The following is a 71,761-nucleotide window of genomic DNA, read 5'->3' as shown; positions in this document are numbered from 1 at the left end:
AGTGGCTGGTTCAAACTCTCCTAAAGCCCTACCCTTCTATTTATAGGTCTAGTAAACTTGACCCCTAAGTTTCTTAGTTTTTCTCAAAATACCTCTTTTTTATAGTACACTCATACGTACCACCGAGAGTATTTTGGTTCATTTTCTTCTCCATTCATCGGACGGCTGCAGCGCCTTCACGGCTTAGCTTCGCCTCGACGCAAGCTTCGCGATGGTGCCACGTACTCCTCCAGTCCTCCCACGGTTCTGAGGCGAAATTGCGAAACTGCCTGCACGCTTCTCAAAGCGTGACTCACCGTCTTGCTTACACCTTAAGCAAGCGCTTCGATGTCGACGCATGTACTCCTTCATGCGATCCTAACCGCCGTCAAGTCTCCCGCTCCCGTTCCCTCGGACCGCCTTGTCACTTGCACCGGCATCCCTTTCGTTTGATTTTGTCAACACACCGTCTCCATCCGCCTTCAATGTTTTGCTTGATCTCCACGTGTTCAGCTAGGATCACCCTTGACTTTACTCGGCGTCCTTGATCATCTAACACCAAACACTCCGTTTGGTCCCGATCATCCCGCCGTCAACCGCCAAGTTGCATCCATCACCTACATACCATGAGATAAGCAAACACATATCTCCAACTCTAATTCTAATTAGTCCATAATCAATATGCTCAAATGAAATCTCAAATCAATTCAAATCACATCAAAGCTAATGCAAAATTGAAGATCATCAAACCAAATAAATGACAATATCAATCACTCATCACAAGTAAACCAAGACATTTCAACTTGGTTTCTCAAAAGGAAACTAAAGATGCAGTTATCAATGTATCTCAAGCCATAACTTTATACTAAAACAACTGAAGAAAATATGCACAAATATACAAGCACAAAGATCCATGAAACACTCAGATTATAATTTTTACAATAAAATAATCCAAATACCATTAACCTATGGAGAAGAAAGGCACAAGAATAAATGATATCATAGACCTCAATGGAAGGATAATAATAGTTACAAAACTGAGAAAAGATATATTCTAAGAAGATAAGATAATAAAGCTCTATTTTTACATAAGAGGAACGTAAGACGTTATAATCCAAAGAAAAATTAGGATAAGACATGTAAATGTTTCGTATGCAATTCACCTGACCATCCAAGTAGGATTTGTCCTAATAAGGATCATAAAAGATAGTCTAGCAAATATGAAGAACAAGAAAGAGTTTTAATAATAGATAGTGTAAATGAAAATATATTAGTTTGCGATGATGAAATCAAATACGATGAGTCAATATATTCAATCATAGAAATTGATGAGATTGAAAACAATGAGGCTGACTATGAGTCAAGTAATGATGAAATAGACTTAATAGACGAATTAGCGGGTCTAACAATAGAAATGATGAATCAAGCAAGTTGTGACCATGATTGAATTAGAGGAAATGGGGATTATAATATAAAATGTGCTTTTTTATATACTACCCAAGTCAAGAAAATAGAGCTACATGCAGCATATATCTAAAACAAGCATGCTTTGAATGTTTGAAAGCAAAAAAGGTAAAAATGGAGAAAGGAACTAGAACTAGATGAAAAAATAATGTGCAGCAGAGTAAGAACATTAGAAAACAGAGTAAATAAATTAGAAATAGAATTAGAGGACCTGAAAACCAAAATTGACAATACAAATTTGAAAGAAGATGAGTTCATAGAAAATACTAAATGCCAGGAGAAAACTATAGCGTTAAAAGATAGTATAGGTGACAAAATAATCCAGTTCAAAGATGTTATTACAAACTTTAGAAATAAGTATATAGTTAAGTTCCCATTTAAAGAAATATTAGGAATAAGAATTCCAGTAAATGTAAAATAAGACCAAATATTACCTATAAAATATTGGCATTAGTAGATATAGGATGAAAAAATATTATTCATGATAAATACTTTGTAAAATATCCCAAAATAGTACATATGATAGATAATAATAAAGCAGAGACATTCACTGATATGTCAGACATAAGGAAGATCCATAACTAGTTAGCATACAATATTGAGGTATTAATAAATAGTAAAAAAACATAATAGATGAAATTACAATACAAGATCTATCTATGATAAATGATGACATGAAAATTGGATTAAGGTTTTTATAACATTCTTTACAAACCACAATTATACACGAACAAGATATGACATTTATTCCATACCCAGACAATGTCCCATATATCTCAGAAGTACGAAAGCGTGGTGGAACGCAACACCAAAAAATTGTCAATCTTGATCTTGAAAATGAAAACCTTGAATGCAGTATAGACAATGAGTTCTGAGTCAAACATTGAAAAAACAAGTCTAATACAACTATAGAAAAATATTACATAACAAATTTTTGTGTAGAATACATAGTATTATAATCATTTGCATCAAATTGATATAAAGATATAAAATCTAAAAAGGATATAGAGAAGATTGTACAAAGATTTCAATGCCATGACAAAGATTGTACAGCCATGACAACTATGGAAATACCCTCCACTTTTTTAACCATGACAACTCTTTTTTAACCACGGGAGAGAGTAATAAACTTGAGGTTTGTAGTAAACCGGGCAGTTTGATGATAGGCTTCTCTCATCTAGCCACTTGGTATGCCTTACGTTCTAGTGTGTTCATCCTAAAGCAATAGCAAGTCCATGTGAAACAAGGAATAGACTGAAAAAAAACTAGGAAATTGTATCATTGTTGCTACCCTACACCAGGGATCCTTCCTAGTTCCTACTAATTTCATGCTTATCTTGTAATTTACAGTGGCAACGGTTGTCATGGGAAATCTCAGTGTTTCAGATTTTGTTCTGTGTTTGGTAATTATGCTGCCATTTGATGATCAAAGAACAATACTTTGACCTATATTTGTTTAGAGATAAATAAACAACCCAATAGGCTTCATCACTTCTTATGGTGACTGACCATATCTTCTACTGTGCAATAGATTTGTTATGAAAATTGTTAGTTGCTTTGAAAATTATTCTCTTATCTAAACACACATCAAGCAACATCAACTATGTGATGTTATTCATACTTTCTCTAACAGATATTGGGCTTCATTTGCTTTGCATGCCATTTTTAATGTTTCTTTCTGATGTAGCACACGATACAATTGCAATCCGCAGGAACTGAATATATTTCATTTTCACTACTGATCATGCATCATCCAATCATGTGATATTTTGATATCATCTGTACTCATTACTATATGAAAATAATAAAAGGAGTAAACTACACCCAAAGTCCCTAAACTTGCATAGCGGGAATAAATATGTCAAATCATCTTGCAGCATGCACATCTATGTCCAGGAACTTGTTCAAGAGGTTAGTTTAAGTCGAAAACCCTGTTCCTACCAGATTGTGCTGTTGTGGTACGGTCCAAAATTCCAAACAAGCAAGCCAATTAGAGCAGATTTACCATTTCCCCCCTTACTGATCCAGCATAAGGACATCTGCATATACCGTTTTCATTTGGCCAATGTAAACATTAGTTAAGGATATTGTTGGTCAAAGTTAAAATAGTTTGGTTGCATGTATTCTGTAATGTAACTAACTTTTCTCTGGAGGGTGTAATTGGTGTCCAATATGTATTAGGTAAGGCTAAAGGATTGATAAAATTCTGAAGGTAGCATTCTGCAAGCATATTCAGCTGTATTGTAGTTTAGTTCGATTGTATTCTTTGAGAAAAGTACAATTATAGAAGTTTTAGTTGGTGAATGCCAGGTATAGCTGTCTTAGAGAAGTTCAGCTACGACTGATCAGCACTCCTTTTACTTCATTTGATGATTGTGACCCCGATTGCCAAATGCCAGTTTCTTTTAATTTGTTAAAATGAAAGTTGGCAGTTCACTTATTTTGCAGACATAGAAACTTTACCTTTTCAGACCATTGTCACATATAGCTCTTTTTCTTTAGTTTTTGACGTTGACATAGGTCAATACTTATTTCCAGATACATATCACTAATATGTAAAAAATATATGAGCACTAATATGTAAAAAAAAATATGAGTTACATCTTCATTTCACCTGGCTTCTACGAATTGCTTCTTCCCTGATTTATGGATAAATATCTATTGATGTAATACTTGTAGTAGTAAGATCTTGTATTTGTAGGATATCATTGATTTCTTCTTGAGGAACATGGTAAATGAGAATCTTGGTGTGATATGCAATGCTCATGTCGTTCATGCTGATCTTGGCGAGTATGGAGCAATGGATGAGAAGTGCATTCACTTGGCTGTATTAGCAGCAACTGCTGTGGACTTCCCCAAGACAGGCAAACTTGTGACGATGCCACCACTCTTCGGCCAAAAATATATCCCGATTTCATGGGAAAGGAAGATGCCATGTCCTATAAATCAGAAAAGATTCTTGGAAGGCTTTACCGGTCAATCCAAGAGGCATCGAGTGGTGATTTGGTGTCAGAAGAAACTTGCACTTTAAATGATCTACCTTATGACACAGATCTGGAAGTTCCTGGTGCACCAGATTTCCTCTCAAGTGCTTGGCAATGCAAGTGCTCATATGAAGTGCAACTGAATGCACTGCTTAATCAATACAAGGTGCATACTGAAGCTGAGCTTGTGACAGAGCACATATGGTCGCTTCCTAAATACAACAGCAGGAAACAGGGGGGTATGAAGGAGAGGCTGAAGAATGCATATTCTGCACTCCGCAAGGAGTTCCGGAGTATTTTTGAAAGCATTGAGACAGACCAAACCGACAACTCCGATGACTAGAAAATCGGGTGTATGAGATGAAGGCATCCGCATGGTACCGGGTAACCTATCACCCAAAATGGGTCCAGAAGTCAAGGGAAATGCTGGAGCCAGAAGGCGAGGAAATGCCGGCAAGGCTTAGCTTTGCATGGATCCCGGTAGATTACTTGGTGCGGATAAAGATAAGGTGCCGTGGTGAAGTGAAAGCCGACTGCAGAAGGCCTGTTGAGAGGCTAGCAGCTTACATTTCTGAGAAGATGTGAGGACCGCAAAGAAATCTGCTTGATGCTGCCTGCAGGAATAAAGCAAGACCACTCTGTCATTCGCAATGTTTTTTGAAGCACGCTTACCATCGCGATCAGTTTGTTATCTGGTTACTTCATTTATCTACCGAACTTTTCAAACTCTCTTACTCGTCGTCCTAGGAATGTTTGTACATATCAGTATTAGTTGTATCCGGCTTAAATGATACCGAACCAAACGTAAACTGTAGTGGACGAATGTTCTTCATAAATTCAATGCTGTCTGTGCCCAGCAGCAGATCTTCATGCTTTTCTCTTTGGGACTCAGGGTCGTGGTATATGAAGCTGTTTTGCAGCTCGAAACCGGAAGCTGGCTGATTCCAGTTTTTGTCTGGAAACTGGCAAGCCATCAATACTATTCCGGTTTGGTTCGTGACTTTTGAATTTGAATCTTCCAAAAAATCAGTGAATGGAAGTTGCGAAGTATGCAAGTTTCTGCTGATAGGTAAGCATTACAGGTTCCAAAAACCGGTGGTGATGAAGTGCATGTGATGGGTGTTGTATATTCTTTAGAAATTTTAATGTGATAATTGCTTCTCTGGGCCGAATTTCATTTACAGCTGGGCCTTCTTATTGGTTTTGGACCCAGGCCCTTGTTTGGTGTGCCCTAAAGGGTGCCGGCTGACAGGGTGAAGAGAAGTAGGAAAAAATCCCCTTCGGGGGAGAGGGATGGCGGCGGCAGCAACTGCCTCTCTGGGCATCTCGCGCTCAGGGCCGTGCTGGGCGTCGTCCTGGCTGGTGCTGGCCGTTTGATGCAGCCCGATGGGAAGGTGAGCGCGTAGGGTTCGGAGGAGTGGCTCCTCTGTGCCGTGAGTCTGCTGCTTGCCTTCCCCTTTTTCTACTGAGGCTGTGGTTTGATTCGGCAGAGGAGAAAACTTGGGCATCTCACATTTTCTGATTCCCCTCTCTTCCCTCTGTGATTTGAGCTTTGGCGGTTGGGAGCTCGGGCTCCAACTGTGATTTGGCCGGAGCTTTTGCGGCATTGGGAAGGTGACTTGTTGGTGTCCGGAGCTGCGCTGCCGAGGCTCGCCCGCACTGCAGTGGCCGTGCGGTCGAGGTACTGTATCTCCGTCATCCCTTCCTCCGGTGGCAACGACGGGTGGTTGGATTTCTGGGACTGCGGCAACTAAGCCGTGCCTTGCCTCACTCACCAGCTCATTCCAACATATTTCACTGTGAGCTTTCTTCTCCCTCTGATATGAACTGTTGGATGCCTGGTATACTTGCTCAGTGATGATTAATCTCATTGAAATTGAACTAGGATGTTGAGTACAATAGATACAACCTTGATTCTTTGTTTGCAATTGGCATAGGCAGTGATATGATTTTCAGTTTGATTATGTGAACTTTGATCTCTTGCTAGCTGAATTCTGATTTTAGTTGTCTGTCATTGCCTATTTGCTTGTACTCTGGACTTGAGTGGTAACTGTCTCTGAGTTCAGCACAGTGTGAAGATTGCTTTGCAATCTGTAGCTTGGAGCAGCTTCTGTACTCCATTCTGTCACTTGTCAGGGAGGTGCTAGTGTTATGAACTTCTGTCTTGTGAAAACAGAAGAGTTGTCTAAGTGCTGAATTCTGGTTTTTAGTTATAACACCTTTGTAATTCTGTCCAGGAGTTTGTAGAATTCAGAGAATTGCATATCAAGGTTGTTATCTAGGTGTGATCTCATGTCCTAGTTTAATTTGTGATATGGCTAATAGGTCAGCATGGGAGCAGATCTTTATTGATCTGGAGCCAGCTGACAAGAATCCTCTGAGAGCCATTTTAATACCACATCAAGTTCAGTTCAGTTTTAAATACATGATTAATATTTTCTGTGCTCTTGGTATGACAGTCATGTATCTCATATTCATGTTTTTGTCATGTGTTTCCTTCTGCTCGTGTTATTTGTTTATTGGAATATGTATATATATGCTTTTTATATCGCAAATATTACAACAATGGGAAGGGGTTAGTCTTGATTTTCTGATAGGTAAGGATAAATTTGATTTGCTGGAGGGTGACATTGACGAACTGGCTTCCAATCGAACAGGATTAGCAACCTGTAATCGCTACACCATAACCTCCAAATTGTTATCAACCATGCCAAGAACATGGTTAATCTGGACACGAGGTTCTTGTCCTTACAAGCAATCAAAGAACAAGCAAGAACAAACAAAAAGCAATCTGAAATTGCAACTAAGAGAAATAGAACACAAAGAAGAGGTTCAGTCAATAGCAAGTTGTTGGTCTATTTGACACAAACACATTGTGGTAGTCTCAACATATGGGGAGAACTAAACTCAACTAAATCTAGATCTGAAAATAGCTGTTGTAGCCCTATATATGCAGGAGAGCAAGAGGAGGTAGCCACCAGGAGTGAGAGGCGTCCTAGGGTTTCCTTCCACCAAGGGAGGGGGCCCACAACTTGGGCATGGCCCTTCTCTAACTTGCAAGGCCCGAGTTGGCCTAAATAGGTGATGCATCACCTCTCGTTTACATTTGCGACTTGTAAACTATGATTTTGGAGATACAACTGGATCAATGGGGAATGTATCATAGTAAGCTTTCCAACGAGTGCTCATACTTCTCCAATTGACTCTGTATGCAAGAGTTATGTACATTTTAAGCTGATGCTGTCAGGCAATGGGAAAACGTTACTCTTGTAACTTGAAATTAATAAGAAACTTGATAGGAAAATGTTGCAAATGTGATTAAAAAATGTTACTCTTGATAACAGAAAATGCTGCTCTAGTTACCAAAAAATGTTACTCTAGTTGCGAAAAACTAAACAAGAAACTTGATAGGAAAATATTATTATTATGACCGGAAAAAAGGTTACTCCTGGTAACAAAAAAATATTACATATTTAAACGGAAAATGTTGAACTACTTACCTGAACCTTGACAGAGAATTGTTGCAAATGGGACCAGAAAAAGATCACCTTGGTTTATGAGAAGAATAACATCACGAGACTTAGGTAGCAACTCATCCTCAATTCTTAAGTATAAACTCCTAGAAATGAACTCACCTAACAATCCAATTGTCATGCACGAGCTCTACTGATTGGATCTTCTAACGATATTGGTGAAGGATTAGTTTGTGTATCCGATTGAGTGATGTCCTCATCATTCTCCCCCTATTGAATTGGAGTCGATGGTTTCAAATATGCAATATTAAATATGGGACTAACCCCAAAATCTAAATATAGTTCCAACATGTATGTATTATCATTAATCTTCTCAAGAATCTTAAATGGACCATCAGCATAAGGCATAAGTTTAGACTTTCTCAAATCAGAAAATCTCTCTTTTCTCAAATGCAGCCAAACAGGATCACCCAGTTCAAAAGTTATTTGTTTTCTACCCTGGCTACTGACAATTCTGTATTTTTCATAAATCTTCTCTATGTTTTGTTTTGTCGTTTCATGCAATTTTAAAATAAAATCAGCACGCTTCTTAGCATTTGAATTCACTTTTTCAGAAGTTGATAGAGATAGCAAATCAATAGGAGCACTAGGATTGAATCCATATACTACCTGAAATGGGTTCATCTTTGTAGCTGAGTTGAACGGGTGATTGTAAGCAAACTCCACACGAGGTAGGCACTCTTCCCACATCTTTAAGTTCTTCTTCAAAACAGCCCTCAACAAAGTTGATAAGGTGCAGTTGACGACTTCGGTTTGTCCATCAATTTGGGGGTGTCATGTACTTAAAGATAGCAACTTCGTTCCAAGTTTGTTCCATAAGGTGCTTCAAAAATGGCTAAAAAACTTCGCGTCACGATTAGAAACAATTGTTGTGGCTACTCCATGTAGCCAAACGACCTCTCTGAAAAACAAATCAGCAACATTAGTAGCATCATCGCTCTTATAGCAAGGAATGAAGTGTGGCATCTTAAAATTTGTCCACAACAACAAAAACACTATAACTCCCCCTCTTTGTCCTAGGCAGTCCTAAAATAAAGTCAATAGAAATATCCTCCCAAGGAACACTAGAAACAGGAAGGGGCATATATAAACCATGTGGGTTCGGTCATGACTTAGCTTTGGAAACATGGCAAACTTAGTAGCTACTCCTCATCACATATGTCAGCCCGAAATTCGCAGATTTGTGGCAATCTGAAGCAAACGTGCATAACTCTTGCTACACAGCTCCAAATCGAGTCCCGCTTATCACATTGGAAAGTAGACTTAACAAGCTTTCTGTACATATAACATATGCCTATTGGAACTAAAAGTGCATCTAGGCCCCGTGGGTTTTAGCTCATTGATGACAAACAATTAAGGGACTAATGGGTTTGCTGAAGTTATGAACAGGTTTTAAGTTCCATTGGTTAGTTAAGAGATATTGGCGTCCCTCAAAAAAAAAACAGAAGCGGCGTGTAGTTACTCAATAGGCTTTAATTTATTTTATTTTGAATTTGAGTTAAGGATAGCTGTACTATCAAGATGGATGCATGTTGATAGTCTTGAAAGTGTCTCAGTGCTCTAAATATCTTTTTAGAACCAAAAGTCGAGAGACACAATCACTCACGGACACCCGGAATTTTTTGTCGTTGTCTGAGCCTGGAGTCTCCGGGTGAACCCGGATACTCCAGATTCTGTTCAGTCGGTCGGAGCCCCCGAGTGAGACTCCGCTAGAGAGTCTCAGTTTGAGTCTGAGAAACTCAACCCGGAGTCTACGGGTTAGCCCGGATACTCCGGGGTTCTGTGTGTGGCCTGAGTCTCCGAGTGAGACTCCGCCAGAGAGTCTCAGGTAAGCCTTGTGTGCTTAATCCAGAATCTCTGGGTTAGCTCGGATACTCCGGTGTTTCGTTTGTGGCCGGAGTCTCCGAGTGAGACTCCGCCAGAGAGTCTTGGGTAGGCATTAACCCGGAGACTCCGGGTTATGATGTCTCCGGACCCTCTGGAGAGGTTCCGAATAGTGTTTTTACCAGCATTACCATGTGTTACCCGGAGTCTTCGAGTCCATTCAAAATACACTGTAACGGCTAGTTTTTGTAGTGAGATATAAATACCCCACAACCCCTCTCTTTTGGTGCTGCTGAACCGACTCGCGGAAAAATAAGCCATTCAATAGCCCTCCTAATTCCTGTAGAGCTTTAATTTGTGCAATATTTGGAGATTAGGTTATGGGAAGTGGGTTTGAGTGCTAGAAAGCAAAAATCCACTCTTGAGCACTTGAGGTCATCGACAAGCTCTTGATTCACAATCTTTTCTCTTGGAGCTTTGAGCTCCTAGACAGCAAGGCGTCACCCGGAGAGCACCCAAATTTATGGAGTGCCCCAGGAAGTTTGTATTACCCTCTTTCATTTGAGTAAGAACCCTCGCTTGATCTTTGTGATCGCCTGGGAGAGGAAAGAGTTGAAAAAGACCCGGCTCTTTGTGAGCTCCTCAACTGAGATGTAGGCACCTCTTTGTGAAGTGGCTGAACTTCGAGAACAAACTCTTGTCTACTTTACCTTGTTGCACATTTACTTATTTTAGTTAATCTTTGGGGATTTTCCTGATCTACTTGTTTGTGTCCTTGTGGCTGCAGATTGTTGATGATAAGGTATTTAGACCTCTTTTAGAACCTGTGGTAACCTATGGAATCATTTAGATTTAGTCAAAGTTTCATTAATTTTGTTTTCCTGTATAATCTGGACTATCCGGATAAGGCCGGTGTCTCCGGGTTCTGTATAATCCGAAGTATTCGGATTCAGTAATCCGCTATAAAGTTTTTAAATTTCAGGAATCGCCTATTCACCCCCCCCCCCTCTAGGCGACATCTCATACATTTCAATTGGTATCAGAGCCTAACCTCCTACAAGCCTTCATATTTGAAGATGTCGGTATCCGGGGAGAAAAGCCCGAAGAGTCTGAAGGGTGGAACTTCGGCTGGTGGCTTAAGAAGGCCCATGGATTCGAGCGATGCTTCAACAACTGTTGGCTCCAAAGATAGAAGGGGAGTCAAAGTTAATTTTGATTATAGTAAATTGGATTCTCCTTCTAACAACTTCATCTCTGTGCCTTCCGGGCGTGCACCGTTCTTTGATGGCACACATTACGCTGTTTAGAGGCACAAGATGAAGATGCATCTAATCTCGCTCCATCCGAGCATTTGGAAGATCATGTGTGTAGGTCTCAACTTTTCGGTGGAAGACATTGAACTCACACCCGAACAAGAGCAAACAATCCATTGAAATGCTCAAGCAACAAGCGTTCTCCTTAGTGCCTTGAGCCTCGAGGAATTCAACAAAGTGGATAGGCTTGAGGAGACTAAAGCAATTTGGGATACACTCCAAGTCTCACATGAAGGCACCACAAATGTGAGAGAGTCCAAGATAGAATTGCTTGAAGGAAAGTTGGGAAGATTCGTTATGAAGGATGATGAAACCCCCCAAGCCATGTATGACCAAATGATGGTGTTGGTGAACAAAATAAGAGGGCTTGGAAGTGAAGAGCTCGATGATCACAAGGTGGTGAGGAGGTTGCTTAGAGCATTTGCACCAAGAAATCCCACCTTGGTCACACTCATCCGAGAAAGAAGGGACTACAAGAGGTTCACACCAAGTGATGTACTTGGGAGGATCCTTGTTCATAAGCTTTTGGAGGAGGAAGCCAATGAAGTCAAAAATCTTGCAAAGCAAAGCTCAGCCTCCAAGAACAAAGAAGTTACATTCAAGGCAAGGAAAACAAGCAAATCGAACAATCAAGTTCAAGTGAAGAGACTCAGATGATGAAGAAATAGCATTCTTTGTAAGAAAATTCAAAAAAAAATATGAAGAAGAGTGGCTATAGCAAGTACAAGAGAGATATGCCAAGAAAAGAACATCCAAGAGGGCTTGCTATGAGTGTGGTGAAGTTGATCACTTCATCGCCGAGTGTCCTAGCAAGAAGAATAAGGACAAGGAAGAAAAGAAGAACAAGACCTTCAAGAAGGACAAATACAAGACCCACAAGAAGAAGTACTTGGGTCAAGCTCACATTGGAGAGGAGCGGGACTCAGACTCCGATGATGAAGGAATCGCCACCATCGCTATCCGTACCTCTACACCAACAAAGTCACTTTTTGGTGACATGAGCGATGACAACACGCCCAAGTGTCTCATGGCGAAAGGGCGCAAGGTAAAATCACAACTCAAGCTCCTAGATAGTGATAGTGATAGTGGTTGTGAAAGCATGTTTAAAGGTCTTAGCAAAAATACCAAGTCTAAAATAAAAAAGCTCATAGAAACAATAGAGTCAAGAGGAGATCCTTGAGAAGCAAGAGGACTTGCTCATCCTTGAAAAAGAGAGAAACCTTGAACTTGAGGAGATCCTTGCTAAAGAGAATGAGAAAGTTAAGAAATTGAACAAAGATCTTGATTTGACCAATGCCTCTATTACTAGTCTTGAGAGTAACAATTTTACACTACAAGAGAAACTCTCATGTTTGGATGAAATTCATAAGACTCTTGAAATGCAAATTGATACCCTTAAAAATAGCACATCCATCTCTAATGATGCTAACTTACTCTCTAGTGCCTCCACTAGTAATGGTTGCTCTCGGTGCTACAATGTTAATATAAATACTTGTACTACTAATGTTGAATCTTTACAAGTATTACAAAAGGAAAATGAGAGGCTAAATGCATTGGTTAAGTAAAACATATAAATCCAAAGATGCACTATACAAGACCATTGAGACCAAAGACAACAAGCAAAAGAGAGAGCTTGAGTTTGACATGCATACAAGCAAGCTAAATGAGCGTGTGGTGACCAATGGCAAGGAGTGCCTCAAGTTCATCAAGGGAGGCAAGCAAGTTGATCATATCACTCAAGCAAAGCAACCCAAGAGTCATGCTCCACAATCTACTTTTTATGCTTCTTATATGCTTAAGAGGAACCACCGTGGTGAAGTGGTTGCTCTATATGTTGGTGCCCACACAAAAGATAGAGTTGTGAAAAGGAGTGTGTGGATACTAAAAGTACTTGTGACTAACATGAAAGGACCTAAACAAATTTGGGTATCTAAAACAAAAGCTTAAAATTATTTTGTAGGCATACTCCTCCAGTGGATTAAGTTGGGTGCTTGAAACGGTTGCACAAATCATATGACCAGAGAAAAGAGTATGTTCTCATCATTTAAAGAAGATGGAGGACCACATGAAAATATCATTTTTGGTGATGATGGAAAAGGGGAGGTAATTGGTTCAGGTAAAATTGCTATTTCTAATGATCATTCCATTTCAAATATTTTGCTAGTTAAATCTCTTAGTTACAATTTGTTGTCTATATCACAACTTTGTGAAATGGGATATAATTACATTTTTACTAATGAATGTGTGACCGTCTCTAGAAGGGATGACGTCTCAATAGCATTCATCGATAGGTTGAAGGGTAAACTTTATCTTGTTGATTTTTCAACAGATACAGTGAGGCATAAAGCTTGCTTGATTGCTAAATCTAGCATGGGTTAGCTTTGGCATCGCCGATTAGCCCATATTGGTATGAGGAATTTGTCTAAGTTTTTAAAGGGGGAGCACATCCTATGACTAACAAATGTTTCCTTTGAGAAAGATAAAATTTGCAGCGCTTGTCAAACGGGAAAGCAAATTAGAGCTCCTCACCCAGCCAAGAATGTAATGACAACCACAAGGGCATTAGAACTTCTACACATGGATTTATTTAGACCAATCGTCTACATAAGTATTGGTGGTAACAAATATGGCTTGGTTATTGTTGATGATTATTCTCATTTCACTTGTGTATTCTTTTTGCATGATAAGAGTAAAACACAAGCCATATTCAAGAAATTCGTGAGAAGAGCTCAAAACGAGTTTGATGTGAAGATAAAAAGGGTGAGAAGCGACAACGGAAGTGAATTCAAGAATACGCAAGTTAAAGAATTTCTTGATGAAGAAGGGATCAAACATTAGTTCTCGGCACCCTACTCCTCTCAACAAAATGAGGTTGTCGAGAGGAAGAATAGGACTCTCATAGAGTCGGCAAGGACAATACTTGATGAGTACAAAATCTCGGATCAATTTTGGACGGAGGCCGTCAACACCTTATACCATACCATCAACCGTCTATACCTTCACAAGATTTTGAAGAAAACCGCCTACGAGCTTCTAACCAGTAACAAGCCTAATGTATCTTATTTTAGAGTCTTTGGTAGCAAATGCTTTATTCTAAATAAAAAAACCAAAAGTTCTTATTTTGCTCCTAATATCGATGAAGGTTTCATGCTTGGTTATGGATCAAATGCCTACGCCTACCGTGTCTTCAACAAAACCTCTGGTTGTGTTGAAATCGCGAGTGACGTGACATTTGATGAATCTAACGGCTCCCAAGTGGAGCAAGTTTATCCTAATGTTTTAGGTGATGAAGAAATTTCAAGCGAAGCAATCAAAAAGATGGCAATCGGTGAAATCAAGCCTCAAGAACTCGAAGAGCAACAAATGGATCACAATGATCAAGCTCAACCATCTTCATCAACTCGAGTAGAGCCATCAACATCAACTCAAGATCAAGATAAAATTAATGATGACTCTAACAAGTTCCTTGATAATGATGAAGTGGAAGATATTCAACCTCAATTCCAAGTGCCACATCCAAGAGTTCATCAAAGTGTCCAAAGAGATCATCTGGTGGATAATATCCTTGGTGATATACAAAAAGGGGTAACTACTTGTTCTAGAATTACAAATTTTTGTGAATATTACTCTTTTATTTCCTCTTTGGAACCATTGAAGGTAGAAGAAGCACTTGGTATCCGGATTGGGTGATGGCCATTTAAGAAGAGCTCAACAACTTCAAAAGAAATAAAGTATGGTCATTAGTGGAAAGACCCAATCAAAATGTGATTGGCACCAAATGGGTCTTTTGCAACAAGCAAGATGAGAACGGGATCGTAACAAGAAACAAGGTAAGGTTGGTTGCTCAAGGCTTCACACAAATCGAAGGTTTGGATTTTGGTGAGACTTATGCTCCCGTAGCTAGGCTTGAATCTATTTGAATATTACTTGCCTATGCTACTCATTATGATTTCAAGTTGTATCAAATGGATGTAAAAAATATCTTTCTAAATGGACCAATCTCCGAATTGGTGTATGTGGAGAAACTTAAGGAAGGAACTTTCATATGTCAAACGAAGTATATCAAAGACATGCTCAAGAAGTTTGATATGAAGAATGCCAAACCCATCAAGACTCCTATGAAAGCAAATGGACATCTTAATTTAAATAAAGATGGCAAAGCTGTGGATCAAAAGGTGTATCATTCCATGATTGATTCTTTACTTTACCTTTGTGCATCTAGGCCTGATATTATGCTTAGTGTGTGTATGTGTACAAGATTTCAAGCCGCTCCAAAAGAGTGCTATTTGGTGGCCGTTAAGAGGATTCTTAGATATTTGATTCATACCCCTTACCTTGGCTTATGGTATCCTAAAGGTTCATCCTTTGACCTTTACGGCTATTCGGATTCTGATTATGCTGGTTGCAAAGTGGGTAGGAAGAGCACCTCGGTGACTTACCAATTCTTGGGTAGGTCCTTAGTGTCTTGGTCTTCAAAGAAACAAAATTCCATAGCCTTATCCACTGTCGAAGCCGAATATGTTGCCGCAGACGCTTGTTGTGCTCAACTTCTTTGGATGAGACAAACATTGAAAGATTATGGCTACAACATGACTAAAGTACTACTTTTGTGTGACAATGAGAGTGCCATCAAAATAGCCAACAATCATGTGCAACACTCAAGAACCAAACGCATAGACATCTGTCACCATTTCCTAAGAGATCACTCAACCAAAGGGGATATCGATATTCACCATGTGAGAACCAAAAAATAACTAGCCGATAGTCTCACAAAGCCATTTGATGAGTAAAGGTTTGCGAGTTGAGAAATGAGCGAAATATCCTTGATTCTCGCAACTTGGCTTGATATGTTGCATGCAATTGACTGTTCTAGCTTTATAGTGTTGGTAGCTAGATTTTTGCGAGAATCTCCTTGTTTGCTATTTTCAAAAATTATTTGATTCTTGACTTTTGATCATATCTTGCTACTTGTGATTATTGTTATGTACTGTTGTTTATTGGCTGATCACAAGTGGTAAGAAGTTCTTATATGTCCAACAATCTTTCTCTCAAAATCCACATCAAATCTTAGTTGAAAATTCCATCTTTGTCGAGTTCCAGTACCGGAGTCTCCGAATTAATCCGGAGTGTTCGGATTCTAGACGTCCAGCTTTTCTATTGAGTTGACAGAACCCGGAGTCTCCGGGTCCACCCGGATACTTCGGGCCCTGTCACTCAACCCGGAGGGTCCAGGTCACCCTCTGTGAAGGAGTCTCTGTCTAGTTTGTAACTCTAACCCAGAGTCTCCGGGTCAGACCGGAGTCTTCAGGTCATCCTGGCTTTTTAGCCTCCCCTGGCAGCTCCTCTCTTATTCAACATCCACAATATCTCTTTCACCCCTCTCTCTCTCCGTCGAAAGGTCCCTCCGGCAATCTCAAGCTCTCTCCAAGGATTTTGGAAGCTTCTCTTCAAATCTACTTCATCTCTAGGCCGGATTTTCCAGGCTACCCTCCAGATCGATCGTCGATGATTTATTTACCCTAAAAAGGTACCTTAAGAGCATATTCACCCAACGCTCTCAATTCTTTGATCTAGATTCGGATTCCTTTGGTAGATATTGTCAGAGCGTGAACTCCTATCGCAGGGATCTTGGGGACCCCTTTTTGAGATTCGGTCGGGGGGATGATTCTGAATAAGTTTGCGGGAGAAATAAATGGGTGTAAATGCGATGGCAGGTGGGGTGGAAGGATCGAATGCAGAACGCAGTAAATGCACTGGAGGGATTTTTAGACAGGTTCGGGCCGCACTGAGCGTAATACCCTACTCCTGTGTGGATGCTATAAATGCCGTAAGAATGTCTCTCAGGAATGTTGCTGGTTACAAGAATGTTTGTCTATCCTAGAGCTTCGGGCTCCTTGTTCTTCGGTGGTCTCAGCTTCTATGCTTGTACGAAGATGTTCTTCGAGTCTTGGCGTCTGTGCTCTCTGAGAGTCCTCTAAAAGTTCTTCTGTTGCCTTTGTCCATGCCCGCCGGCTCCCTTAAATACTCGGCGGCGGTAGCATGCCCCGAAAGGGAGGGCACGAGTTCCAAGGCGCTATAAATGGAAAGACAGTCATCATGGGCTCGCCAGCGCGATGTGACGGGGGGTTGAAAACACGCCCCCCCCCCCCCCCCCGCCCTGTCTTCGGTTGTCATGATGGCGCTGGCAATAGGCGCCATGGAGAGGGCCCATCGGGCAGTCGCAGAGCAGCCCGGCGTGCCCGCCCGGTCTTGTTCGTCTGACACAGCAGGGCGGCAGGCGGGACGCCTCGGGCCTTGCGATGCTATCTCGAGGCACGCCGGATGACGCGGGATGGGACCCGTGCATTAAATGTCCCCACGCCCTTCTGCCAGAATGTGGCAGGGACTGACACCGAGCGTGGCAGGAGCAGTTGGAGGTGACAGGCCACGCGCCCTCTTAAATGCGGCATCGGGCCTTTCACAGGCTGACACCTCACCGCTGGACCCCTATGGGGGCCACCGACGATAGACTTCTTGGGCCGTCAGGGAACCGAGTTCTCGGGGGTCACTGTTCACCTCCCCAAACACTCTCTCCCGGAAACACCCTCTCTTGGTCCTCGGGGAACCGAGTGCTCGGGGACCACTGTTCACGGCCCCGAGCACTCTCTCCCGGAATTGACTGTTCGGGTCCTCGAGGAACCGAGTGCTCGGGGGCCACTGTTCGCAGCCCCGAGCACTCTCTCCCGGAACTACCTTTCTTGGGTCCTCGGGGTACTCGGGTGCTCGGGGGGCCACTGTTCGCGGCCCCGAGCACACCCTTCCCGGTACTCGGCTTTTCTGGTCGTCGGGGGACTTGGGTGCTCGGGCGTCACTGTTCATGACCCCGAGCACCCTCTTCCCGGCCACTTGGTCTTCGTAGATCATCGGGGAACCCGGGTACTCAGGGACCACTGTTCGTGGCCCCGAGCGCCCTCTCCCGGGACTTAGTCTTTTCGTACCTTGCGGAGATGATCCCCACGGGAAGGCACCACGTGGCAAACTACTGGCCTAGCCTCTGGATTCGGGGACCCCTGGTTCCTGATTCACCGACAGATATGCTCTATATACTTCTTAGAATCACATACTGCAAGGATGTTGCAATGCATTGTTTCAATCTCTCAAATCCTAGAAATCTGCCTCGAAGTCGGGTTAGTCAATTTTTTTTGCAAACAACATCTTTCATCAATTCCTTCCTGTGCAATCATTCTAGTCTCTCAAATTGTTCCCCTATTGGTGTATCTCAGGATTTGTGAAGATGGGACAAGACAAGGGGAATGCCTATCAAAGAAGAACAAAAGCAAAATTTGATCCGCTTGCCCAACCTCCTCCATAACAACCCGCAGGCAGTGGGAGTAGCAATGGCAGTGGCAATGGGAGTGGGCTTGATCGCTCTCGTTCAGTTATTTGGAAAGTGCCACATTCATCAACAGGGATTCATATTCATGAGCCCGTTCCCACAATAAATGCACCTCACGGGAGAACAAAGATGAAAGCTATGAGAGGGAGAGGAAGAGGTGCAGCAGAAAAAAGAGGCAAAGGGAAAGCTATTGCTTCTGGATCTTGGAGTCAATGGCATGAAGAAAGTGAGGAAGAAGAAACTCCTATGATGAGTCCTCTGAAGCTTCATCGGCCTATTAGATTACACACAACAAATGACATGCCCAAGCAAGTTGTCAATTAAATGAAGAGGGCAAGTAAAGTCAAGAAAGAGAGATATGAGGATCCATTTCAATTTGTAAAGAATGTAGCTGATCACCGTTTCTGGAGTGACTTCCAAGCAGATTTTTAAGAAACAGTGATCCTTACCAAGAAGAAGCCAATTACTCACATGCAATGGATTGATTGGAATTACATGGCTAACAAGAATGATCCGACTTTCAATCAAGTAATCTCAGCTTGTGAACACAAAAGGATCAAATCCATCTTGGGTATGAGGTATGACTAGAGTGAGGAAGTAATTGCTCAGTTCTATGCAACACTCTGGTATGATCGTGAGGAGAATCAATCCATGTTTTGGACAATCGAGGGAGAAAAGTATGAGATTTCATATCAAGCTTTTGCTCATGTTTTTGGTTTTGATATCCGTGACACTCAAAAGATAAAGATCCATATTGAAAATCAACTCTCTGTAGAAGATATGAATTTTATGTATTCGGATCCTGGAAGAGTAGTTCATGGCATGGTCACTGACATGAGGCCCTTCTATAAGTACTTGAACTCATTATTTCGGGTCACCTTGACTCCTAAAAGTGGAGATGCCACCGCAGTTCAAGGAATTTCAAGAAATCTCCTTGCTAGGATGTCAAATGAGGGAGATCCCTTTAGTGTGATTGATTTCATTTGGAAAGAAATTCATACAGCATCACACACTCCCAGCAGAAGCTGTCCCTATGCTCCTTATATCATGTTCATGATTGAAAGAGTATCAAAGAAAAGCTTCTTCAAGGAAATGAAGCACGAGCCATATAGAATGAGGTTGGTGAGCAATAGATCATCTACACCTCCACCTTCACCACCTCTTCAGCTCCTAGTGCTCAAAGGCCAACTTCACAACGTATGTCTTCCTCCCATAGGTCTCCATCTTTCATAAAAAGGGCTCTCAAAGCAATATTTAAGGTGTGCACTCACAATGCCATTAAGATCAAAGACCACAAGGATAAGTCAAATCTAAGGTTGAGGAAGATAGAAGAGAGGCAAAAAGCTATTTATGCAAATTTGAGGATTGATCCTCCTTGCTCTCCACTTGCCTCAGAAGAAGTGAGTGAGCTAGAAGCATTTGAAAATCCATAGGCATGGTATGATGAAGCCCAAACAGCTGTAGCTGGAACTTCCCATGTCCAAGATGATGATGAGGAGACAGAAGAAGAAAATTTGGGAGGAGTCGAGGAAAGCTCTCCGGACAACAATGACGGCTCCGATGATCATGGTGATCAGGACTTCGAAGTAGACAGTGACTAGATTATTTTTTATGCTTCTCTTTCTTTTTGGTGCTTAATGCCAAAGGGGGAGAGAATGCAAATCCTCTTATGATGTCCATCCTTTCTTGTTTATCTCTTTGAGTTTTATCATTTCCGTTAGACATGTAAGACATATGTATTTATTTGTGATGAACAATGTGTGGTGTGGTAGTCGTTAGTTTTATATTTGTAAGTTAATTATATTTGTGCTAGTGTGATGCCATTAATTGTTTTGATGTTTGTTTCTCTCTTTCTTTTGTTTGTGATATATCTTGTCATATGCATCACGTGCTATCATGTTCACTCACACTTGCATCCTATGAATTCTAAGATATAGGGGGAGCTCTTGCAAAATTTCCTTGAATATGTGCATTTGATCTCAAACTCCAATTTCAAATTAATGCACACATTTAGGGGGAGCTCACCGTAGATCTTAAAATTCAAAACTCTTTAATTCAATTATTTCTTGTAAGCTTTAATCGTGTTGTCATTAATCACCAAAAAGGGGGAGATTGAAAGTACATCTAGGCCTCCTATGTGGGTTTTGGCTTATTGATGACAAATGATTAAAGGGCTAATAGGTTTGCTGAAGTTATGAACAGGTTTTAAGTCCCATTAGTTAAGTTAAGAGATGTTAGCATCCCTCAAAAAGAAAATAGAAGCGGCGTGTAGTTACTTAATAGGCTTCAATTTATTTTATTTTGAATTTGAGTTAAGGATAGCTGTACTATCAAGAGGGATGCATGTTGATAGTCTTGAAAGTGTCTCAGTGCTCAAAATATCCTTTTAGAACCAAAAGTTGAGAGACAAAATCACTCACGAACACCGAAAAAAGTTTTTGTTGTTTGAGCCCGGAGTCTCCGGGTGAACCTGGATACTCCGAACTCTATTCAATCGGTCGGAGCCTCCGAGTGAGACTCCGCTAGAGTCTCATTTGAGTCTAAAAAACTCAACCTGGAGTCTCCGGGTTAGCCTGGATACTCCAGGGTTCTTTTTGTGGCCAGAGTCTCCGACTGAGACTCGTTCTGTTTATGGCCGGAGTCTCCGAGTGAGACTCCGCCAGAGAGTCTCGGGTAAGCCTTGTGTGCTTAACTTGGAGTCTCCAGGTTGGCCCAAATACTCTGGGTTCTGATGTCTCCGGACCCTCCGGAGAGGCTCCGGACAGTGTTTTTGCCTGCGTTACTATGTGTTACCCGGAGTCTCCGGGTGAACCCAAATACTCCGGGTCCGCTCAAAATACACTGTAACGGCTAGTTTTTTGAAGTGAGCTAAATACCCCACAACCCCCCTCTTGTGGTGCTGTTGAACCAACTCGTGAACAAATACATTCAAAGCCATTCAATAGCCCTCCTAACTCCTCTAGAACATTAATTTGTGCAAGGTTTGGAGATTAGGTTTTGAGAAGTGAGTTTGAGTGCTAGAAAGCAAAAATCCACTCTTGAGCACTTGAGGTCATCGACAAGCTTTCGATTCGCATTCTTTTCTCTTTTAGCTTTGAGCTCCTAAATAGCAAGACATCACCCGACGAGCACCCAAATTTGTGGAGTGCTCCGGGAAGTTTGTATTACCCTCATTGATTTGAGTAAGAATCCTCGCTTGATCTTTGTGGTTGCTTGGGAGAGGAAAGGGTTGAAAAAGACCTGGCTCTTTGTGAGCTCATCAACGGAGACGTAGGCACCTTTTTGCGAAGTGGCCGAACTTCGGGAACAAACTTTTGTCTACTTTACCTTGTTGAACATTTACTTGTTTTAGTTAATCTTTGGGGATTTTCTCAATCTACTTGTTTGTATGCTTGTGACTATAGGTTGTTGGTTATAAGGTATTTAGACCTCTTTTAGAACATGTGGTAACCTATAGAATCATTAGATTTACTCAAAAGTTCATTAGTTTCGTTTTCCTGTATAATCCGGACTATCCGAATAAGGCTGGAGTATACTGTATATCTGTTATGTGCCTAGGCGCAATGCAGTTCAATGTTGCGCCACCTCCCAATTACGACACCAAAAACAGTATAGTTGCGATCTACAAGATAGGTCAGTTACTACTAATATGCATGGACGCAACTATACTGCTTGTTCACCTCTGCGCACGAGCAGTAACTTGTTCACCTCTACGCACACCTTCAGTTACGATCTCAAAAATAGTATAGTTGCGATCCACAATATATGTCAATTGCTACAAATATGTATGGTCGCAACTCGGTAACTTTCTCCAGTCGTAATTATGTACTTTTTATCATGTGATCGTAACTTATTCACCTCTGCGTACACCTCCAGTTACGATCCCAAAAAAAGTATATTTGCAATCCACAAGATAGGTCAGTTACTACAAATTTATATGGTCGTAACTCAGTACCTTCTCTGGTCATAATTATATCCTTTTTGTCATGTGATCGTAACTTGTTCATATTGGCATACACCCCTAGTTACTATCTCAAAAATAGTATAGTTACGATCCACAAGATAGATCAGTTACGATCCTAAGTTGTAACTGCAGTATAGCATAAATCGTAACTAGATGACTACCATGTCGTAACTGTATAACGATTCTAAAATTTCATCAAAGTATAGCTTTCATGGATCTTATTTTGTTACGCATATTTTTTTCCAATAATATACTTCAAACAGATCAAAAATCGGATATGTGGTTATAGAGATATTGCATTTTAACAATTCGAATCAACAAAAAAATCTCCTGCATGTAGCTCTGGTGGGTGGGATGGATCTGTACGTGGTTGTAATTGATCTGCCTAGCAAGTTGTAACTGATAATTTTTGAAGTTGCAACTGGGGCACGCGTAGGAAGAAACCAGTTCTATGGCCAAAGTGGCACAACGCAAGTCTATTCTGCGCCTAGACGCTAAATAGACTTGCCGTGTGTGTGTCTATATATATATTGTATGTATATTCTGCAGGTATGCTTACTGTAGTTCTTTCTGCGTATACCCCACAAGTTGTAACTCACAATGTTTCAGGTTGTAACTGAGAGATGTGCGCAGTGTGAATAACAAGTTGTAACTCACAGTGTTAGCTTCTTGTGTTGCAATTATGCATTTATGGACGTGAAGTTGTAACTGTTCTGCCTAACAAGTTGTAACTCACAGTGTTTCGAGTTGTAACTGGGGGATGTATGCAGTGCGAATAACAAGTTGTAACTCACAGTGTTAACTTCTCGTGTTGCAATTATGCATTTCTGGACGTGAAGTTGTAACTAGTTTACCTAACAAGTTGTAACTCACAGTGTTAGCGTCTCGTGTTGCAATTATGCATTTCTGGACATAAAGTTGTAACTTACAGTGTTTCGGGTTGTAACCGAGGGATGTGCACAGTGCGAATCCGTATATATATATACATAAATGTGCACATCCCTCGGTTACAACCCGAAACACTGTAAGTTACAACTTTATGTCCATAAATGTATAATTTATTTTCTTTTGTATAAAAAATATAAATTTTTATTTATTCCAACTTGGGTTGTTATAGTGGCATGAATGGAGATGGATAACAAGTTTTTATAGAGTAAATTTAAGAGAACTACCTATATATTCAAAATTATCTCATAACTATGCCTTTTGAAGATTTTTTTATCACAAAACTCACTTTGCGCATATTATAAGAAAACTACACTTTTGGCATGAGATGGCACGTAGACCTACTAGTCACCTGCCCTTGAGTCAGCAGAGCCATGATATGTGGGTTCCGATTCTCAGCAGTTGCTAAAATGTGTAGTTTTCTGATAACAAGTGCAAAACATGTATAGGTTTGTGATAAGGTTATAAAAGGTGTAGTTTGTGATAATTTTGAGCACATAAGTATAGTTCTATGAAATCAACTATACTATATACTATGTGTATATCATCTCATACACTAGGTTCAGTATTCATGTGCAAAAGTAACCATATACAACAAAAGAAACAACCAAGTCACCAACAAGATGGGCGAAGACGGGTCAACACCAGAACAACAAAAACAGAACACCAAAGGCTGGTTACACCGCGCCACTCTACTGCGAGCAAATTAACCAGGTATCAATGGTATATATATTTACCACTATTGTACTAACTTCTGCATTAACAAACTTATTTGTTCTTAAAAATCAATACCCCAGTTGCCAAGACAACACCTCGTATCGTACTGAAGGGTACAGGAGGAAGCACGTTAAATAGCTGAACTGGAATGGAATTGAGATGGATAACTGAACGGGGATGAGGATGGGAAGGCATACCCATCGAAAACTGTAGTGGCCCCTACGATGCACGTGTCGGATACTGACATACCTCAATCGGTACATGCTTGGCAATCCTACGAGATCCTAAAATTTACGACTGCATTTGTTTGGCGAATGATGCTTGTAAAAGAAGAATAATTGTGCAGGAGAAACGATTAACCGGGTAGCTACCAGAAACCACATGTCAACTCATATGCTGGTAATTGCTCAAAGTACTGACGCGAAGACTTCCGCCCGTAGTTTCCAACCAGAAAGACAAGCTGGTGGCATGTTAAGAGCCGGAATTGCGATTCTACATCCAGATATGCACAACTATAGACATCTGAAGCCTGAACTTCCTAGCGCCCTACACTGATGCGGCAGCCTACTCATGATTCGGTGCAGACGCAGGGGAGGGTTCCTCCGGCTTGGGCTTGCTGAACGATTTCTGCTTCTCGGTGGCAGCTTTGTCTGGCTGGTCGCGCGGGCTTGTGAGCTGCTTCTCAAGGACGTCAAACTTTGCTGTCGCCCAGGGGGCGGTACCCACGTTCCCAGCAGTGCTCGGAGTGTCCACTGTCAGCGTTGAGATGGCATCTCTGGAAGAAAACCATGTGTGGCCGCAGGAAGTACATTCAAGCTGAAAACCAAAGCCAAATTCTGTGAGACAGGCGGTGCATAATTTGGAAGTTATCACACAAGAAATTGGCAGTTTTAGGTCTGTTTACTATATGAAATTGATCCTTCATAAATCCATTGTATTCTTCGGTTTGAATGGTACTTGCATGTATTTCTTGCTGTGGACAATTTACAATGGCCAACCAATCATGAATGACAAAATACCTCCCCATGCCTCCTATAAATGATATCCCCCTCTTCTGCCATATGTTATCATGAATATCACCAACTTAAGTACAAGAACTCCCCTAGCAAAAAGTGCAAATGAGATAGTTGTGAAGCACAGTAGTCGAGTCTAGCACTAGGTAGCTCAGATGAAGCCCAAGAAAGCAAAGATTGAAGACAAAACAAAGTTTAGATTGATTTGAAGAAGCTGAAATACAAAGTGTTCATCAGATGATTGCAAGAGTAATTGCACAGAGAGCAAATTTCAGTGAAGTTCTGGAGCTATGACCACCAGACAATCCAATGATCACCAAATGATTGCATTGGATGATTTGTGTTAGAGAGCATTTAAGGTGATCAGCAGAAGTTATACACACCGGATGATCCGATGTGTACATAGGATAATGGCCATCGAATGTTCCAGTGCTATCGGATGGTGTCATCAGAGAGATTTTGCAGAGCCATTGTTGGCTAAGATCAAAAGTGATACATGCATCAAATGTTCCGTTGTTGGTGTTCAAACCTCACCAGATCATCCGATAAGTGTTGTTGTACGGTAATAGCTAGTTTCTTAAAGTTCAATATTTTTGCACACTGGATGTTCCGATGAGAAGACCTTGGACATCACCGGATCATCCGATGAAGGCAAATTTTCTGGCTTGAGCGGTAACGGCTAATTTGTGGTAGTTGGCTATAAATACACCCCCTCTGCACCATGAAGACTCTTAGCTTACTTGCATTCTTGGAGAGTCAAAAGGAAAAAGCACTTAGTGATTTTCAAAAGGACATCATTAGTGCTAGGACAACAGTTAGTGTGCATCCACTCAACTCTTTGACTTAGATTAGGTCAAGTGAGGTTCTTAGCTTGTTACTATTGATGATTGGCATCACCTAGATGGTTTGGTGACGTTTGATCTTGGTGAGCTTCATGAAGTGATTGTTGAAGCCCTAAGATGAAGATGTGCCAGTTTGGAGTCCATTGATCTGGAGTGTTGAAGGACTACCACTAGAGAGCACTTGGTCCCTTGTGCGGGACCATAGTTACAGGGAACGGGGTCAACCTCGCGTTCCCCGGCCCCGGGACGCCGTCCGGAATCGAGGGTCGAGGATGTACGGGGTCGACGTCCCCATTCTGATAGGGTTGTTGCCAGTCGCTGTCGGGACATTGAGAAGATTGCAGCATGGCAATTCGCGGCGATGAGGGTGCTGACGGAGGAGGTGTTGGCGATGGATCCTGCTTTAGTACTCTTCCAAAGGGTTACCTGTCACCTTGGGGCTAAACTGCGGCTCGGGCTTGCCCACGAGGATGTTCTTGAGCTTGGTGATTCCCTTCTGCAGCACGGTGCCGAGGCTGAGAAGCGAGAGCAGAGGACATGGAGGGTGGGGAGATGGAGGGCAGGGGGTGCAGTTGTGCAGAGATCTGCTCGATCCATATCTAGGTTTCAAGTGTCGGAGGCACGCATGAGACATGACAAGGCTTCCCGACGACAACTCTGCCATGTGAGAGAACTAGAGAAGAGAGAAGCAATGAAAGGGAAACAAAGTAGTGGTGGCTTGCTGTGTACTGAGAATGTCATCGGCTAGAGCAGGTCATTTTGGTGGGCTGACTGACTGGGCCAGCAAATGGCAGACCAATAGCGTATCCCTTTCTTTATAATTTCCCCTTTTATTTTTTTATTTTTTACTTTTAAACCTGTGATGCACCTGGTGGTGGATTGGTCACATATGATCATATAGATCAGTCTAAAGAATGTGACACAATAATAAATGATTGCATGTATATTTTTTACTCTAAATTTTTATTCTATATTCTATAAATTTCTATTTCTATTCTATATTCTATATTCTATATCCTTAGGGTCGCGACCCTCGACCACAAGCTTCATCCCAGGGTCATTGACCTAGAATCCTTAGGGCCACACACCGAGTCGTGAATAGTCATCCCAAAATAGTATACCCCTTCGTACCACACTTTTGATAGGTGTTGACCCATGTCCCGCAACCCTGTTTCTCGACCCAGATTTTTTGTGACTATATGCGAGATCAAGAGGGAGCTATACCCTTGCGTGAATGTTCCAACGAGGACTAGGGGGAGCTCCAACTCCACGATACCTCGAGAAAAAATCGAGTTTTGACTATCCCCGATGTTCGCGTGATGATCGTCTAGTGCGTCTAGACGAGACTAGTCGCTAGTCGAAGTCTCGGCGTCCAGTCTAGGGCCTAGACGCAACTCTAGACAATCATCTATAGTCAAAGACAGACTAGTCAGTGAATCTAGACGGTGGTTGGACACGATTAGTCGGCTATGCACGCACTAGGCGGTCGTCTTGGCGATGCAGAGTTTGGCGCCTGCTGGGTCTGCACGGGAGGGTTGTGTTGGTCGTGTGCGAGGCCAACTTTCAGCCCCAAACTATTCCCCGTACAGCACAAAACCTAAACCAATATGTCAAGGGTTAGTCCCTGACAATGATTTCGAGGTATGCTGGACAGCAGGTGCGTGAACGGCGTTTCAGGAATCGATATGTGCGCGTACGATGGACTTAGGGACATAGAGAGTTATACAAGTTCAGGTCTCCCGAAAGATAATAGCCCTACGTCCTGTGTGTTGTGTTATAGAGGATCTTAATTGGTTACAGAGATAGTTCTAGCCGGCTGCCAGACTTGATCTGCCCTTCTCTACAAATAGGGAGAACTTTCATATGGGTCCAAACATAAGACCCTGCTCATCCTAATATCTAACCCAAATCATCATTACGGAGGACCGTCCTTGACCATTTGCTTGATCGATCTGCTGACAACGTCCTGTCCGTCGTGCGGCATCGTGTCGACCTGCAAAAATCCCACTCCGTAGCATTTAATGCTACGAGATGGGACAATGCCCCTCTGCGCTGTCCATGACTTCGTCCACTGGAGTTGGCGCCTAGGGAAGGAAAACACTTGAGTGGATGTCAATAAATATGATTGGACAGATCGTGTCAGATCTGGCCTTGCGACCAGTGAGGCCCGTAGTGGGTTTATGTGATGGCGCATGAAGACTAGTCGCGTATGCCTTGTATTGGTCATGGGAACCATACCATGGTCACGTAACCGACCAGTTTTAGGAAATATATGCCTCTAGCCATTATATCTCTCGCGGGGCCTATTTGCTAAGGTACCTCTTTACTCAATACACCGATACAATCCATCAATTCCTCATTTGTCTCTCAACTCTTCCATTTGTGGTGGCATCGCCAGTTGCAGCCCCCGCGCTAGCGCCATCGCCCACGGCCTCGCCCGAGCTGTCGCCTGTGGCCTCGTCCATGCCGTTGCCTACTCCCGCACCTGCACCTGCGCCTGCGCCTTTGCCCACACTTGTCGCCCACGGCAGTGCCCAAGCCATCGCCCACGGCAGTGCCCAAGCCATCGCCCGCACCCTCACTATCACCCCTTCGCTCCGCAAATCCCCTGTTGTGAATAGATACTAGCTCTTATCCCCGAATCTATGTATGCTCCACCAGAACTATACTCTAGCTCTACTCCCCTCAAATGGCACACTACGGCAGCCCACGCTACGGCCGCCACGGCTAGCTCACTGGTCCAGCACTCGCAGGTTGGGCGTCGTCTCCTTGTGTGTGGTGTGTACTTTGCTCTGCTTCTTCTATGTGGTTTCAAATGATTGTTTAATTGTGCTCTGCTCAGGCACTATGTCTTTCAACTATCATTTGTGGTTTGATTATTTGAAATCTTACTAACGCTTGCCATATTCTTTTATAGGCATATAAATAATTCAAATTGTTATAATGATTATTGATTGATGAACTAGAGGACAATGGAGGATTGAAGTTACATTTGTCTTTGAAGGTATACCTTAAATCTCACTTGAAAATATATTTATTTGCATTTTTGCTGCTACAACACAAAATCGTCTAGACCATCTAGTCGTCGTCTAGACAGCCTAGTCGCTAGTCACGGGGTGACTGATTATCTGTCTAGCGTCTAGATGAACATTGACTATCCCTCTTTACTTTTGAGTAATTTATTTCTAGCATTTAAATTCCGCATTTACATTCTTACAATTTCCTTTAGTAGGTTTGCTATGCTAGAATAGGGATGGAGCTAGGTCAAGTTTCCTTGTGCGAAGGATAGTTCACCTAGAATCTAGTGCACATTTAGGTTAAGGTTGCTTATTTTCCTTGTAATAGTTTTAAGTTTAGAAAATGGTTTAGAACCCAATTCAACCCCCTCTTGGGCATGTTGATCCTTCGCTGTCGCGATCTCATAGGACATTAACATTCACTCAAAACTGCAAACAAAATTTTCAGTTGACCTAAGTTTTAATATGCCTGGCGGTAACCTGTAATTTCCTCACTGTTGTACTCAAGTTGCTTATAGTTATAACCGAAGAGAATTAGTAGTCAGAATGGAACCTAACGCCCATTTTATTAAGCCGGACATCAACATTTGCTATGTATCAACTGCTATTGGTCAAGAGGTCCCATGTAACTAAGTTTCAATTCGAATAAGTCTTAGCTTTAAAGGAGGGCTAAATTTTTTGAAATACATGCTAAAAAAAGAACAATTAATAGTTTGACATGTTCCCTCAACTACAACATAAACACTGCCATTTGTTTCCCTGTAAAAAAAACAAGTACTTTAATTTTAAAAGGGAAAACATGTAAATAGTATGAATAGTATATTTAGGAAAAGCAAGTGTTCCAGCTAGCAACAAAACAAGGCAAACTGAATCAATCTTGTATCACAAAAATGGTATCAGAAAAAGACAACAAGACATAGAACATATACGGACCTGATAGCGATCTCCATGACCTGCATGGATAATATCAGATATGCCAACCTTCTTTTCATTGCATCTTGCACATCGTGTATCGGTCATCTAATTAAAACAAAAGGCAAACTTAGAGAATCATAGCATAAATAACTCCATGTGACATTTCAGTTATTGTACCGAATATTCTTCATTCTCCAGACTGATTACTGAGCACGTATGTATAATACCTGCAACTGCCTTGATTCTTCTGGTTCAGATGTTTTCTCTGCTGAAGTCAACCCAGCCTAAAATGATGCAAATAGTGTATAGCAGCAGTTAGTGGCAGGGGTTTCGTGATATAGTGTGATATACCGACTGGAAAAAATTAATTAAGAAATAATAAAACCATTTTCTCGGAATATAAGAGTAATTTTATCAGTACAATAGTTTCTACAGTACCTAAATACACACAATGCATCGCTACCAAATACTAGATCCTTGTAAGTTCAATATGACAAAGCACAAGTAGTGTAAATAGTGCTAAGAGTCACAATTCATAGACAAACATGTGCAGATAAGCCACAAAGTAACAGAGCACTACACAATAACTGCCTAGAAGAATATTCTCGACCATGTATCATCCAGGCTGGAGCAAGGACAGCTAGGGTTAGAAGAGGGAGCTGTGCACCTTTTAGTTAGGACAACTGGTACTGGGCTTTAAAGGGTCAGCTGAAGCCGACTCAAAGAAAACTGAAAGATATAGGGAATGTATCGTGTATGGCACCAGAACATCCAGAAGTCATCGATTACGATAATTGTGCAAATTTTTTGTGCTGAGCTTTTTTCTTCACGATAAAATGTCATAGCGCCGCCATTCATAAGCTTTGATTTCGCCATTCAAAAGGGACTAATATTGCTATATAAGGACCAAACTATACTTGTAATTAAAATAAAATTAGATATCAGTGGTTCACTGGCACAAATGGTGGTAACTTGAGAGAGCGGGGGCATGTCAAGCGCAAATCACTACCCTGGTGCATTGTACAAAAGAAATCAATATGGTTTACGTAATGAATCAACATGGAGGAAATCTCAGAAAATCTGAGGTGATTTGTGAAACTTCACTAACCTTAAGAATTTGAAGTTGAAATTCAGTCATTGTTATGACTCGAGAGAAACAAAAGAAGAAATACTCTCAAAACAGTGATTGTGCCTTTTCCCTTCCAGGTTACCTTTTTTACGAACTATGCTTAAACATAATTTACACTATCTTCAGAATTACTTAAGGATTTATTTGATCATATTGATGGTGCTTGAACCAAAGTGGTTTGGATCATATTGATGGTGCTTGAACCAAAGTGGTTTGGACAAGATGCCCCTTGTTTATAATTAAAATTAAATACTTTCTACTAAATTGTTGTGGCACAAGGAGGTAAGGAATAGGAAAGTATGGTTCAGTTAGGAGAGGTTGTGGTTGAAGCACAGTTAAGTATTATGAGTCCTAGTAGCAGAAATCATAAGAGTCCATGAAATTGGAAAGTATTGAGTTTGTTAGGAAAGAACCTAAGAGTCCAAGAAGGATTCAGTACAGGAGCCAATGTTGGGTTTAGTTCTATTCCCTCTCCATATATGGCCTAGTCTTTACTGAATAGAATCAAGCAAGAAGTAAACTTCAGTCTATTTTGCTTTCCCCAAACCTCTAGTTCTATGTTCTTCTGCCCCTGCTGTTCTTCTCTATCTACCCCTGTTGCCTCTCCGCTACCATCACGGCCCACGCATGCCAACATTGTGCAAGCTGGCCGGTTGCTCATCCATACAACCTTAAAAACAAAACTCAGCTACAACATTTGGTATCAAAGCCATGGCTTCCATGGCGGATATGCAGAAGCTCAATGGCGACCTGAAGGCGGCAATTGCTGATCTGACCAAGCAACCAATGGTGGGCTTTGCTGCTGTGCCCAAAGATTTGGCAGCAGTATGGTAAGATGTGGCTGCAATTGATGATCGCACGAAGCACATGGAACAGGCGATGGACCGCTACCTAAACCTGCCAATCTGATTCCACTTGGCTCACAGCATGGGTCACCTACCCTTGGTGAAGACCATGCTGGCTGCTACTCCAATAACTGCCTTGGCAGTAGCACAACCCTCCACCTCCCAACTCTGTCCTCAGGTAGCACTGGGATTCCTAGGACAATGCAAATGGTGTTAACCACAATGAACACTGCGAAGCTGCCCCAAGTTGTTGCGGCTATGCCGCCATTTAGTTTCATGCTGCAACAGCTGCTGCCCATGCAACCACATTCCACTTTAATATATACCCATAACGCAGTGCCTCAACCTCAAGAGATTCCCATGGTTCCTCCAACACTACCAGGGAACAAAGAGCCAGCGGTAACTGGGCGGTTACCACCGGCTACCGGTCGTACCAGCCTAGACCGGTAAATACTGTACCGGCTGGTATGAGGTGATTTCATATTAGTTTGATGTAATCTTAATTCTGCTTATGAAAGACCAAACACGATATTTGGAGGAAACAATGTGTAAAAAGAACAAAATAAAAATAGCTAACAGAAATAGACTGGTAAAATACCAGGAACCGGCGGTTACCAGCCATATCAACCTGGACAGGTAAATTTTAGTAATCCGGTTTTCGAATCCTTCGATACTACTAGATCGAATTTCCCATGTCTGATGCTAAGAATGATACCTTGGTTTAGTTGAATAGGTGCCATAAACTTTTCTTAGGACAACGAACCTAGTTCACAAGGTAGCCACAGCTCAACAGTGGTATATTCAGCTCAAGAGCACTGAAAGAACACTGCAATCTGTGGTTTGGAAATCTCTGATTCATTCAAACCACTTTGGGAATTGGCTAGGCTCCGACTCATTGGATCCGTTGAAGATTATCAAGAAAAGAATATGGACAGTAGAACAACAAGTTCAACTGTTCACGTCAGGATTATTTGACATGTTATGTGTCAACGTTGTGCTTCAAAGTTCTCCAGATTTGCAGGTTGCCATGAGGTTGGCTTATGCATATGAACAATGAGCTATTATTAACAGCTTGGCTCCATCAGCAGCAAATGGAACAGCTGTGGTTTGAAACATTCAATCACAGGGCCTGGAGATGTAGTGCTGATAAGCATGTCAATTCCATCGTTTCACATAAGGCAGAGATAGCAGAACGGCAGGAGAAAGGATCATGCTTCTACTGTGATGAGGAGCTTAGCAAGGACCATATGTGCCAATGACTCTACCACCTTGAATTGGTGGACGAGGACGACAGCAAAAGGAACAGGGGCCATCTTGAACATTACCTCGAGGAAGAGCTGTTTCTTCAAGAGGGGAATAATGTTGCCCACAAGCAAAGGTAACGAATAGGAAAGCTTGGTTCAGTTAGGTGAGGTAATGGCTGGAGTGTAGGAAAGTATTAAGAGTCATTGTAGGAGAAATCATAAGAGTCCATGTAATAGGAAAGTTTTAGTTTGTTAGGAAAGAAACAATGAGTTCAAGAAACATTAAGGACAGGAACCAATGTAGGGGTCGGTTCTATTCCCTCTATATATAAATGACCTAGTCTGAACGGAATAGAATCATGTAAGAAGTAAATTATGCTTTCCTCAACCCTCTAATTCTACATTCCTCTGCCCTTGCTGCTCTTCTCTATCTCAAACCCCTTTACCTCTCTTCTGCTGTCACAGCTACAAACACGCCAGCAATGCATAAGCCGTGCGTCCAGTCACCCATAAAACCTTAAAACCAAAACTCGTTTACAACACAAATAGAATTTTGGCTGTGTTAACAATGTTGTCCTATCAACTAAATAACTAGAGTACTATGATACTAGCACAGGATGAAACCAGTTTTGGCCAACAAGGTAAAGGAAAGCTGGCTTATAAAGACCAAATGTAAAATATTTGAAATGACAATTAGACCTTTAGTTCATCAGGGGACATTGTTAAAAGAACTGGAGGATCAAGCTCTTTGTCCATCAGTCGCCTGCGTAGTTTAGAGCTATTCTGTATATCCAAAATAACAATGATAAGTCAAATATTCAACAAACAACAATAAAAACATACAAAAGTGTGATATCGCGGGAGTTAAAATTCGTTACAGGCAAATGACCTCATGATAAATTGTTAGGGTGCATATCATTGCTATCACTGTCATGATAATCAGAGAGTATGATAGTTACTACAGCAATAGCAATACAAAAGTTTCTCCAGAAATATAATATCCAATTTCAAATTAGTAAATGTTATTGGTTTATGAATCATAGTCTGAACTCTGAAGGAAAATGGTTGACAGTAAAATTAGTTTTTTAGGTTTTAACATGAAAGAATAACTAGCCTCATCCAGACAGAGGTGATTATGGAAACATCAAATATTCACATCATTATAATTAGGATGACAAGACTGCAAATGAAACAATGATATGTGAAACTTGCACTTTCTACAGTGTTTTGGCGAACATGTGGAGCTGATACATCTTCTTGGAGAAGGTGCAAATACAAACTGTTTTAATTTTATCAAGCAGCAGTACTGCAAGTGCAAGGACACAGAAGACGTCATCATGCCATGCAAACTATTTGTACATTGGCTAGGTGTGATGTGAAGATGATCGTGCTTTAAAATTATATTCATGGGGAGAGCAGCTTCGTCGTATAAGTTGTAACTTAGTGGTACAGAATACACATGCTCTGCATGCGGAGAAACTGAGAACGCAAATGGTGATTGGATCATTGGAATGACCATGGTTTGGTAACCATATGAGCAAATCCTGAACCACCGCAAATCATGGACCATCAAACAAGTGCAACAGAATAGACTTGGAGCAAACCAACATAACAAAACAGGTGTTGTTGCTTGTTGATAGCTCTTTTTTATAGTGATTAAAACTAGAAGTCCTCATATAGGCCACATAACAAACTAACAATTTAGGTTGGGCTAGATATAGTGAACAATCTGAACTGAACTATTCTGTGTTTTCAAGTTACAAAACCATGCTTAAATGCCATGCTTGAGCAGATACATCTAGGATAAGATGAATATATATTCAAATGACATGCTTAAAGTTAGGATACGAATACAATGAATATATGTTGAAGGATGCTAAATACCATGCTTGAGCAGATACAAGGTGCTTCTCACCAACATAGGCATACTCTACAGTAGTAAACTATTAAGGTTGATGGGATGATAGCAGCTAATTATTACAGTTCACAGCTCAGTATAAAATAATGAGATGCCAGTAAACTAAAGTTATCCAGCAAACCATTGTTTAAATGTTCAAATAGAAATTCCCAAAAAGCATAATGCTGAAAGGGGCCACTGATAAACATGTATACCTTGATGTTGAACAATAATTGTCTCAGTTTCTGGTTATACTTCCCAAAGTCACTGCCAAGAGCTTCATATGCAGATCTTTCTAAGGCAACCATTATTGGAACAACAACATCAAGTGCATATGATTTTTCATTGTCCTGATTAAAAAAGAAGAAATCATCACCATAAACCAAGGTGGTAAAAATACAGGATCAACAGAACACAGGGAATGAGGGAACCAAGGAGTCAAGCAGAAGACTTAAATAAACATAACCCACTAGTTAACTATGAGACAGGCTGACAAGCCTCGAGTGTTCTGCCTCTCATCCCAGGTCACTTCTTTTAGAAACCTATTGTACTAAACAATGGTAACTTATCAACACTCCAAAAATTCACTGAAAATATACTGGTATTGAATATTATAGACGGTTTTGGAGCATATCAAAATCCCATCACACTAACAAATAGAAGGATCCGTTTAACAGCCATACAACTCGGAAAGATTGACTAATGAGTAGTATCCGTGTGACACATGCTTCACTAGGTAAGTCGTACAGTGACCTCTGAATCCTTAAGCACTACTTGCAACAATTTGCAACAAGTTACGGGACCTAATAATACTACAACATGATTAATGGCACTGACACCTTTACTGACAACCTAGAAGAAATATGAGCCATGAAAGATAGATACGATACACAAGAGTTTAAATTATTTCAATAATATGGGGAAAAAACAACTTACAGCAGAACCAACATCCTTTGAAGATGAACCATTAGTTGAACTTTTGGCGGCAATATCAGGATCAGCATGAGATGCCCCAGCACTCTCCTTTGATGCTAGTGGAATACTATCTAACAATTTATCAAGCCACTTATCACGATACTGATCACCAGTAACTGCTTTATATCTGACAAGGATGGCATAATAATTTAGCTTATCACTTCCAGGTGTCTCTGCTTTTGCAAACAGGTCAGATTTGCCAACTGGAGGTTCTCTTTTGACATCTATAGGGTTTACCAGTTTCTTCCGTAGGCTTCGTTTATTTGTCAAGTGATCAGTGTTGTCAGCGGGCGTATCTTCAGAAGGTTCAAGGTCAGGAAGCTCACCAATACGGTCCATTGTTTTTTTGACAAGGAGATCAATTTCTTGTTGCTTGTTATCCTCATAGTCCTTGTCTGTTAGGTTCCACAGTTTCTTCTCAACTGCATCATAAACCTTCTGGACAATAAATCCAGGGTGTTGCTTTCGACTGGGGATCTGCTTGCGCAGAGGAATGAAATGGACCACACACTTGTGCATAACTGACTCTGCAGGCACATCATCAATATGGAAACTGTAAAATAGCTCCCGTGTGTCACGTGCTACCCAGCTTCCACCACCCTTTCTATCAGCCTCTTCTGGTCTATAAAACCATTGACCAGTTATATTTAAGCTCTCCTCAGATTCTGTTATATCCTGTTCCAAGATAATTAAATAGAAAGTTGTGTTACATAAATGGAAAGTTGGGAACATCCAACATCATAGAGAACCGTATGCCCGCATCAAGGTAGGTGCCCATAACAAAAACTGAGTATTATATAAAAAATTAAAATTCCAGGCAGATGCACAATGATAAGGGACTATGGCCCTAGAACTAGCCAGAACAGGTAATCATTTGGGACATGGAATATAATCTGAGGCTGACACGAAACTGCTTGATGCAAAGTTTGGCCTAAGCTGAGCGATTTGCAACCATGGGTAACATCGATAATTCAAAATGCAAATAGTGCAGACAAAACTGCACCTAGCAGCAAGTGCTTGATTATTGTTCGTGCCAAATGTCCTTCCGTGTGGACATTTAAATAATAAATTTCATTTCCCAACAATTGAAAGCAATATGTCAAACTTACCAGCAAAAATTACCTCAACTATCACCGGAAGAAAAACTAGCTGCTAACTCAGTCAGCATAGAAAACTGAATCATCTGAACATCTACCTGATTATACAAATTCAGTGCATGACGGCACCTTTTATATATTCAAGCATTTTCGAATGAAAAAGAAACTAGCATTAAAGCTTGAAATGATTTTGCAGATTGATGTGAATGGTTCCTTACAAATAAAGGTCAGTGGATTTGCAGATCATAAGTGATTGGGCACACGCTAAGCCAAACAAAAACCACTAATGTAAAAAATGAAACTGTGAATGAGGATTTGAATTCTCTGCGGGCTAAAATACCCAAAGACACAAAACAATTGTAGCAACCAGATGCAGGGCACAACAGAAGCAGTTCAAAAAACTAAGGATCATTCCATTTAAGAAAGCATTTATGCGGAGGTGGTGGCAGGCCAAACTGCTTGATGCAAATATAGATGAATTGTTATCTAAGCACAATATACGTTTGTACTAGCCCACAAAACCTAGCCTAATGCCATGCACCTAGCTAGTTAGCATTCATGGTAAAAGAACAATTTTACTGGCATAAAGACTGCGGTCACTCAACTCAACTATCACATAAGTAACAATAACTACGAACTCATCAAATTTTGTGAATTTGCTTATGGAACCCTACAAATGACTGAGTAAATTCATGAGATCAAACAGAACAATAGTAACATTGCCAACTTTTGGTCTCTGATAACAGACCTTGATGATGGCGACATAGGGCTTCTGACTGCGGTCCTCAGGCGTGAGCAGCACGGGGTCCTCCTGCACAAGTCCACAACAATGACCGACCGTAAAGCAGAAAGCTGGAAGAGAGGAGGAGACGGCGGCTTACGAGCTCGAACGTGTTGCCCTCGTACTCGAAGGAGGCATAGTGCTTCTTCTGCTTCTTCCCCTTGCCGGTGACCTTCACAGGGTTCCCGATGGGCACCGGCTCCGTGTTCTCCTCCTCACGGGGTTCCTCCTCCTCCTCCGGCTCCGCCTTTTCTTCTTCCTCCTCCTCCTCATCGCTCTCCGGGGCGCGTCGCTTCGGCCTGCCCCGGCGGCGGCGGGTCTGCGTCTCCTCCTCCCGCCGCTCCTCTTCCTCGTCCCTCCGCATCGCCTCCAGGTCCTTCTCGTCGTCCTCCTCCTCCTCGAGCTCCACGTCCTCCTCCTCCTCCTCCTCCTCCTCCTCGTCCGCGGCGGCGGAGACGCGGCGGCGCTGCTGCTGCTGCTTCTTGGGGTTAGGGCCCGAGGACGAAGCGCCGCCGCCGCCACCGCCGGAGGGCTTGGCCTTGGGCGTCTCGGTGGCGCTATCGTCGTCGTCGTCGAGCTGCGCGAAGCGGCGCCGCCTCCCCATTTCTCCGCTACCGATAGGGCTGTGTGCCTGTGTCGGAAAAGGAGGTGGCGCAGGGTCGGAGGAAATGGGGAATTGGGTTTGGGTTTGGGTTTGGGTTTAACTCGAGCGGAGCCGTGTTCGGGTTCGGGGGTCGGTTCGCGTTCGCACTTGGGTCTTGGAAAACGTTATGTTCAACACCGACCTGGGCCCACCTGTCATCCCAGTCAAATCTCGTGCTCCGCGTAACGCGTCAGCCTCGGCCTAAGTTTTGGATCGGACTAATATTTCATATCTAAAACCCGGTAAGGATATAGCCGCTGATTCACCAGGTTGTTCGATTGCTAGTGGACGGTCAAATGAATGCGTCTATAATATCTCTATTTTGTGACACTTGGAGTGATCTTTAATTGGCGCAGCTAGTTCCTCCAGATCACAAAGTAATCTGTCCACCGCCGCCGCCGCCGCCGTATGGGGAAATTTGGGATTTTATCATTCCTATCATTGGCGCTCGCTAAAATACCATCGGTGAACACGACTACGTTAAAATGCCACTCTCGTCGATACCCATCTCGCTACAAGCAACCGATTAGTCATTGGTGAATCACTGGATCTAGCTAGTCCCATGGAATTTCGTCAGTGCTGCAGATTTGGATTTGATATTGCAGCGGGTCGTAAAGCCTCATGCCTATTCAGATATATTGTAGATTATATATTACAACTGTAGCCGCTTGATCTGTTTTGCCTACACATCAAGTATTAAACCTGGTCTAGAGATTGATCGCAAACATCTGTAAAATAATGGTTTGTTGAGTTGCATAGATCAAGCATAACGAGGGGATTTTAGGCATAATGTTTGACGATGTGCAATAGTAGTTTGTCTGGTTAGCTTTGGCCTGTGAGATCGTGTAGAGAGTTCCTACAGGATTTGAATGAATAGATAGGTTGTTTGGATGCAAACTTAATGCATGGTTGAGTCTTGTTTTCTTAAAACTATCAGATGGATTTGATGTGGGTGATTTGGCTGCTCTGATTGGAGTTAATGGAAGTCAATTGCATAGTATTAGAATAATATTTGTACACCATTCTCTTGGGAATCGATGTGTTTATGTGTCACTCTTTATTATGCTCCGCAGGTTTTAGTAATTTTGATGGCTGAAAAGGTTTTTTTGAGGGGCAATAGTTCAGGGCTTCAGGCAAAATTGGGAAATTCTCTCTTACTACAAATCGAATCACTGTGCAAATCTAATGTAGTTTTTGTTCTTTTGCTTTTGTGCTAAATATTTATGCCAGGGTTACTTATATAAAGTGTCTTCTTTGCAGACCGTTGTTAATCAAGCAATCTCAATGGTTTCTTAATTCGCATAATCTTTGGAACCAGCACAATCCGAGGCAAAAATGTTTACATTTAGTATTCAAATAGGCACGAAATAATTAACAACAGGAGCTAGTGATGGTGTCATCGATGTGATTCATATGGTGAGTCGTAAAATACATATTTTGCATGTCTTACAAACTACTTATATGATTGTTTGTATGGTTATCTCCAGGGATGGTGCTGATGTTCTGAAACTACTTCAAATCTCGAGGAAGTCATCACAAACTGTTGGCAAGTCAAATGTGGTTGGACTGTGCTCAAAACCAAACTTATGACAGTGCTATCTCTCACTTCATCTCTGCTGATCCTGAAGCAAATAATAAGTTCAGTAAAAGTTCTTACCGATGGTTATTCCCTGTGCTTCCTTTATTGATTTCCATAGGTTGTCTGTTGAGCTTGACCTCTGCAAGCAAGTGTTGCATGCAGTTTGTGTTTCAGCTTATAAAGCCATTCATTCATGAAAAGAAACTGATGGGCTAATCTGAAATCCAACCGGACTCGGCAACCCATTACAACCCATATGTTGAATGTTGCTCGTAGACCACATGCATCTGGAATCAATGTTCACCCGCAGCGTCCGCTCTGTGCGTCCAGACCATGCTATCGTGTCCTATTGTTGGTAAGGAACCCTAGCCTGGCTTGATGGATTATTTGTTCTAAGAATTTGAGATTTAGTTTTCGTATCTTGCTTTCCAATAAATCCCAACTGATAAACCGCTGCTATGTGTCCTCTTTATTGAAAAATCTATTTCAGTAACAGTTTGTTTAAAATGTTGTAGACGTCAGCAAGAGTACACTTGGTACTTTTGTGTTAATTCCTCTTAATTAATATTCATGCTTTAAGCTATTGATATCTCTGATGTTATTCCATTTTGGACCAGGGTGGACATACTTAATAGCTGATGTAAAGTTCTGGTAGTTCTGCCTCTTGGTAAGGCTAGGTGGCCTCAATACTGTGTAGCACAAACGTAAAGATGAGTCTAGCTCAAATGAAACTTTAAAGATGCAGAAATAACCATATTAAGTGTAGCACAGATACCCTGTCATTGCCTTTAGGCCTGATATATATGTGGCTTGTTTATAACTGAACTGGTTCACTTGCAAGTAGTTTAACAACAATTAAGTTGCTAAAACTTGTAACCTAATATAAGTTCATATACAATATGTTAAACAGTTTATAAGAAAATATCTGCTCCTTTTTCGTCAGCTACGGGCCATATAGCATGCCAAAGGCATGCTATTTTCTAGTTCTTAATCGATTGTTTGGTAGAGCTCTAAAATTAGCTTTTTGATTAAAATTAGGAAAAGTTTTACTAGCTTTAGCTTTTTAAGTATGAGAATGATTCTCTGAAATGAACTAGAAGCTGAGAAGCTGAAAAAAACAACTCTCTTTAATTTACTTCTCATATAAAATCACTTCCTCCAAAATATCACTCTCCGTAGAAAGTTGAATCAGAAAGAACTCTATCAAACATATCTAAATATCCGTTTTTACAAGAAAATATTATCATTCAGTGACATGCCACAGTGGTGTCAGGTTGTCCTTATTGCCGTCCAAGGTGCAGGATCTCATCTAGGATGATGATCGCGCTGTTGGCCAACCGGCTAGGCACGTCTAAATCTAGGAGTTGACTCGCAAGGGCTTTGAATGTGCATTGCATATGACAAACCGATGATCTAATAACGTTTCGAACCGGTACAACGACGATACTAAGAGTTTTTTTAGAAGTTGATCTAATAACGAAAAAGTAACTTAACATATAATCAAGTCAATCGTTAATTTAGACCTCAAACACGTTTCATAAGGTTAATGTCAACAGAGCCCCCCACAGAACAATGATGGGAACAAAAAAAAAAAAACAGAGGTAATCAACCCTGATATACAGCTTCGCGAAACTACCTACAAGAAAGGTTACTATAAGAACTCTGTACATCCAACCAAATAAAAATTTTCTTTCGACAAACTGTAATGCTCTCTATGCAAGAAAAGGTTACTATAATAACTCTGTACTCTATGCAAAGCCTCTTCCATGTACTCCATATACAAAAAGGCTCGGCATTGGCAAGACAATGCCCTCATATCCAGTTCCTCTGCATATGGAAAATGGCACATCAAAACAACAAAGTGAGAGACTTCGGCATAGTGTAGGTAAACTAAGATGTTCCTAACCATTCATTTTCACAATCAAAACAGGAGATAACTCAGGATTCATCACATAACAGTGAAAATATCGCCATCTTTAGTTGTAAATCTTCACTGGCTTCTCAAGAGAATGATTGTTCTGCAATTGTTTCAATCTACTATCAGAATATTATGTAACAGAAAGCTTTAATGTTAGAATTCTTCAGGGTAATATCTGACTGGCCAAGCAGGATCTTTTTGGGGCAGTGGCTGTAAGCTCCAATCCAAGGTGATGTTCCCATCCTCCATAAATTTTTTTCTGTTTCTAAAGAAAAATACCAAGAAAAAAATAGACAAGATTTAAGATTCTGTTCAACACTGTTCTTGCAAAAAGATTCTATCCCCAAAAGGGAAATTTAATCCACCTGGAATCGGCTCAACACAATATCTGAATCTTGGAGGTACTCCAGCCAAACCAAGATGCCCATTTAAATATTTAAATAATACACAATGGTGTCTGCAGTTGTGCCATGGAGTTTCAGACAATATATTCAACAGAAAAGAGTAAAAACACAAAATGATTAGCAAATCAATAGTAAATAATAGTCGATAGAAAAGCTATGTCCATACGTGCTTAAATGACGAACATAAATCACAGAACTCAGATATCGATCATATAAGAAAGGTCGAAATGAGTACCTTTAGAAACTGCACATCGGGAACTTGAAGCCTTCTCTGAATCCGTACTTTGATATCCGACAAAGCCTCACCATCACGACTTAGGAAGAAAAAAGGTTCTCTAAAATATTGAATGTGCTGAAGAGATGAAGTTGTTGAATCAATGAAAGCAACAACTACTGAAACATGATGGCTTATCTCAAAAGGTGCGTTAAACAAGCACAACAGTAGCATTTACTAAAAAAATAGGATAATTGGATAAGAATGGAGCACTATTAATGCTGCATACACAATCATCAAATACAAGTAACAGAACACCACAAGTTTGAGGTGAATTATAAAAAATTGTAAGCCATATTAACTGACACGGAGAAAATCAAACTCAAGTCTCGTTGAAATCATATCATCTCCAGCTGCAATATGGATCAACATGTTTCACATGGATCTGCATACGATCTGTCATCCAAAATATCTGAAACAGAGGAAGACATACAAAAAGTTTCCAGCACTTCAAGATCAATTTAATCACGACGCATTAGCATTTTCTAACTCATAAGCACAAGTTGCGCCATTCAAAACTAACCCAACGTAACCCCTTAAGTGGAAAGACCAATATATCATGAACACAAGTTACCATTACCATTCAAAGGATCTGTTATCATGAGCACAAGTTGCCATTACCACTCAGAACGAATCAGATGAGCAGAGCTCTTGATTGACTGACTACAGAAGTGTCTCTCTCCTGTTGGCCAATAGATTAAAACCAAAACCTGGCAGCACAATACTAATTGAAATACAACAGCAAATTTTAAATAGATGTTTAGCTCTGCTCCTCGGCCTCAGCAGCTTCCCTCCCCTCCGCAGCTGCTGCCATCAGCTCATCAAATTTTGCTCTGGCCAGTAACCGTATCAGAATCAGAAAACAAAGTGCCACTAACTCTGGAGCCATGCTAATTTATTTCATACATGGGAAATTGTCAAATTGGGAAAATATCTTACCATTGCATTCTGAATAGGGCGGCTCCTTGAATCATCTTTGACATCAACTGTGGATGTCATGATCTTTGCAAACCATTTTGATCGAATGATTAAATATTGTAATAGTCACCACTGCGGCAATGGCTGAAAATGATAACAGGAGGCTCATCAAAATATTGTAACTAACAAACTATAATGTAGGAGAGGCGTAACATACTGATCATTACAATGTTTTAACAAACGGATAGGGAAATAATTAAAAAAAGTGTACCAAATGAGCAATGATAAATTCACGACCAAGCTTCACCCCTCCAGCCACTTCTCTTCCCCAGCAATCTCAACTAAATGTGCTTATGTTAATATAGGAAAGACACTCCATTTCTTCAAAACGCAACGAAATTTCGATATCACACCACTAAAGCACTAATTCTTACCATCGGCGTAGCGCTTGCTAACGAAAAGGGAAAATCGAGCCACGTCTCGGGCCACGTGGAGATGTGCCTCACAAACACCACCACCTCCTCGGTAATCCCGGCCACCAGCTCCCCCTCGACTGTTTCCCCCTGCCCGAATGGCAGGAGCGACGACGCGATGTTGGATATATCCGCCATGGCCAAGTTGTTCTGCAGCATCGAGATATACTCCAATGTTAATGACATGATATACACGGTCAAACTCCAAAATCGATTGAGCTTACCGAATCAGCTGCTCCTCCCCAAATCAGTCGCTCCTCCCGACCTCCCCAAACCATGTAGATTGGCTTACCGAAGAACTTGCTAATGATGGCGGCAGTGGCAGTGAAGAATGTGATGTGCACCCGGGCGCCCAACTTTAAGGGATTTATTTACTTTCTAATATACCATATTGTCTGTTGATGAAATGTGCAAGAGTAAATTTGGTTTGCTTTTCCCAAAGAAAAATGCAGATTTAAGTTGAGCACTTACAAGAAAAATGTTGAAGGCAAATCTTTATGTAAAAAGTCATCATACAACCACTTGTATGACCACTCTGTTAAGCTTAAGCTGCAGTAACAATAAAAAATTGGACAAAGCAGCAAGTACTGCATGGCAACCAGCTTGCTGTAGTCTGCAGTTTAAATTTAAGCCCTATCCACACCTCCCAACTATAATTCATGGTTTTTTCCTATGACTGAATGAAACACAACTATCCATACCAATTGTTCGAACCGCTAACCCAACCAATGACGGCCTTCGTTTTAGGAGAAAACCGAAGGCTCCTGGGTGTGACACGTGTTATGAATAAATGATCTTGATTTCTCTCTCCACTTCATATACAGTATGGCCCTATTTATAGCTCGTACCTAACTACCCGACGCTTGGATTTACAGTTTAACCCCCTCAACTGTCACATTCCCGGCATATTCGGGGGTATTATGGTACAATCGAGTATATTTGCATAATTACAACTGTGCCCTGAGCAGTTAAGTGGGCCTCAACGTCCATTTGTGGTCTTCAGCCAGTCTCATGGCTGCACTGAGGGCCCCTCTCTAGCTTTCAACCGAAGGTTCGCCACGACTTTCGCTCCTGCCCTCCGGCACCGTGAGTCGACCTTCTGCCTCCGGTTGAAGGCACGCCAGTACCTTCGCACGCTTCGGTAAGTGGAATCGCCGATCAACCTTCGGCTTCCGCCCGAAGGTCTGCCGCAGCCTTCGCCTACGCGGGCGGCAGGAGTCACAGACGTGCCTTCGGGCTACGACCGAAGGTCCGTCGTGGCCTTCGCCCGCACGGATGGGGGTTGTAGGCCAACCTTCGGGCTTCGACCGAAGGTCCGCCATGGTTTTTGCCTGCATTTCCTGAAACACCACTGCAACACCCATAATGTTTAGTACATTGCATATGCATTCAAAATCTGTCGTTGCACCTGCAGTTGTTCTTTCAATTCTGGAGCTTCTCATTGCTTCATAGCGGCAAGTTATGTTTGGAGTCATGAGTTGACAGTTAGCACCACCCTTACGCCCTATCATATAGATGCACCTGGAGCCAAGGTCCTTATTAAGCAATGCGTGTCCAACGCCTCGGTAATCATCAATGAGATATCTTTTGGTGTGAATTTGTTAGTGATGGACTCGAAGGGGATAGACATCATATTGGAAATGAACTGGCTTACCAAGAATAAGGTGGTCTTAGATTGTGCTCAGCGGACAGTTACTCTAAATGGTCCGTTCGGCACCCATATTCAATTGAAGCTTGAGGGTGTTGAGTCTTGTCTTTTTGCTTTGAAGGCTGTCTGTCGGTGACATGGGAACCAAGGGTCCCCGAGTCCCGAGGCCAGGATAGCAGAGTGCCATGTGGCGCCCTCCCTCGGGGATTATCTCCCCGAGGTTCGAAAAGACCAAGTTCTGGGAGAGGGTGCTCGGGGTTATGAACAGTGGTCCCCGAGTACCCGAGTTCCTTGAGGACCCGAGCAGTCACCGTTCCGGGAGAGAGTGCTCGGGGCTATGAACAGTAGTCCCCGAGCACTCGCAGTTCCTCGAGGACCAAGAAAGAGTATATCCGGGAGAGAGTGCTCGGGCTATGAACAGTAGTCCCCGAGCACTCACAGTTCCCCGAGGACCTGAGAAGTCTTTTGCCGGTAGTCCTCACAAGGGCTCAGCGGTGAGGTGTCATTTGGTGAGAGGCTTGATGCTGCATTTAAGAGGGCGTGTGGCCTGTCACTTCCAACCACTCCCCCCACGCCTGTTGTCAGTCCCTACCACTCCCTGACCGGGAGGCGTGGAGACATTTAATGTGGCGGGTCCCATCGTGCGTCATCCAACGCGCCTCGGGATAACGTCGCAGGTAGGCATATTGCCCACCGCTCTGCTGTGTAAGGTTCGCTCTGACCGGGCGGGCACGCGGGGTGCTCGGTGGCTGCCCGGTGGGCCCTCCCCGCAGCACCCACCGAAAAGCAGGATGATGACGACAAGACCGGACGGGGGCACGTTTTCAACCCTCCCCGTAACATCAAGCTGCAGCCCATGATGGTTGCTTTCCATTTATGGCGCCTTGGAACTCGCGTCATCCTTTCTGGGTACGCTACCCGCTCCGACAGGGTATAAAAGAGGGGCGGGCTCCCCGGAGAAGAACAACTCAGAGAAGATCGAGACACACAGAAGACAATGGCTTCTTCAAGACCGAGACAAGCTCACAAAGCTCTAGACTTAGACAAACATCCTTGTAATACAAGAGATACTCAGAGAGGCATTCCCTGAGTATTTATAGCATACACACAGGAGTAGGGTATTACGCTCCGTGTGGCCCGAACCTGTCTAAAATTCCCTGAGCATTTATTTCCTCTTGCATCCGATCATCCATTCTACCTGCATCTCATTTACTCCCATTTATTTCACATACAAGGTAGATTCAGAATCATCCCCCCGGCTGAATCTCAAAGGGGGTCCCTCCGGATCCCCACTTGTGGAGTTCATCCTCCAACACTGTCCCCACCGTAGACATGATGAGTATTCCTGTGGTGTGGGAATTCCCAGATGTCTTTCCGGTATGGGTTCATCGCCTTGTTAAATGGAAATGTGCATTGGATTCTATCTCTCATAGCATGGTTCCTAGACTCATCGTGGTCTTCCTCGACTCGCACTGAATCTCGGGGCGAGATTCTTTTTAAGGGGGGGGGGGAGGTTTGTCACGTTTCAAATTCCATAATCACATAATTAAGCATAATTATGTTTCTTAAGCATTATGTTTAATTTTGTGTAATTCATTTGGTGATACTAATGCAATTCGTTTGAAATCATTTGGATGAGAGAAAGAAATCCAGGAGAGAAAATGATTAAATTTGCAGCGAAAATGGACCCTTTTCACTTACCTGTGGGCCCCACATGTGGCCCCACCCTCCAACCACTCCAAAGGGGTAGCCCACCTGCCCTCTCTCTCTCCCACCTGCTCCCTCACTCCCACACGTGCAGCAGCAGCTGTAGCTCCCCCTCCCCACTCAAGCTCTCACTCCCTCTCTCCATTTTCTTCCAAAATCTGAGCTCAAGTGAAGGATTGGAGGTATGCATATGGTACCATCGCATTCTAGAGCTCATAAGCTACTCATCCATCCAATTCATTTTTGTTTTCTCGAAAGATTCGAGCTGGGTTTGATGTCTTTTGGTGTTCTTGGTTGAAGCTCAAGGAACACCGGAGTTCTTTGATTTCCCTCCATTTCCTCCACTCCCCAACGGTCACCCAACTCCACAAGCATTTTGAGTAAGTCTCTTATGCTCCTCATGGCAAGAATGCATGGTTTGATTGACCGATTTTGAGTTTTAGCCAAGTTCAGAGGGTCCGCACTTTCTGGAAAAATGGCAATTTGAATTGTATTCAAGATTTTCTTAGGGTTAAGCCACAAAGTTAGTCTAGAACCCTGTGTATGGTATATGCGCAGGTGTATGTAGCATAGATTCAAGTTTGTAGTTAAATCGATTGACAAATCGTCGAAAAACACATTTTCAGCCTAGGTCTGGAGTGTCTGGACAAAAGTCTGTAGGGTCCGCACATGTCCGGAGTATCCAGAGAAAAGTCCGGATAGTCTAGAGTTTGCCTGAGTTGTGCAATGCCCGGATGTTCCGCATAATTGTGTGGATAGTCCGCATATGTCCAGAGGTTCCGCACTTTCAGCAACTTGACTGTCTCAGAAAGCGTCCCATGTAGGAAGGCATTCTTCACATTGAGCTGATCAATTGGCCAAGCATAGGACAATGTGAGAACTGTGCGGACAATAGCGGGCTTGACGACAGGACTAAAAGTTTTATCAAAGTCAATGCCTAGACGTTGGGTGAAACCACAAAGAACCCAACGAGCCTTGTAACGATCAAGAGAACCATCCGACCAAAACTTGTGACGAAAGACCCATTTACCGGTGACAATATTTGCACCTGGAGGTCGATGAATTAGATCCCAAGTGTTGTTTGCCTAGAGAGACTCAAATTCTTCAGTCATAGCAGCACGCCAATTAGGATCCGACAGAGTGTCACGGTACGTCTTAGGAATCGGTGAGAGGGTGGAGGTATGAAGGTTCATGCGATTAATGGGGAAACAAAACCCGGTCTTGCCGTGAGTGACCATCTGGTGCTGGTTGGCCATCGGTGGAATGGAGATAGAAACTTCCTTGCTGATTCGACTGGAAGTAACCTGAGTCATGGGGGCAGCTGAACCAGAAAAAGGGGCTGCGGGACCTGGCGCCTGATGGGAAACACCGCCTGAGCAGGTGCGGGCACCTGTAGCTTGTTTGACACAGGCGCCAGGGGTGGATTAGCGCCACCAACTGGGCTGACATCTTGGGGCGTGGCAGCGATGGGCCCAACCCAAGCTGGACTGGTGCAAGCATCCACTGGATGGGTCGGAGGTGAGTTTGGCCAGCCAGGGGGGAAAGCAAGGTGGGCGGCTAGGCCGTGACCTCCTGGCAACATCCTGCATCCAGAGGCTGGCAGGGGCAGGAGGAGAAAGGCCCGCCTCACTTGATACAATAGTAGAAGCGCTCCCTAGTGTAGTGCCGGTGTTGCTGGCAATAGCTTGTGGTGGGAAACCAGTAGGGGCAACAACACCATGGGAGGGACCTTCTAGTGTACCTGCACGGTTAGTATAGAAGGGAGACCAAATAGTGTTGAGCTCGGTCAAGAAATCAAAGTCGGATGAAGGTGGGGAAGATACCTCAGAGAAGGGAAAAGAGGACTCATCAAACACGACGTGACGTGAGATGATGATGCGATTGGAAGAAAGGTCGAGACATCTGTATCCTTTGTGATCCAAGGGATAGCCGAGGAAAACGCAGAGGGTGGAACGAGGTGATAGTTTATGGGGAGTAGTGGCGAAGAGGTTGGGGTAACACTTGCACCCGAAGACACGTAAATGAGAGTATGTGGGCTGGACACCATGTAAAGCGAAATAGGGTGTAGAAAAATGGAGTGTCTTTGTGGGGGTGGAGATTGATGATATAGGCGGCGGTGTTTAGTGCTTCTACCTAATAGGAGGGAGGCATGCTAGCTTGAAAGAGAAGGGAGCGAACAATATTATTGATAGAACGAATGATGCGCTCAGTCTTACCATTTTGTGGGGAGGTGTAGGGGCATGAGAGACACAGTTGGACACTAGTAGTGAGGAAGAAGGAACGAGCGGAGGAGTTATCGAATTCCCGGTCGTTGTCACATTGGACACTCTTAATGGTGCAGCAAAATTGCGTAGAGACATAGGAGAAAAAATGCGACAAAGTAGAGAAAGTGTCAGATTTTAGTCGCAAAGGAAACGTCCAAAGAAAATGAGAGCAATCATCAAGAATGCCTAAGTAATACTTATAACCGGAGATACTGGTAATAGGAGAAGTCCAAAGATCATAATGTATTAAATCAAAATTCCGGATGGCTCTAGAGTTGGAGCTAGGAAACGGAAGATGCACATAGCGACCAAGTTGACTTGCATGACAAAGGGATTTCGATTTAGTACATGAGATGCCTGCAATGGGGGCGAGCTTGGAGAGGGCCTCATGACCAAGATGACCCAAACGTTGATGCTAGATAGTAGAGGAAGGAGTGCTAGTGAGGAGTGCGTGCGAAGGAGGCGACAATGCAAATAGGGGGTAGAGCTGGCCTGAGCTATTGCACATGATGATCACGTTCTTGGTTTGCAAATCCTTCACAGAGAGGCCATAGGCGTCAAATTCAATAGATCAATTGTTGTCAGTAGTGAATTGATAGACAGAAATGAGATTTTTGATAATATGCGGAGAGACAAGAACATGTCGTAGATGAAGAGGATGTTGAGAGGTAGAAAAAGAAGTAGAGCCAACAGACATGATGGGAAGGAGAGACCCGTTGCCAACGATGATGTTGGTTCGAGCAGAGGGGGTGGGTATGGAGGAAACTTGAAGATTACCGTTGTTGGAAGACATGTGCGCGGATGCTCCCGAATCCATATACCATGCACCACTCGGAGGTGGGTTGATGGTCATGGTATTGAACGAGTTGGCGTACTCATGCTGGTCCCAAAAGCCATAGGCACCAATGTTGGGGGCAGGCACCATGGGCCCGGCTGATTGTTGCTGAAGAGGGCCCGGGAACGGCACCGACTGTTGGGGAAAGCCGGTGAAGAAAGCCTACTGTTGTTCGGTGGGAGGATACGGCCCAGCTTGGCCTCGCAAGCAGGGCCCAAGCAAATCAACGGTGGGCGGTACTAGGCCGGGCCACATCTGGATGCTTCCGGTCCATGGATTATTCAGAGAAGGCCAGGACAGGGCTGGGCCTCCAGGAGGAGAGCCTCCCTAATAGGAGTTGCCAGGGGCAAAATTGGAGCCGGCGATCCCATTGTCATGACGTCAATCACGCTGGTGGTTACGTCAAGAATTTGAGCTGCAACCGCTGGTGGAGTTGGACCGGGTGCCAGGGTTGCCGAGCGGGACCACCGCTTGTGCCGTAGCCGAGTGAGGAACCCTGGCGGGTTGCTCCAGGTTAGCCGAGCTTGGAGCCCGAACCTGTGCCTGCAATGAAAACTGTAGAAGGCACACCAGGTTTGCTCTGCATGGTGATTTCTTCGAGAAGAAGATTCGAGCGCACGTCGATGAAGGTGGGAAAGGGCCGCTGGCACTTGAGGATCGAGGCCAGATGAGAGAACCTCTCATTTAAGCCACGAAGAACGGAGAGCATGAGTGTTCGGTCGGCGACCGGTTCAGCCAACTCAGCGAGAGAATCGGCCATTGCTTTGAGCCGGCGGCAGTAGTCCGTCACAAAGAGATCCCCTTGGAGATAGTTTTGGAACTCAGCGTCGAGGATGAGAGCTCGTGTCTCCTGGTTGCCAAGAAACTACTACTCAAGATGAAGCCACACCTCCCTAGCAGTGGCGTTGAGGACCTTTATGATCTCAAGACGTTCGGGAGAAACCGTGGTGTAGATCCATGAGTTCACGGTACAGTCCATACGGCGTCACTCCTCATTGTCCACAACGTTGTCGGAGAGGACCAGGTCAGCAAGAGCGTACTTGCTGAGGGTGTTGAGGAAGAGGCTGCGCCAACAGCTATAGTTGGTGAAGTTGGTGTCGAGGACGATGGGGACTATTGCACCAAATTTGAATACTGTTTGGACGGGTCCCCACAGCGTGGTATCAGAGCTTGGTTTAATGAAGTAGCCTAAACACAATTAGAACGTTGTTTAGTAAGTGTGTCAAACCCACTAAGCAACCAACTAAAGTTTACTTATACATTTCCCTGTCAATATGTATGAATCTGCTATATTATGCCCCTAAGTATAACTGCTTGTGAGTTTCGGTGTTTGTTGCGGAGAGAAGTGCCCGAGAAAGAAACGGTAGCTAGGATCGAGCATACCGTCATTCTCCTACTGCATTCATGCATGCATGATCTATATACATGTATTATGGGGGGGGGGCTAGTAAATGATATCCGGCAAATGCTTTTAGGCTATGTTGGAATTTGACGTTTCCCTTTTTGTTTTGTCGGTACAGTATGGTGAGAACTCGTCGCAAGTCGGATAACCCCGAGGGCTCGAATGAGAATAACCCTCCCCCGCCGCCAATAATGGCGGAAGTGCTCATGCAAATTGAGCAGAACCGCCAGACTAATCAGGCGCTTCTGGAGGCTCTCGTGCGCAACACGGCTCCTCATGGAGGGGGTGGAGCCGGGCGCCGAGATGATTTCTCGGATTTCCTGAGGACTCAGCCGCCGGTTTTCTCGCGGGTTGAGGATCCTCTGGATGCCGACCACTGGCTCCGGACGATCGAGCAGAAGCTTGCTCTCCTCAGATGCGAGGATCATGAGAAGGCGCTCTACGCCGCCCACCAACTTCAGGGCCCGGCGGGCGCGTGGTGGTCCAACTACTTGGCCATGCACCCCGCCAACCACCGGGTGTCTTGGGCGGAGTTCCGCCAGGCATTCCGGGATTTCCACATTTTGAAGGGCCTCATGGAGATCAAGAGGCGAGAGTTCTTGGACCTCAAGCAGGGGGGCCGATCGGTGATGGAATATGTGCAGGTGTTCAACCACCTTGCACAATATGCTCAAGATGAAGTGAGCACCAACGAGCGGAAACAATACCGCTTCATTAACGGTCTCAATTCGAAGATGCAAGACCGGTTGTCGGCGCACGAGTTCGCCGATTTCAACAAACTTGTGAGCACCTCGCTCACGGTGGAGTTCAAGCTCAAGAACCACCAGGAGGAGAAGAAGCGCAAGAGGGGTCCCTCGCCTTCTGTGGGCGGGAGCTTGCAGCGCGCCCGCACGGAGAGTCTACCTCCACCATCTCGTGTGCCGGCATCAAGTGCTCCTCGTCCGATGTGGCTCGTGCAACGCCCGTCATTCTCAGCTCCACAGGGACAGCCTCCACGACCGACCGCTTTGCAAGTGAGCGTGACTGGTGGCCCCGGCGGCCCATGCTACAACTGCGGCCGTGTCGGCCACTACGCGCGGGATTGCCCCTACCCGAGGTCGGGAGCCGTGGTGACCGCTCCAAGGCCACCACCGGCTCAATCTGGACCGCAGTCCTCTCAGGCAACCCACGTCCCCAAGCGTGGCCGAGCACGCCATACCACCGCTGAAGACGTTCACGAGAGTGACACCGTCCTGATGGGTACGTTGATTGTGCATTCACATTCTGTCATAGCTCCAGCAGTTGTTCTTTTCGATTCTGGAGCTTCTCACTGCTTCATAGCGGCAAGTTATACTCGGCGTCATGGGTTGACAGTCAGCACCACCCCTACGCCCTATCTTATAGATGCACCTGGAGCCAAGGTCCTTATTAAGCAATGCGTGTCCAACGCCTCGATAATCATCAATGAGATATCTTTTGGGGCAAATTTGCTAGTGATGAACTCGAAGGGAATAGATATTATATTGGGGATGAACTAGCTCACCAAGAATGAGGCAGTCTTAGATTGTGCTCAGCGGACAGTTACTCTAAATGGTCCATCCAACACTCGTATTCAATTGAAGCTTGAGGGTGACAAATCTTGTCTCTTTGCCTTGAAGGCTATCCCCACCGTAGACATGATGAGTATTCCTGTGGTGTGGGAATTCCCGGATGTCTTTCCGGATGAGCTGCCATGAATGCCGCCCGATCGAGCAGTCGAGTTTTCTATTGATCTCGTGCCCGGTGCAGCTCCAATCTCAAAGAGGTCGTATCGGATGCCACCTAATGAATTGGCGGAACTGAAGAAACAATTGAAGGAGTTGCTGGAGAAGGGGTTCATTCGTCCGAGCTCCTCGCCTTGGGGATGCTCGGCACTCTTTGTGAAGAAGAAGGATGGTACCCTACGGATGTGTGTTGATTACCGTCCGTTGAATGAGGTCACTATCAAGAACAAATATCCTCTCCCTAGGATTGATATTCTGTTTGATCAATTGACTGGAGCCCGGGTTTTCTCAAAGATTGACTTAAGACTGGGCTATCATCAAATCAAAGTCCGACCGGAGGATATTCCGAAGACAGCTTTCTTGACTCGCTATGGCTTATATGAATTCACCGTCATGTCCTTCGGATTGACGAATGCACCGGCATTTTTCATGTACTTGATGAACACGGTGTTCATGGAGGAATTGGATAAGTTTGTCGTGGTTTTCATCGACGACATTCTTATATACTCCAAGACTGATGCAGAACATGTTGAGCACCTCCGTATTGTCCTTGGTCGACTCAGAGATCATCAACTTTATGCCAAGTTCAGCAAGTGTGAGTTCTGGCTTAGGGAGGTAGCTTTTCTGGGTCATGTTCTATCAGAAAACGGTGTTGCAGTCGACCCGAGCAAGGTGCAGGATGTGCTCAATTGGGCGCAGCCCAAGAATGTCACTGACATCCGGAGTTTTCTCGGACTTGCAGGTTATTACCGCCGGTTCATCGAGAACTTCTCCAAAATTGCCAAGCCAATGACCGAATTGTTGAAGCAAGGCAACCGATTCGAGTGGTCAAGTGAGTGTGAGTCCGCCTTTCAGACCTTGAAGAAGTTGCTCACGACCGCTCCAGTTCTCGCTCAGCCCGAGATGAGCAAGAGTTTCGATGTCTATTGCGATGCTTCTCGCATGGGCCTCGGATGTGTCCTTATGCAAGAAGGCAGGGTTGTCGCTTATGCTTCACGACAGTTGAAGTGCCACGAGGAGAATTATCCGACACATGACTTAGAGCTTGCTGCTGTCGTGCACGCTCTGAAGATTTGGCGCCATTACTTGTTGGGAAACTTGTGCTGTATCTATACGGATCACAAGAGTTTGAAGTACATCTTCACTCAAGCAAATTTGAATATGAGGCAGCGAAGATGGCTCGAGCTGATTAAGGACTACGAGCTGGAAGTTCATTATCACCCCGGCAAGGCGAATGTGGTCGCCGATGCCTTGAGCCGGAAAGCTCATTGCCATTGTCTTAGGGTCGAGCCCGGAAATTCCACACTTTGTGATGAGTTCCGACGGCTTGGGCTCAAGATGGTCACGGATGGATTCATTGCCAACCTGGAGATCAAATCCACTCTTCTAGATGAGATCAAGGCAGCTCAGAAGGATGACAAAGGCATGGCTCGAATCCGAGAGAAGATGAAGATCGGTCAAGCCTTATGCTTTTCTGAAGATGAGCAGGGCATTCTATGGTTTGGGAACCGTCTCGTGGTTCCGAAGGTTGAGGCTTTGAGAAAGAAGATTCTTGGAGGCTCATGATTCATTGCTCTCTATTCATCCGGGAAGCACAAAAATATATCAAGACCTCAAGCCGAGATTTTGGTGGACTCGCATGAAGCGAGAGATCGCTCGATATGTAGCTGAGTGTGATGTCTGCCGAAGAGTGAAGGCCAAGCATCTCAGGCCAGCCGGTACACTTCAGCCTTTGCCCATTCCTTCCTGGAAGTGGGAGGAAATTGGAATGGATTTCATTACCGGCTTGCCGAAGACCTCGAATGGGTACGACTCTATATGGGTGATTGTGGACCGATTGACGAAGTCCGCTCATTTCTTGCCCGTCAAGACCACATTTTCGGCCAAGCAATATGCGGAGTTGTACCTCACCAGGATAGTTTGCCTTCATGGCATTCCGAAGAAGATTGTCTCCGATCGAGGCACGCAATTCACTTCTCATTTCTGGAGGAGCTTCCAAGAGACTATGGAAACCGAGCTTTTTCACAGCACGGCATATCATCCTCAAACAGACGGTCAAACAGAGAGGGTGAACCAAATTCTAGAAGACATGCTCCGAGCGTGTGTTCTCACTTATGGGAAGAAGTGGGACATATGCCTGCCATTCGCAGAATTCTCCTACAATAACAGCTTCCAAGCTAGTATTGAGATGGCGCCGTTTGAGGCTCTTTATGGCCGGAGATGTCGAACGCCGCTAAATTGGTCCGAATGCGGTGAACGTGCTTATCTAGGTCCGGATTTGGTCAAGGAGGCGGAAGATCATGTTCTAAATGTCTGCAAGAGTCTTCTCACGGCTCAATCCCGGAAAAAGAGCTATGCGGATCGTCGTCGCCGAGACCTCGAGTTCGCAATTGGAGATTATGTATACCTCAAGGTTTCACCGCTCAAGGGTGTTCGCCGATTCCAAGTTAGAGGCAAGTTAGCGCCTCGATACGTGGGACCATTCCAGATTATTGCTCGTCGTGGAGAGGTGGCATATCAACTGGACTTACCTCCGTCTCTCTCCGCCGTGCACAATGTGTTCCATGTGTCACAATTGAAGAAATGTCTCCGAGTCCCAGCGGAAGTTGTCGATGTTGCACCCCAAGAGCTGCAACCGGACTTGACATATTGTGAGCGGCCACTCCGTATCTTGGACGAAGCCGAACGCCAGACACGGCGAAGTTCCATCAAATTCATCAAAGTCCAATGGAGCAACCACTCGGAAGACGAGGCAACATGGGAGCGTGAGGATAAGATCCGCTCCGACTATCCCGAGCTCTTTGCAGGCTTGGAAATGTTGTTGTAAATTTTGCACAGTTGGAATATTTCACATGTATGTGTTCATCGCCTTGTTAAATGGAAATGTTCATTGGATTCTATCTCTCACAGCGCGGTTCCTAGACTCATCGTGCTCTTCCCCGACTTGTACCGAATCTCAGGGCGAGATTCCTTTTAAGGGGGGGAGGTTTCTCAAGTCCCAAATTCCACAATCACATAATTAAGCATAATTATGCTTCTTAAGCATTATGTTTAATTTTGTGTAATTTTGTTTTATAACTCTAGCGCAATTCGTTTCATGTCAATCGGATGAGAGAATCGAGTTCGGGAGCGAAAAGAATGAATTTCGCAGTCAAAGCGGACTTTTTCCTTAGCATGTGGGACCCACCAGCTGGCCGGACCCACACCTCACTCTCTCTCCCTCACTCGGCTGCCAACTCCACAGCAGCCCCACCTCACTCCCGTGCCTCTCCCGTGCAAGCAAAGGAGCAGCTCCCTCTCTTACTCTCTCAAGCCCCTCTCCCTTTCTCCCTGAAATCCGTGCTCTAGGAGCCGAATCAAGGTATGCATGTGGTACCATTGCGATCACAAGCTCACAAGCATTCCATTCCTCCAATTTGTTTGCTCATTCCCGAAGGATTTGAGCCGATTTGGATGTCTTTTGGTGTTAGGGTTGAAAAGTGAAGAACGCCGGAATTCTTCGATTTCCCACCGTTTTCTTCATCACCCGGCGGCCACTAACCTTCACAAGTGTTGTGGGTAAGTCTCTTAGGCTCCCCATAGCAGGAATTCGTGATTCGATTGGTCGATTTTGCAAAAGAGTGAAATTCATGAGTTTTTGTGAGTTTAACCCTAAATTGAGGAATTGGATGAATTTGAGTTAGGAATGGAGTTTCCAAGTTGTTAAATGAGTTCTAGAACCCTTGAACTAGCTCAAACATGTTCCCTTTTGGTTTGGAGAAGATTGCAATTCGTTCCGGGCATTTTTCCCTTCAAAACAGCCCAGTTCTGGAGCTTCCCCGGAGTTTCCGGCCTTCCCCGGAGTCTCCGGTGAGTCCCAGCTGAAAATAACAGACAGGGTGCTGCCGGAGAGTCTCCCGGAGTCTCCGGTACCCCGGAGTATCCGGCCTTCACCGGAGTATCCGGGTGCACTGTTTATCAGTCTCTGCTGAAACTTGTAAAATTCATAATTAATTCATACGAACTCCAAAAATCATGAAACCAATTTTGTTGGTTTCATAATAAACTACTATATCTATTAAAAATATCCCCAGCCATCAAATGTCGAATTAAATATTTGAGGCTAATTAATTAGGCTTAAGCTTCATTAATTCACCATTAATTCTTTACAAGTCTAAAATGGATGAAACCAATTTTGCTAGTCTTCTTATGACCTGTTCTAGCTAGGAAAAATATTTCCCTACATTTTAAAGTATATTTTCATGACATTTCATCATTTGCACCTTGTGGCTTAGATTGTTGCATTTCATTTATGCTTATCATTGCACGCGTTATGTTTCTTAGAACACGCCGATCCATCGATCCCGGAGACCGAGGTCGATCCCGAGGCGCCGCACCTTTGTGAACCAGTGCATCAAGGCAAGCAACCTATTATGTTTGCATATTGCACCCGTTTAATCGAATTGAATGAAGTCTAAAATTGATAAATTATGCTTGTGTATGTTTGCATGTTTAGTGAGTCATTGTCGGGTATAAATGGGTAGATCCTATGTTGAATTGCATATCCTCTACCTTGATATGTTGTTTATCCATACCCTTGTCGCCTTGAATATGTTGTTGTCTAGATTACAAATTAATCGAAATGCTTAGCAATGCATAGGTCTTTCGGTAGAAGTCGAGCGGTGAATGGTTTCATCGTTCGCGAGCATAGGCGTTATTTACTTTTGTTATGATCACAATATTGGAGATTGGTTGATGATGGTTGTATGAGTGGTGAGTATGAGACGAGATGTGGGCGGTGCTAGGATGGTGTTTTGTCCTGCTCGGATGTGGAGTTCCCCTGGGTAGGCCGGTAGAGGAAGACCGGACACCGTAGACCGCTTGCATCGTTTAAGGCCGATCGTCGGGGTAGTTGGCTTTAGCACTTACCTTACTCACCACATGACGATCTAATGGTAAGGCGAGCCGAATACCTTCGCAGCTGTGGCTTTGTGGGCGTGGACATCGACGTTGTGAGCGGGCGGGCTTGTAAGCGGTACTAGTTTGCTCCGGGAGTAGTTCTAGTATCGCCGCGCCGAGCGATGCATGCCCCACACGGTTGGGGCTGGTTGGGAAAGGTTGACACGGGTACCCCCTTGTGTGCACTTTAGCGGGTGGCACAAGCCGTATGGTCCCCGAGTCGTGTGGGTCCAGGAGTATCCCCCTGCAGGGTGTATAAACAGTTCGAACTGCCGCGCTCTCGGTCATGAGCATGCTATTGTTTCATTTGCACCCGGTCGTAGAGTTTCGATTGTGGTTGTGGTTGGTTATGTGGGAGATGGACGAGTTGGTTCTTGGTTACATATATACTCATGTTGGTCCTAGTTTTATGTTTATGTTGGTTACAATTACCTTTATGTTCAGTTGGTATATGCAGGGTAGAATCATGTGGTTGGTTAAGTTAGTTGCTCACACATAGATGTCTAAATTGCTTACCGCTTGCGTTTAACATAACCATGTGGCTTTATCCTTGCTAATGGCTCAATGCATAATCCTTGGAGTCGAGCTATGTTTATGTGCTCTACATGGTTTAAGTCTTGCGAGTACCCTTCGTACTCATGCCTGCGTTTCAGGTGCTGTTGTTGAGGAAGAGGCGGTGTTTGGCTACTTTGTGCCTGCCGATCAGGGTGGCGGGCAGGAGTAGCACATTCTACTCCGAACTCGGTGCTCTTGGTATGGAGCCTAAGGGCATGTGGCTCCATATCCTTTTGTTGTATAGTTTATTTTCTTCCGCTGCGTAGTCTCTTTTGTTAGTTAGGAGTTGAGGGGTTTTGTCTCCTCCTAGCTCGCTTTTGTTGTAAATTATTGAAATCAGTTGCATGCTTAATATTTGTAATACATATGTTTATTACTTGCTCTTTATTAAGCTATGTTGTGATGCACTATGTTGGAGGCATGTGTTCCGATCCTTGGGCACAAAACACATGCCGGGACTGCCGGAATGGTATTCGGGTTAATCGTTGAGGTTGTGATTATGAATAATGATCCGCCTGATGATAAATTTGAATACTGTTTGGACGGGTCCCCACATCTGGCACGGGTGATCATTTTATCTTAGCTGAAGTTACTAAATGTACGGCGCCCGGATGAAACAGACAAAAGTTTGTTCATTGTGCAAAGAGAAATATGCAACAGACAAATAATAAGAGAGTTTTGGAAGATCTTCCCAACAAATGTTCTGGTACATCTCAAGGCAATGGCTATCAGCTAGGCACTGGCGAATGCTCTGACAAGCCTTAGTGCGACTTCCACTAGACCAACAGCCACAATCTCCAGCAATGCTGCATCTACCAAAAGCCGGTTAAGGCTGAGATCGATAAGGCTAAGGGGAAGAAGACCCAGGTCATGACCAGAGCATGGAGATAGAGCATTTTCATCGGACTCAAAAAGACAATGAGACAGCGAATCAACGCGCCTCATTCGAGCTCCCTTTCTTGTACTGGGTAATTTATTCTGAGCCCAGAGATTGATGCCCTATGTTGCAATCCCGTACTCAAGCGCTGATCGAAGTCGTGCACCAAAAGCTTAAGTTGATGAGGTAAGGTGGGAAATATACTTCTAGAAACAGATTAGATACACTCAGTAAATCGAAATACAAGCAAAGCTTTCAAAATTCACAAAAATTCAGCATCTGAAATTCGGGGGATCACCCCCTTTTCATCACATCTCATATTTTTCCTTGCGATTCCAATGATCATACAAGGAAAAACATGTCCTTAGGACATCTCCCTAGTTCACTAATCACCTCTACTATCTAAAACCCTACGATCTAATTCAATATCTAGTATACACATAATGACAGATCAGCGGATCTATCAAAAAAATGACAGCACCCACAACCATCCATGATGGGAAAAACTGGTTTATCAAGAACCAAAAAAGATGATCAAAAGACCACCATCTGGGTCATGCAAGATGCAGCTAGCTGTGTTGCTAGCTAGTCATCCCAGCAGAGGAGCATGATGACGCATCGCCGGATGATGTGGAGCCTTGCCTTGTGCTCCTTGAGAGCCTTGCCCATCCCTCCTCTCCTCTTGCTGCTCCCAATAAGCTTCATCCTTCTGAGAACAAACTTGATTTGCTCCTTCTTTATTACTTGAACAATCAATGTATGCAAGAGAAGAGGGCTTATTCTGTGTGGTACTGGTGTATGTGAGGTTGCAAACTTGCAATGAGTGAAGGGGACCCAGGAGAGGGGCAGCTTATATAGAGAAAGATGAGATGTGTTTCAGAGGCCAGAGTCTAAATCGTACTGCACACGCACGCTGCTGCAGCTAGCACTGGTGCTTAATACTCGCGATCCACGACTTCGTGCAGCTTCAGCAGGGGGCAATGGCCGCGAAAACCAGTGGCTCCTTGGATTCTTATGACCTCGCTTTGCCCGTCCTGTTCCCCATGGCCTTGGCCTTTTTCATGTTTGTAGTGCTATATTTGTGCTCAGTGTTTCGGGATCTGAGATACAGCTAAGGGAGTTGTGCGTGCACCCTGCCGTGCTGTACGTGCGGCGTGGAGTGAAAATGGCGGTCCCCCGTTGCGTGCGTGCGCCGGTGTGCGCGCAGGACAGGGACCACCGGCGTCGAGATCTGAACGGCCACCGGGTACTAGCTAAGGGCGCTCTGGTGATTGCTTGTCTTTGCTGCTGCACCAAGCGACTAGTTTCCTCTTGGAGCTGTGTCGTAGCCTAGCTGTTCATTGGCGTACTACATGTAAGGAGGCTCTATGTGCAGTGTAGCGGGGTTTTATTTGTTTATACAAAGAAAAAGGAGAATGAAAAGTTTAGATTGGTATGTACTGGTGATATGCATGAGTGAGTTATCATGTCTGCTCTCTGCTTACTCCAACTTGATAGTATTAGGAACTTTTCTGTTAATACCAACTAAGCAACAGGGTGAGCGAAAAACTCTTGAGCAGTTGCGCGATAATGTTCTCGGGCATCCTCTGTTTGCTGACCGTATGATACTATGAGACTGGGCAGCGGTAGTCCCATATGTATCATCCCATTGTTTGCTGAGTTTCAGTTTTGCCCCACACGTTGTGCATATTTGTTAGTTGATCGGAATAGCAGTCCATAATCTGGTTGAGTACTATGCTTCCTGTGTTCTGTAGATTGAACTCATAGATGATAGTGGAATGAATCACATGATCTTTATTGATTGAATACTTAGAGTTACAACTTAAAAATATATAGCACTCAAGTTATCACGCAAAAGAGTGTGAAGAGTCGTGCATGCATGGAAAGATGTAAAAAAAGGGAAGTCAAAGAGATGCTTGTGTGAATGGACAAGAAGAGTGCGAACACATCGTGCATGCATTCATGTATGCATGGAAAGATGTAAAAGAGGAAAGCCAAAGAGATGCTCATATGAACAGATAGGAAGTCTAACACTCCCCGCAGTTGAGACGGGAGTTTGCCGAACGTTGAGACTAGAGCAAAACTCTTGGAAGACCGAAGTGGGCAGCCCTTTGATGAAGATGTCGACATATTGAGAGGATGTCGGGACATGCATAACACGGACTTCACCGAGGCCGACGCGTTCGCGAACAAAGTCCAAGTCAATCTCCACATGCTTGGTACGTTGCTGCTGGATCGGGTTGCTGGAGAGATAGACCGCGCTGACGTTGTCACAATAAACAACAGTGCCACGCTGAAGTGGGCTGTTGAGCTCCGCAAGCAACTGGCGCAGCCAACAAGCCTCCACAACACCATTGGCGACAGCACGTACTCAGCTTCAACGCTGCACCGGGATACTGTATTTTGCCATTTGGACGACCAAGAGATAAGGTTGTCTCCGAGGAAGACCGCATAGTTAGAGTGGACTTCTGAGTGTCAGGGCAACCAGCCCAAACAACATCGGTGTAGATAGTCAAAATAGTGGTGGAGGTGTGGTGAAGAGCAAGACCATAATCAAGAGTCCCCTGAAGGTATCTCAGAATGTGTTTCGCCAAATTAAGATGAGGTTCATGAGGGTCATGCATGAATAAGCAGACCTGCTGTACGGCATAAGTGATATTCGGATGAGTAAATATCAAATATTGCAGAGCACATGCTAGACTGCGGTAGTGAGTTGGGTCATCCACGGGAGCCCCATCACCGGAGAGCTTGCATGTGTATCGACTGGGGTGATACAGGGCTTACATGTTGACATCCCTGCCCGCTCCAAGATATCTAGGATATACTGTCGCTGTGAGAGAAAAATAGCACCATCATAATGATTAACCGCAATCCCCAAAAAATGATGAAGAGGTCCGAGGTCATTCATCGCAAATTCCTATTGAAGAGCCTCAATAGTGTGACGAAGAAGAATTAGAGATCAAGTTGTCAAGACAATATCGTCGACATATAGGAGCAAGTAGATAGTATCTAAATCATGCGATTAATGGGGAAACAAAACCCGGTCTTGCCGCGAGTGACCATCTGGTGCTGGTTGGCCATCAGTGGAATGGAGATAGAAACTTCCTTACTGGTTCGACTGGCAGCAACCTGAGTCACAGGGGCAACTGAAATAGAAAGAGGGGCCGCGGGACCTGGCGCCTGATGGGAAATAGGCATGATCGCCTAAGCAGGTGCGGGCACCTGTAGCTTGTTTGACACAGGTGCCAGGGGTGGATTAGCGCCACCAACTGGGTTGACATCTTGGGGCGTGGTAGCGATGGGCCCAACCCAAGCTGCTGGCGCAAGCATCCACTGGATGGGTTGGAGGTGAGTTTGGCCAGCCAGGGGGGAAAACCAGGTCGGCGGCCAGGCCGTGACCTCCTGGCAACATCCTGCGTCCAGAGGTTGGCAGGGGCAGCAGGTGAAATGCCCGCCTCGCCTGATACAATAGTAGAAGCACTCCCTGGTGTAGCGCCGGTGCTGCTGGCAGCAACCTGTGGTGGGAAGCCAGTAGGGGCAACAACACCATGAGAGGGACCTCCATGTGTACCTGCACGATTAGTATAGAAGGGAGACCAAATAGTGTTGAGCTCGGTCAAGAAATCAAAGTCGGATGAAGGTGGGGAAGATACCTCAGAGAAGGGAAAAGAGGACTCATCAAACACGACGTGACGTGAGATGATGATGCGATTGGAAGAAAGGTCGAGACATCTGTATCCTTTGTGATCCAAGGGATAGCTGAGGAAAACGCAGAGGGTGGAACGAGGTGATAGTTTATGGGGAGTAGTGGCGAAGAGGTTGGGGTAACACTTGCACCCGAAGACACGTAAATGAGAGTATGTGGGCTGGACACCATGTAAAGCGAAATAGGGTGTAGAAAAATGGAGTGTCTTTGTGGGGTGGCAATTGATGATATAGGTGGCGGTGTTTAGTGCTTCTACCCAGTAGGAGGGAGGCTTGCTAGCTTGAAAGAGAAGGGAGCGAACAATATTGTTGATAGAACGAATGATGCGCTCAGCCTTAAAATTTTGTGGGGAGGTGTAGGGGCATGAGAGACACAGTTGGACACTAGTAGTGAGGAAGAAGGAACGAGTGGAGGAGTTATCGAATTCCCGGTCGTTGTCACATTGGACACTCTTAATGGTGCAGCAAAATTGCGTAGAGACATAGGAGAAAAAATGCGACAAAGTAGAGAAAGTGTCAGATTTTAGTCGCAAAGGAAACGTCCAAAGAAAATGAGAGCAATCATCAAGAATGCCTAAGTAATACTTATAACCGGAGATACTGGTAATAGGAGAAGTCCAAAGATCATAATGTATTAAATCAAAATTCCGGACGGCTCTAGAGTTGGAGCTAGGAAACGGAAGACACACATAGTGACCAAGTTGACATGCATGAAAAAGGGATTTCGATTTAGTACATGAGATGCCTGCAACGAGGGCGAGCTTGGAGAGGGCCTCATGACCAGGATGACCCAAACGCCGATGCCAGATAGTAGAGGAAGGAGTGCTAGCGAGGAGTGCGTGCGAAGGAGGCGATAATGCAAATAGGGGGTAGAGCTGGCCCGAGCTATTGCACCTGATGATCACGTTCTTGGTTTGCAAATCCTTCACAGAGAGGCCATAGGCGTCAAATTCAACAGATCAATTGTTGTTAGTAGTTAATTGATGGACCGAAATGAGATTTTTAATAATATGCAGAGAGACAAGAACGTGTCGTAGATGAAGAGGACGTTGAGAGGTTGAAAAAGAAGTTGAGCCAACAGACGTGACGGGAAGGAGAGACCCGTTGCCAACGATGATGTTGGTTCGAGCAGAGGGGGTGGGTATGGAGGAAACTTGAAGATTACCGTTGTTGGAAGACATGTGCGCGGATGCTCCCGAATCCATATACCACGCACCGCTCGGAGGTGGGTTGATGGTCATGGTATTGAACGAGTTGGCGTACTCATGTTGGTCCCAAAAGCCATAGGCACCAATGTTGGGGGTAGGCACCATGGTCCCGGCTGATTGTTGCTGAAGAGGGCCCGGGAACGGCACCGACTGTTGAGGAAAGCCGGTGAAGAAAGCCTACTGTTGTTCGGTGGGCGGATGCGGCCCAGATTGGCCTCGCAAGCAGGGCCCAAGCAAATCAACTGTAACACCCTAATTTTTCCATTTCTAAAATTTCTCAAAATTTGCTAAGTTCAAAATGAGTTTAAATATTTTAAAAGAGAGAAAATCCTATTTTATATGAAAGAAGATATAAATGACATAGATATAAGTGATTATTTTGCATTCATGCTGAATTAGGCAAATATTATTTTTATTTTTATTTTTGATGAATTTATTTGAAGAGTTTTTGCCTGGATTTTGAATTTGAAATTGGATTTTGAATTTAAAGGAAAAAGAAAAAGATTAAAACTCTTCACGGGCTAGATTTTTCCTTTTTTTGGCCCAGTTCCTTTTCGGGCCTCGGCCCAGCCGTCGCCCCGGCCTCCTCTCCCACCCGGGCTGCCTTCCTGCCTCAGCCCATATCCGCGCGCCAGCAGCCGCCTCACCGAGCTGCCGACATGCGGGTCCCACATGTCAGGCCTTTCTCCTTCCTCGGTCGGACTCTGGCTCGGTCACGGGAACGCGTCGGCCGCCGTCTCCCGTTCAAATCCGAACCTGAGAGCTTCTAGAGAGTTGCCAAATCGAATCCCCGGGATCTCCTCTATCTCTAGCCGGTTTTATCTCTAAGGAATTCGCGGTTAAACGAAGGAATCGAGCTCGGATACAACTCTCCGCCGCCGTGTCCGAGTCGATCTCGCTGCGCCGTCGCCCTGGATGTCCCAAGCTGCCTATATAAGTAGAGCTTCCCTCCCCGAACTCATCTCAACCAGAAATCGCCCAAACCCGAGCCTTAGACGCCGAGTTCAGAGCTTACCGAGCCGCCATTGCCGCCACTTCGACCGAGCTCGCCGCCGCGCCGTTCCAGAGCCTTGTAGTGCATCCCAAGCCCACCATCGCGAGTGCCTGCCACCACAGAAGCTTTTCCCATCGTCACCTTGGTCTCTGCGCCGCCGGAGAGCCTTCTCCGATGAGATCCCGAATCAACCGCCGCCCCCTTCCGTCGCCGACCACCTTCCCGTGCCGCGCCGCCTTCGGTAAGCCCCAAAACGAGTTCGCCGTCCCCTTCTCGTTGTGTTCCGCCGCTTGTCGTCGTGCTCCGAGGCCGGCGACGAGGTTAGCGCCTATCTCCGGCGAGAGCGCCGCCGCTATCCTTCGGTCGCCGACGTCCCGTTCCTCTCCGGCCGCCCAAACTCTCCCCAGTCGTCGGATCCAAAGCCCATGGCCCAGATTAGATCTATTTTTACCTCTTCGGCCAACCAACCAGAAGCTGCCATGTGTTGCCACTTAACCCAGTCAGCAGCCATGCCATGTCATCCAGCCACCTCAGCCGCCCTGCTGATGTGTCACCCCTGTCACCATGCCACGTCAGCCAGAGCAACCCAGTTAGTAATTCAAGCCTTTTTCAGTATAAAAATAAATCTGATAATTCCTTTAATTGGTAATTTTGCAATTTAGCCCCTGAACTTTTCTAAAATAACAAAAGAGCCATGTCCTTTTGCAGTTAGGTCCCTATACTTTCATAATTACATTTAGGTCCCTCTGTTTTTACAAAAAGGTCCCTGAACTTTCTGTTAATTTAATATAAGCCCTTTTCTTTTTCCAGATTTAACCCTAGACTTGTTTTAGCCCTAACTTTTTCATCGTAGCTCCGATTTAAGCGATTCTTGCGCCGATGGATTTGTTTTTCAGTGTTCTTTCTTTTTAGCTAGTTTTTTTTATCTCGTTGTTCTTTTGTTTTATGCTCTGTTCTTAGTGTATCTTGTTTGTTTGTTTGCCGGTGATTGTGCGATGAGCCGATAACGTCCCGGATCAATTTGAAGAACATCAAGACCAGGAGCAAGAATACATTGAGCAGCAGCAAGGAGAAGGCAGTATCCGGACTTCACCGGAATATCCGACAGTTTTAATCCGCTGTTTTTAGTTTTAATTTTCAGAAAAGCCTATTCACCCCCCTCTAGGCACTTTCAAAGTGTCCTTGATCATATTGAACCTATATTTTTAAATGTTTTGTTTTACAAAACTGCATGCAATTAATGGGGAAACAAAACCCGGTCTTGCCGCGAGTGACCATCTGGTGCTGGTTGGCCATCGGTGGAATGGAGATAGCAACTTCCTTGCCAGTTCGACTGGCATCAACCTGAGTCACGGGGGAAGCTGAACCAGAAAGAGGGGCTGCGGGACCTGGCGCCTGATGGGAAATAGGCACGACTGCCTGAGCAGGTGCGGGCACCTTTAGCTTGTTTGACATAGGCGCTAGGGGTGGATTAGCGCCACCAAGTGGGCTGACATCTTGGGGCATGGCAGCGATGGGCCCAACCCAAGCTGGACTGGCGCAAGCGTCCACTGGATGGGTTGGAGGTGAGTTTGGCTAGCCAGGGGGAAAACCAGGTGGGCGGCCAGGCCGTGACCTCTTGGCAACATCCTGCGTCCAAAGGCTGGCAGGTGCAGTAGGATAAAGGCCTGCCTCGCCTGATACAATAGTAGAAGCGCTCCCTGGTGTAGCGCTGGTGCTGCTGGCAGCAACCTTTGGTGGGAAACCAGTAGTGGCAGCAACACCGTGGGAGGGACCTCCGAGTGTACCTGCACGGTTAATATAGAAGGGAGACCAAATAGTGTTAAGCTCGGTCAAGAAATCAAAGTCGGATGAAGGTGGGGAAGATACCTTAGAGAAGGGAAAAGAGGACTCATCAAACACAACGTGACGTGAGATGATGATGTGATTGGAAGAAAGGTCGAGACATCTGTATCCTTTGTGATCCGAGGGATAGCTGAGGAAAACGCAGAGGGTGGAACGAGGTGATAGTTTATGGGGAGTAGTGGCAAAGAGGTTGGGGTAACACTTGCACCCGAAGACACGTAAATGAGAGTATGTGGGCTGGACACCATGTAAAGCGAAATAGGGTGTAGACAAATGGAGTGTCTTTGTGGGGTGGCGATTGATGATATAGGTGGCGGTGTTTAGTGCTTCTACCCAGTAGGAGGGAGGCATGCTAGTTGAAAGAGAAGGGAGCGAACAATATTGTTGATAGAACGAATGATGTGCTCAGCCTTACCATTTTGTGGGAAGGTGTAGAGGCATGAGAGACACAGTTGGACACTAGTAGTGAGGAAGAAGGAATGAGCGGAGGAGTTATCGAATTCCTGACTGTTGTCGCATTGGACACTCTTAATGGTACAGCCAAATTGCATAGAGACATAGGAGAAAAAATGCAACAAAGTAGAGAAAGTGTCAGATTTTAGATGCGAAGGAAACATCCAAAGAAAATGAGAGCAATATCAAGAATGACTAAGTAATACTTTTAACCGGAGATACGGGCAACATGAGAAGTCCAAAGATCATAATGTATTAAATCAAAATTCTGGACGACTCTAGAGTTGGAGCTAGGAAACGGTAGACGCACACAGCGACCAAGTTGACATGCATGACAAAGGGATTTTGATTTAGTACATGAGATGCCTGCAACAGGGGTGAGCTTGGAAAGGGCGTCATGACCAAGATGACCCAAACGCCGATACCAGATAGTAGAGGAAGGAGTGCTAGCGAGGAGTGCGTGCGAACGAGGCGACAATGCAAATAGGGGGTAGAGCTAGCCCGAGCTATTGCACCTGATGATCACGTTCTTGGTTTGCAGATCCTTCACAGAGAGGCCATAGGCGTCAAATTCAACAGTTTAATTGTTTTCAATAGTGAATTGACAGACAAAAATGAAATTTTTAATAATATGCGGAGAGACAAGAACATGTTGTAGATGAGGAGGACGTTGAGAGGTAGAAAATGAAGTAGAGCCAATAGACGTGACGGGAAGGAGAGACCCATTGCCAACGATGATGTTGGTTCGAGTAGTGGGGGTGGGTAGGGAGGAAACTTGAAAATTACCGTTGCTGAAAGACATGTGCGCGGATGCTCCCGAATCCATGTACCATGCACCGCTCGAAGGTGGGTTTATGGTCATGGTATTGAACGAGTTGGCGAACTCATGCTGGTCCCAAAAGCCATAGGCACCAATGTTGGGGGCAGGCACAATGGGCCCGGCTGATTGTTGCTGAAGAAGGCCCGGGAATGGCACCGCCTGTTGGGGAAAGCCGGTGAAGAAAGCCTACTGCTATTCGGTGAGCGGATACGGCCTAGCTTGGCCTCGCAGGCAGGGCCCAAGCAGATCAACGGTGGGTGGCACCAAACCGGGCCACATCTGGATGCTTCCGGTCCATAGATTATACAGAGAAGGCCAGGACTGGGCTAGGCCTCTAGGAGGAGAACCTCCCAAACAGGTTGCCAGGGGCGGAATTGGTGCCAGCAATCCCATTGTCATGACGTTAATCACGCTGGTGGTTACGACAAGAATTTGAGCCACCACCGTCTTAGATGTACTGGCCGCTGTTGGTGGAGTTGGACCGGGTGCCGGGGTTGCCGGGCGGACCACTGCCTATGCTGTAGCGGAACAAGGAGCCCTGGCGGTTGGCTCCAGGTTGGCCGAGCTTGGAGCCCGAACCTGTGCTTGCAATGAAAACTATAGAAGGCACGCCAGGTTTGCTCTGCATGGTGATTTCTTCGAGAAGAAGATTCGAGCGCACATCGATGAAGGTGTGAAAGGGCCGCTGGCACTTGAGGATCGAGGCTAGATGAGAGAACCTCTCATTTAAGCCATGAAGAACGGAGAGCATGAGTGTTCGGTTGGCGACTGGTTCACCCAACTCAGCGAGAGAATCGGCCATTGCTTTGAGCCGGCGGCAGTAGTCCATCACAAAGAGATCCCCTTGGAGACAGTTTTGGAACTCAGCGTCGAGGATGAGAGCTCGTGTCTCTTGGTTGCCAAGAAACTGCTACTCAAGATGAAGCCACACCTCTCTAGCAATGGTGTTGAGGACCTTTATGATCTCAAGATGTTCAAGGAGAAACCGTGGGGTAGATCCACGAGTTCACGGTAAAGTCCATACGGCGCCACTCCTCATTGTCCACAACATTGTCAGAGAGGACGTGGTCAGCCAGAGCGTACTTGCTGAGGGTGTTGAGGAAGAGGCTGCGCCAACAGCTATAGTTGGTGAAGCTGGTGTCTAGGACGATGGGGACTATTGCACCAAAGTTTTGCATGGTGACGACCTGTTCGTGCAGGGCCGCCGAGGAGTTGGCGAGCGCGAGGGCACGGGCGACCGCGGCCTCAGTGTCGAGGCAACGTTGCTCCTCCACGCTCGCGGCCTCGGTGCGTGGCCTCAGTGTGATGCTCGGCCTCGGCGCGCGCAGCTTCAACGTGCTCAGCCTCGGTCAGAACCATGGAAGCGAGTGGAAGAAAGACAAGGGAAGAGGTAAGAAAGCATGCCGAGAGCACAGCGAAGTGGAAAGTAGACGTCTCGTGCAGGAGAGCAATGAGATGGGGAAGAGGACCAACGAACGAATGTCCCCGGTGAATGTTTAGAGGGGCAGAAGCAAGGTTGCAGAAGTGAACCTATCTGATACCATGATAGTGGAATAAATCACACGATCTTTGTTGATTAAATATTTAAAGTTACAACTTACAAATATATAACACTTAAGCTATCACACAAAAGAGTGTGAACACGCCGTGTATACATTCATGCATGCATAGAAAGATGTAAAAGAGGAGAAGTCAAAGAGATACTCGTGTGAACAGGCAGGAAGAGTGTGAACACGTCGTGCATGCATTCATGCATGCATGGAAAGATATAAAAGAGGGAAGTTAAAGAGATGCTCATGTGAATAGGTAGGAAGTCTAACAATAGATGTCTGCTATTTAGTAGATACTGATCCTTCAATCAATTATGCACGGGAAGGGAGCAAAGCTGAGCATCGAGAGATGGCAAGTGTGGCAAAGAAAAAAAAATTGGTTTCTTGAATTTCTGGGTTGCACATACCACTTGAGAATAAATCGTTGTGACGATGAAGAGAGCAGACAACACTATAATTGTCTGATTTATTCGTTGTCGGTGAGACATCCATCGAAACAAAAATGTAAATCTGCTTCTCCCATTATGTCTGGCACGGGTGATCATTTTATCTTAGCTGAAGTTACTAAATGTATGGCGCCCGGATGAAACTGACAAAAGTGTGTTAATTGTGCAAAGAAAAATATGCAACAGACAAGTAATAAGAGAGTTTTGGAAGATCTTCCCGACAAACGTTCCGGTACATCTCAAGGCAATGGCTATCAGCTAGGCACTGGCAAATGCTCTGACAAAGCTTAGTGCGACTTCCACCGGACCAACAACCACAATCTCCAGCAATACTGCATCTACCAAAAGCCGGTCAAGGCTGAGAGCGATAAAGCTAAGGGGAAGAAGACTCAGGTCATGACCAGAGCACGGAGATAGAGCATTTACATCGGACTCAAAAAGACACTGAGACAGTGAATCAACGCGCCTCATTCGAGCTCCCTTTCTTGTACTGGGTAATTTATTCTGAGCCCATCAACCAGAGATTGATGCCTTATGTTGCAATCCCGTACTCAAGCGCTGATAGAAGTCGTGCACCAAAAGCTTAAGTTGATGCGGAAAGGTGGGAAATATACTTCTAGAAACAGATTACATACACTCAGTAAATCGAAATACAAGCAAAGTTTTCAAAATTCACAAAATTCAGCATCTGAAATTCGAGGGATCACCCC

The 71,761-nt window shown here is 44.2% G+C and overlaps 3 protein-coding genes across 5 annotated transcripts; all 3 read right to left on the bottom strand.

Moving 5' to 3' along the window:
* Positions 1–24,436: 24,436 nt before the first annotated feature.
* LOC133903434 (protein REPRESSOR OF VERNALIZATION 1) lies at positions 24,437–38,534 on the bottom strand. 3 transcript variants are annotated; one of them, XR_009907276.1, is made up of 9 exons: positions 37,954–38,533; positions 37,821–37,883; positions 35,937–36,650; positions 35,216–35,350; positions 33,803–33,886; positions 30,113–30,169; positions 29,904–29,990; positions 25,118–25,200; positions 24,776–24,914 (listed from the first exon to the last, which is right to left on the bottom strand). XR_009907276.1 is itself a non-coding variant. In XM_062344821.1 (8 exons), exons 1-8 carry the CDS (start codon positions 38,455–38,457, stop codon positions 24,663–24,665), a joined length of 1,896 nt encoding a protein of 631 aa, XP_062200805.1. In that variant the 5' UTR covers positions 38,458–38,532; the 3' UTR covers positions 24,437–24,662. The 3 variants fall into 3 exon arrangements, 2 of the variants coding, with proteins under 2 accessions (XP_062200805.1, XP_062200813.1); XM_062344821.1 differs by lacking the exon at positions 25,118–25,200 and having other exon boundaries at positions 24,437–24,914; positions 37,954–38,532; XM_062344829.1 differs by lacking the exons at positions 24,776–24,914; positions 25,118–25,200 and adding an exon at positions 29,403–29,729 and having other exon boundaries at positions 37,954–38,534.
* A 3,595-nt stretch (positions 38,535–42,129) lies between these two features.
* Positions 42,130–44,200, bottom strand: LOC133903759 (ubiquitin C-terminal hydrolase 13-like). Its single transcript, XM_062345223.1, has 4 exons — positions 44,024–44,200; positions 42,633–42,749; positions 42,359–42,397; positions 42,130–42,252 (listed from the first exon to the last, which is right to left on the bottom strand). Exons 1-4 carry the CDS (start codon positions 44,198–44,200, stop codon positions 42,157–42,159), a joined length of 429 nt encoding a protein of 142 aa, XP_062201207.1. The 3' UTR covers positions 42,130–42,156.
* A 16,415-nt stretch (positions 44,201–60,615) lies between these two features.
* On the bottom strand, positions 60,616–60,735 carry LOC133909938 (small polypeptide DEVIL 4-like). Its single transcript, XM_062352463.1, has one exon. The coding sequence runs from the start codon at positions 60,733–60,735 to the stop codon at positions 60,616–60,618; it is 120 nt and encodes a 39-aa protein (XP_062208447.1).
* Between the last annotated feature and the right edge of the window lie 11,026 nt (positions 60,736–71,761).

Source organism: Phragmites australis, chromosome 2 (assembly GCF_958298935.1).
Source record: "Phragmites australis chromosome 2, lpPhrAust1.1, whole genome shotgun sequence".
Taxonomy (NCBI): Eukaryota; Viridiplantae; Streptophyta; class Magnoliopsida; order Poales; family Poaceae; genus Phragmites; species Phragmites australis.
This window is presented reverse-complemented; position numbering and strand designations above follow the sequence as displayed.

Coding starts and splice junctions, on each gene's coding strand:
- LOC133903434 (XM_062344821.1), bottom strand. CDS start 38,457: ATGGGGAGGCGGCGCCGCTTCGCGCAGCTCGACGACGACGACGATAGC. Junction 33,887..35,215: donor AATTATTGTTCAACATCAAG/GTATACATGTTT, acceptor TTGGATATACAG/AATAGCTCTAAACTACGCAG. Junction 29,991..30,112: donor AAGAATCAAGGCAGTTGCAG/GTATTATACATA, acceptor TGTTTTAATTAG/ATGACCGATACACGATGTGC.
- LOC133903759 (XM_062345223.1), bottom strand. CDS start 44,200: ATGGCGGATATATCCAACATCGCGTCGTCGCTCCTGCCATTCGGGCAG. Junction 42,750..44,023: donor TAGCAAGCGCTACGCCGATG/GTAAGAATTAGT, acceptor TCATCTCTTCAG/CACATTCAATATTTTAGAGA. Junction 42,398..42,632: donor CCGATGTGCAGTTTCTAAAG/GTACTCATTTCG, acceptor GTTTGGCTGGAG/TACCTCCAAGATTCAGATAT.
- LOC133909938 (XM_062352463.1), bottom strand. CDS start 60,735: ATGAAGCTTATTGGGAGCAGCAAGAGGAGAGGAGGGATGGGCAAGGCT.